The sequence below is a fragment of the Homalodisca vitripennis genome, chromosome 8 (assembly GCF_021130785.1).
Source record: "Homalodisca vitripennis isolate AUS2020 chromosome 8, UT_GWSS_2.1, whole genome shotgun sequence".
Classification (NCBI taxonomy): Eukaryota; Metazoa; Arthropoda; class Insecta; order Hemiptera; family Cicadellidae; genus Homalodisca; species Homalodisca vitripennis.
The window spans coordinates 72,777,675-72,849,763 of NC_060214.1; the positions used below are offsets into that span (position 1 = coordinate 72,777,675).

The window sequence follows — 72,089 nt, forward strand, 5'->3', positions numbered from 1 at the left end:
AATAAATATTAAGCTAATTGTCTGAGCGTCATCAAAGTACACAAGTGACTGGAACAATATCGCTTTTATGTCTGACTACCTTTATGATATCTCAAAAACGAACTGACCTATTTGAAAGTTTGCATAAAGCTTCAATGTTATATCAGCGTTAGACCGTGTACAATGCCACTCCAAGGACTTTTGCTAAACGTAAAAAAATATATTTACATTGGGCTTATGGATAACTATAAAAGGAAACAAGAAAACAGCAGAATAAATAAATATGTAAATAAACTAATTTTTTCATAGAAGTAAAAGAAAACGAAATATATTGGAAAGCTAATGATATAAAATGCTGAAAATATTTTATCTAAACGCACTCTCCATTGTAGTACCACCCCTAGCTCACCGAAACTTTTAATATAAAACCTAATTTAATGAATGAAAATATGAATTAATCATTTGGCAACACACCTAGGAATGATTTTATCGTACAACCTTTATTTCTGCAGACAAGAGTAAGTTCCACTTCAGCGTTTGTCTAAATATGGACTTTGGCTGAGTGTTATTCTCAAGCGAAGCCTCAAGAGGCTGACACAATTTCTTTTTTGTCTATGAAAGAGATGTAAAAATTTCTTTTCTGAATGATTATTTGTACGTATATATATATATTTATATATATATATATATATATATATATATATATATATATATTTATATTGTATATATATAAGTATATATATATATATACAATATATATATATACTGCAGACAATATATATATTTGTCTGCAGTACATCTAAAAAATGAAGTGAGCTACAGATTTGAAATTTTCAGAGCTCTGTTATGTAATTGGTGGTGTGGGGCACTCTTACCTTTTACATCGTATACTCGAAAACATTTGTGGAACACTAGTTCGGAAGAACATTGCAATTACCCTATTAGTGTATTAAACCATTTATTAGATAAAAAGTCATGTGTAAATGTGGGATTCTATAAACAAATTTAGATATTACAATAAAAATTGCAAACTATAAATTATATAGTTATAATATACAGTAAATAGAACCACATGCCTAAATTATCTTATTATGTAGTATAATTTATAAGTATTTTACAATGCAATATTTAAGATTAAGGTTGTACGTTACTGTCATTAAAAATAAGTTATCAACTTTAATTCTCTTGCGTAATAAGGTAGGAGAGGTCACGTTTGTATATTGATACAATAATTTGTATGAGTAAATCGGTATTTGATCTTTGTATCTCATGTCATTTGGAAAGGCTCACATCATCTGCTTAGGGTACAAACCAAATTTTGCTACGTTCTTACGCTAAATAAGACTGTTGGTTGAATGTGTTCATGATGCATTATTTTATCGTACCAAATGTCGTTCTTTCTCATATTTACCCTGTATAAAGTCAACCTCATGTTTTGTTGGGTACTTCAAAAATATAAAGAGCATTTTGAGCAGAAATAACTGGCGCTGGTTTACGTATAAGGAAAGGGTACTTGTATCATTGGGCGATAAAAGTAACAACAAGGCCGGATTTGTTAACGTTACATTTGAAAGGGAAGTGCTCGCTAATGCAGCTAATAGTGATACTTTAGTTACAGTAATAATTGTTCAAAGTTTTAGAACTGAATTTTTCTGGAAATTTAAATGGGAATTTCTCTCGAGAAATAAATTGATTTTCAGCTACCTCAGTTTAGTTGGTGGTCGAATTTCGAGGGTACCATCATGGGTACTTTAAGTATGAAATGTTATATTTTCTCAGATCATATTTTTCTTGGCTTGTCAGACTAAATGAAAAACTATTTTATTAAGTCATGTAATAATACGCGTATATTTGTATTAAATAAAACACCAGATAGCTTTATAGAGACATTTAAAATAGTTAAGTTCACTATCCTTGTATAGCTATCTGACAGTAATATAACTGTTGCTGATGTGTGCTACAATCAGTTTTAAGTGTCTCAAGCTATGAAAGATATCATCAGGGAAACTTATAAAGTATCATATTTCACATATTCTTTTGATATCCTCCTCATGTCAATCCTCCCCTTAAACTAGGGTGCCTTACGAACTATTTTTTGTTAGAAAACATTCGTACACAATTTCAAGAAAACCCAAAATCTGTGCTTATACGAGTAAAGCGGAAATTGGCTCTCGGCCCCTAGATTATAAATAATTCATGTATTTTATATAAAACCTTCAATAACATATGTTTGTAAATATAAATATTCAACAATATTCTGTTTTCAGTAGTATTCACTTTAATATTAAATGAGAATGTATCATGTGAGAGGAAAACAACACACGACGAAGTGAGTGCTGTACAAATGATACAATAATGTACAATAGTGAGCACAGCAATGTCCCTGTTTCAACTACAGCAATACTACCAACACACTTGACGGGAGAAACTAAACTTCCTTAAAGACAGATTATAGCATGTTCATAACATAATGTGTACACAACTTGAAAATTTCTACACCTTGGCAGTAGTTCAGAACGAACTACTAGTCTCAATGCTTTAATTTATCTGCTCCCAACACGTTTTTTGTAACTGTATCTGCAATATTCTTTTGTTAAGTATAATAAAAATAATATTTAAATTTTGATTACTTAAATAGGATGAGATACCGAAATCAAGGAACGAAAACTAGACCTCCAGATAGTACCTTCCACTAAAACCTCCCACATGACCAATAATCCTAATGTCCAATGCTTATTTACATTATAGTGATATATTGAAATAAATAGATATTTTTATTTTATACACTTTTACCGATATGAACTTTAAAGTAGAGATAACACCACATGAAATAAGGTGACGTAATTATATTCACAGTGGTATAACATTTCTCTTATTTCTTAATGTTTACTAAGAGAAATAAGAAATAGCTTAATATTTGTTGTCTCCAAAGTATTTGATCACAAATAATAAAATCATCTACGCATAACGTTTATGCGTTGTGCTTCTAAAAGAAACGATTTAACATTTCTAGAAATTTAAAAAAATTTCTGTACCTTTTTTCGGTAATGTATTATGACAATGGAAGAAAATCTACCACCGTAATTCAAAAATAAAGTCCTTACATCCGCATTTCATAAATTATCCATATAACTGTAGACAATTTTATTCTCTAAGTCATGTCAACTAGCACAATGCACATCCAAAGTAAAAGAAATGGAAAAAGTAAAGGATTTTAAACAAAAGGGGAAATAAACCCTAACAAATAGTCTGGTTACATTTTAGTTTTTATTAAACTGGTTCTGAAAGCTTGTTTTACAACCAATGTTAGTTGTAAAAATATTATAATTCTGAATCGCTATTTTTTCAGATGTTTTAGCAAGTTGGTAATGTATTTTTTTCGTATTACTTATATATCGTGTCAAAATTTTTATATTTTTGTTTCATTAAAATATTAATAAAATGAATAGATTCACCAATTTATAACTTGATATCTGAAAACTATGAAAGTTGTGTTTTTAATCCTCTATCTTTTTATACGGCAGACAGTTGTAATAAATTGGAAACAAATTAATTACTTGCGTAAGTTTAAAGTAAAAAAAAAGTAAAGAATGTCTTATTTTACCAGGCGAAGTTAGGGCTAAGAAGTCCTCTCTAACACTTAAGTTAAGTTGTCCGGAAACTATAGAAGAATTTATACCACATTGAATATAATTACGTCACCTTATTTCATGTGGTGTTATCTCTACTTTAAAGTTCATATCGGTAAAAGGGTATAAAATAAAAATATCTATTTATTTCTATATGTCACTATAATACATGTATGGCAGCCAGTGGGATTATATAAATCCGCCGCATGCAACGTAACAACTTTTCTGGATAATACACTCACATCCCAGACTGTTTTATAACATCACGACCATCCGTGGCGCTGCATTAATTTCATACTGAATAATCTATTTTTTAAATGTGTATATCGAATCCTTCCTATATACGCAATGTCACTTTTTTACAATTTACTAAATCAAAACGGTCACTTTAGTAAAGTATTGTAAATACTTGCGTGAAAAATAGTTCCATGATAAAATGCCATCATAAAATGGAATTAAGTTATAGATGGGTGCATAGTATCTCATTGCAGATAATATACCGTAATATTAAATTTTCTTAAACTGTGCTCTTTCAATTACAATATTCGTGAATTTAAATACAACGATTTAAACATTTTCTTAAATTTTTATTTCCCTTTTGAGTGCACTTTTCGTCATAATCTTGACTTCTAGAACACCTCAACTTCAAATTAGAGAACCGTTTGATTGAAAAATATTTGTTTTGACAAGTACATCTTTTCCGCCTTTGTTAGTTTAAACTCGATTAAAAGACAATATCAGCAACTGCCTTTGTAGTTGATTGGTTTGCTAGACACACTCAACATTACCATACAGACAAACTGTGCTATTGTAGTCAGCTGTGACACAAGACAATTTGCAGCACAATACGACAGCAGACAAGCCTCACATAGTAGCATCACAGGCCGTAACTCAATTGTTGTCTAAACTGCAAGATTTGATAATATAATCTGAATTTCCATAATTACCAGTACAACTGTATAAAGTATAGCCTATAATTGCAATGAAACCCTAGCCAATTCAAGTCAAATTTCTGTGTTAGGATCTACATTTTCTGAAATATTAAATTATTTTGTAGTGATGTACAATTTTATTATGAGATAAATAAATGTAAGCTATATTAAAAAAATGCCTTTATTTTATAAATGCACCACTGCTATTTATTATATTATTAGTGGCTGTTAATAAGATATCCATTTATAAGTATTGCAAAACTATACATAACTGATAATATCAATCCATATATGTGTTAGTATAATTAAATATCAAAAACCTTTAATTTAACAGCCACTACTTTTATGTGCAAAACACACATTAAGATGAAATCCGCACACTTTTTCACATCATCTCAGGATGTGAAAAAGAGTAAAAAAGGTTACTCCCGCCCCCACCCCCAAATAATGGAGATAAAGTTGAACCTACTCTTTTTCAAGAGTTGTCCCCTACCGTCCCCCGATTTCTTTCGGGGCATGTTTTAAAGCCTTTGCTAGATTAGTGCGTTTATAGGGTACCTTTCTGGTTGTTGCATAGTAGCTTTAAAATTATTTGAAGATTTTGTTGGAAACGAATTTCACCGTAGGGATTTCTTAGCATTTTTGTTTTTATTCAACCACCGTAGCATAGTTATTTTATTAATTTAAAATTTATATATTTTTTGCAGCAGTAATATTTCCTTACGATAAAAAAACGTGTAATTTTTGTGAAACTTGACAATTGAATCTCACTTAAATTTGCTCAGAATATTGGTTTATTTTTTATTGTAAAAGATATTTCAATTAATTTTATTGGTAATAATTATCACATAAAGTTATGTGAATTGCTTATTATGGTCTTTTTTTATTTAAATTTTATTAACTTTCAGAGAGCACCAATAAAAAAATTATGGACAAAGTAACAATTGGAGAAAAATTCTGTTTTTTACATAGTTACATAAATTTTCTGAAAAAGGTAAAATAACTACAAACAGGATTTTTTAAATAAAAAATTTTAAATAATAGTTTCTTACTGCCCTAGGTCTATGATATTACCAGATTTATTTTTTCACACCAAGAGCCAGTCACCCTGTAGTTTAGCTTATGGGAATGCTGTTAAGAAATTTTAAAATATTTATCCAATAATATTACCAACAATTTGGCTTTAACACTATTTTACGTTTTAACAGTTAATAAATAATTTAAGTTTAACAATTAGTAAATTCAGTGTTCAATCATAGATTTTTCTTTACATTTGTTTAATGTAAGACCATACTAAATACTTCCAAAAGTCGAAGGACTTCAAGCAAAGAAGAAGAATATTCTAATAGTGACCATGCTTTACTCTTCTGTAGGTAAAACTGAATGTAAGTCCTTAGTATATACTATTAAAAGAATTCTACTGCTAAACATTAACTAATAGTGTGCGGGTCAAAGACGTTTGCAAACTACATGTGATTAGAAAGTTACGTGAACGATAATCAACGATTAAGTTGATATTCAGCGGTGCATTGATTCTAGAAAAACTTTAGGTGGATTTTGGAAAGTCTAGTTGGGCGACTGCTGAGCCTGAAACTGGATCAGTATCACCAGGTAAGTTGTCGCCGCTCCAGCCATCTGTACAGACAAAACACGCTGTCATGGTACAAGCTATTATATATTTGGTATTTTATAACTTTTTGTTCATATAGTTGACTCGACAAATTAAATATATAGAGGTGATTTAATCAGAGTAGACATGTATAGAAAAGTATATAGGCTTGTTAGTTATTATCGTAATTAGAAAACTAAGCAGTATAGTTAGAAGAGCTAAGTATTTACCGCTGTCAGCGTTTCATTATGGACTGGAAAATACCCGAGTGCAGAGAATCTTGCGTTGTGATGAGGCAACTGCAGGAGAAACCTATCCAGCTAGAAAACGATCAAAGGGATTTTAATAGATTGTTAAAATATAAGGTTTAAATATATAAGGGTTACCCTATTGCTCACAGGTTTTGCTTTTTTATACATACAAACAATCAATCAGCTGATGTTAAGTTAGTGGTTTAAGAGTAACGAATTGCTGTTTTTTTAGTAATGAGGTGTTTAAATTAAACAAAAATGTACTTAAAATAATAATATTGTAACTGTGCAAGCCCATGAGGGATTAAATGGAGGGATGAATAGTCGGATGTGTTTCAAACCCATATAAGGCACAGTTTGAGCGTGTGTGCTTTCAATTAATGCCAATTATCTATATAAATTAATATTATTTGATACCATAAATCAACAAAAAATGATAGATTTTTTAGATAATATTAAATGTTCTTTTATTCATATAGTATATTTGTAAATATAACTCTGACGGAACCCTACACTAAATGACGTTAATCTTAATCTAATAAATTTTTCGTGGTGAGAAGTGAATAATCAGTAATTCCACTGTTTTAATACTATTTTTGTCTGTAATTGATTATTAACAGAATTCGTCTTAACTTAAACTGGGATCTTGCTTCTGTAAAGGAGAAAATTTATTCAGAAAGTACTAAAACCAGAACGAGTTACAAATTTTTCGTTTTACAACAACAACTGTTACAAACTCTTTCTAAATCCTAAAAACTAAAGCACAAGTTGTATTAAAAATGCACAACTGTCTTAAGAACGCTGTTAACTTGTATCAATAAATAAAAGAATCAGAATAACTTAATTTCATCCGATTCAGCATTTATGTCAATGAAATTTTCCAACTGGTCACAAATTCTCGTAAAAAAACGAACAAATGGCACACAGAACGCTAAAATTGTGTTTCGAATATAATATTATGTTTTAAAAGGAAAAGGTTAGGGTAAAAATACCACTAATGTGATAATTAGAGAACAAAAGTTAAAATAGAAGACAGGGCTAATATAAAAGTAAAAAAAAGTAAAGATGTCTTATTTTACCAGGAGAAGTTAGGGCTAAGAAGCCTTCTCTAACATTTAACCTGGGGACTTCTGAATGGCCGGGCAGGCGGGCTGCTTGCAAGGACAGGATCGCTCAGCGGTCACCCATCCAAGCAGCAGCCACGCTCGACGTTTGCTTAATCCGGTTATCTTGCGATAACCGTCGTACCCGCTACACAGCCCCATTGGCCTTTTTTTAAGTAGAAAGTTGTTCAATATTGTTGGTCTTACAATTATCACATGAAGTAGGATCAAGTCAACATAATACCCCTCCCCCCCCCAAATGACAATGCCTCTGAACGCAAAACTTATTGAGACTCCGTACATACAATTAGAACACCCACCGTTAACTGAGCTTTTGGTTAAGCTTAGGCCACGTCGTGTGCTAATAATAAAGAATGAACTAGTAAACCTAAACAGGTTTTAATAATCAAACCTCAACCAACAAAATGACGTAAGGTCTAGGAACAAAACAAGGGCTAGAGCTGTCTACCTTTACCCTTCCCCTTCTCGACTACCGCCTTCCTGTCTCATTGTGTCAGATGTCACGCCGTGAGGCCCAAGAATCCCCCACATTGATTTACTAGGTAGTATCATATTCTCGCCTGCGATGGTGTGACGTGTGGTCGTGCTCTTGAATTGCCTGGGTTCATTTTCTTCTCTAGACTCAAAGCAACTTTCGAGCATGTTTCAACCCATGTTATTTTCTTACATTCTTTCTCTTTCAATGCGATAACTGTTTCCCAACCAGATAAAGAGGATATATTCGAATCTTGTTCTACGTTTTGTTACATATAACTATGGCAAATGTTCGCATTGCTATAATTCTTGCAATTCAAATTATTTTCCGTCGGTACTTAACCTGTATATATAATCTTTATTAAATTATTTTCATAAATATTAATATGCCTGATGCTTAAATAAGTAAGTGCAAGCTATTCTATGTACATGTGCGAGAAAGTTCTGTTGTAACTGTGGTTGATGATTTAATAATTATATTTATTTACCTAAAAAAAATAGCAAATCGAGATTTAAAAACGCTGTCATAGGTGAGCATCTCTAAAACATTGGCCGTTTCAGATTCCCTAGTATGCCATACACATGAAAACAATACTTAGCCTTAGCTACTTAAGAAATAATTTTAACAAATCAAGCATCAGTATAGCTTTCAATAATATTATGATAAAATAGGTTAGTTTACTCCAATTTTAGTATATGGTGTAAATAAATTACCGTATATGTATGTTAGTATGGATGATTGTTTAGGACCTGAACTCTTTAAACTTTTACAAATTGAAATACCTTAATTTGATTTTTATGGTATTTTTATAATATTATAAAAAAATATCTAAAATATTTATTACTTTTATTACCTGTTCCTTTATTGTGGGATCCAGATTTGTGTTGATTAACTTGCAGATCATCGTACTTGTTTCGTTGGCCTAAAATAAAATTAGATATTGAGAAATCACATTTTAAAATATAAATTATACAGGTTTTGGTGTCTTGAAAAGTATTGATTTAAACGTTACGTAATTCAATTGTTCCTTTTTAAAAGCAATTTTTATATTTAACAAACAAATAAAAATTAAATTTATAAACACAAAGTATTTACCGAGTTAGTGAGATGTGTGCTTGAGTTTACGAGCACAACCAGGTAGAAAACATGACTCAGGATCCAGATTGATTCACTAGTCACTGAAAACATGTTACCGTTTCTGACGTACAGGAAAAAGTAGTAAGATCGGGTAGTGACGTGAATAAATGAGGAGGAGATAACGGCCATCAGCTGATCACCATAGAAGACATTAGCCTGGTGTACGGCATCACACAGCATCCAGTAGGTGTTCATCAGAGACTTCAGTTCATTGATAGTAAAGAGTACACTGCTTACAAATAGTTATAGCTATTAATCATACATAATAAAAAATATTTCGTATAGTAACTAATTGTCAGTTGTCCTTATAATTCCCTCTTGATATGACAACTACCTAATTAACCGTAAGTGCCAAAAAATTTCTTTTGGAGTTTTTAACCAGAGATGCGTCAAAGGAATATTGTCGAAGGTAATTTATTATTGCTGTCTAATAAAAGTTGTTAAGAAGACATAGAGCAGGATGTATTAAAATTTCTAAAATTTTAAACGCATACATCTATATTTTATACACGTGGAAGCCTAGTCATTTAACAACTATTAAAATTATGCCTTCTATTATTATTGATATCAATAGAAAGTTGACTAAAAGTTAAAAACTTCATTATTTCCTTTTATCCTATTGAGAATTTAATTCTGTACTAGAAATATAATAAAGAAAAATATTTAAACACATTTTAAAAATAAACTGCTTGAATATTTCTTTAATTATCTGAGGTGTAAGACTTGAAGAACTTGATTATGTTAGAAAACTCCTCAACTATTAAATGCTTACGTGTTTTATGAGTGTCGTCAATATTTGGCAGACCTTGCGGTTTTATTTCAATCATATCCGTTATATTACTCTTTATTTCCTTCGTGATCCTGTCATTCACCGTTCTGAAGCAATTTGAGATGCTTGTAGCGACATGTGTGAAGTGGACGAAGAAAGTGGCTTTGGAACAGTACAATACTAACACGGAGAGGAATTGCTTATCTGATAAGAGAGGTCGTCTGACCGTAACCCCGCCGAGAATCATATGAGCCATTCGCCTACAGATGGTGACTGATACTGCTACGACAATGCAGAACCCCCAAAACTTCACTGTAGCCTTCAACTCTGATGTCTTATGCAGGAGATTTCGGTAGACACATTCCAGAGTGTCAAACACGTCGACGAGTCTTGGGTACTTCCGCACGTAGCTAAAGAAAATAACAGCGACCGTCACTTGCAGAGAGACAATATTCAGAAGTAATGTGGCATCAGTGGACTTGGTTAATGGATGCAATGTCTGACCATCCGGTCTGTCCATGAAATACGTAAAGAGAGCGATGCTGGAGAATAACTCTTGCAAGATGAGTAGGATTGAGCCCCACAGGAATCCTGTAAAAGAGAATGTTAGCCCTTTGATTCCTCTAGTCCCGGAAGTACATTCGATTGGGAGACCACCAACTATCCGGCAAAATCGAATCAGCTTATCAGGAAAAACTCTTCATTTCTGTGAAATATTTTCGTTAGAGACTCTCCAAGAATCAGACCAGACTAAAGTATTTTATATTAGTTGATAGAAAGCAATTGTCCTGTGTTGTTTGTCGGCATGTTACTGCTTGTCATTTTTAAATTGCACTTTTTAAAATGTAAATAGACTATTTTATTGAGTAAATACTAATATCAATCATTGAAATTGTTTTTCAGTGGTGTGGGGAAGTGAGACTGAATAACAACAATGTAATCAGACAAAGTGGTCATTATTGACTTTTATTGAATAAAGAAAATTTAAATTATTTAGTAAGAAAGGAAAATATGCAATGTACTTGGTCTGAAAACGGTTTCAAAATCAAAAATCAAAATCAAAATCTTTTTATTGCAGCGACATTGTATATACATTGTATGGCAAACGTCAATACGGGGTTTCTAAAATTCCAAGCATTCATACACACAATACACATTCATACTTACAATTTTACAATCACGCCTCTTTCATTCTTCGCCAATGCAGCCCACTTGGCACATCAGAGTCAGTCTTCTAATTGGGCGGTCTCCCAGTCAAATGCCAAAAACTCACCCGCATTATAGAATGCCTGAAACACCAAGAAGCGTTTGAGGCGAGTCTTTAACGCCTTAGGCGTTGGGGCATGTTTAATTGAATTGGGCAGTCTGTTGAGGAACTGCACACCCGCTTGCGAGGGTAGGCGTTCATAAACTACCGTTCTGTGTCTCCCAGTCCGGTAGTTTGCTCTGCCACGCGTCTCATACATGTGTATGTCTTGGCCTCTGGTTAAGGCACATTTACTCACACAAAAACAAAGTTGTTTCCAAAATGTAGAGGCACGGCAGAGTCAACAGCTGCAATTTCCTGAAAGCTTCCCTTCACGACTCTCTAAATTTGATTTTGGGCGATTACTCTAATTGCTTTTTTTTGGAGTCTGAATGCTCTTTGAAACTGAGTGTTTGCGCAAGCTCCCCAAAGGACAACTCCGTAGGCAAGATGGGGATAAATCAAGCCGTAATACGCCGTAATCAGTACCTGACTCGGACAGTATTTGGCTAAAGATCTCAAAACAAAAATGCCTGAGCAGATTTTTGCGCAAACATGGTCAATGTGCTCATTCCAAGTCAGCCCTCGATCGAGGTGCATTCCTAGGAATTTTGAAGAGCAGACTTCTTCCAGTGTGGAGTCATCTAACAAAATGGCCGGCTCACACTGGTTGCCTGCAGTGCGCAAGGCAAAATTTAAAACGTTGGTTTTTGAAGAGTTTGTTGTTAGATTGAGGCTGTGGAAGTATTGGACACAGTTGTTGATGTCAACAAAAGCCTGTTGTTCCAAAACTTCGCTTGACATTGCATTGAAAAAAAGAGTCGTATCATCGGCAAACTGCACCAATTTTCCATGCAGAAGCGATGATTTTATATCGTTCACGTAAAGCAGGAAAAGCACAGGACTGAGTATAGACCCTTGAGGGACTCCATATCTCAGGTCTATTGGTTTGGATGATTTATTTGATATTTGGACAACTTGGGATCTCTGACTTAGGAACGAGCTAAGCCATTTTAAGAGGCACGCCTCGAATGCGTGGGACTCAAGTTTGTCGAGCAGTGTACCGTGATCTACGCAGTCGAATGCTTTGGACAGGTCTAAAAACACACTCATTGTGTGGTTTCGACATTCAATTCCCTCTACAATCATATCTACAAGACTCACAACTGCGTCTGTTGTCGATTTGCCCTTTCTGAAACCAAATTGTTCACTTGAGAGCTGATTGTATTTGTCCAAAAAATGAAGCATTCTTATAAGAAATAGCTTTTTCAAAAATTTTGCTTATCACTGGCAAAATTGAGACAGGCCGATAGTTAGTAATTGAAGCTGGGTCGTCTTTTCTTAAAAATAGGAATAACTTTAGCAATTTTCAGGAGAGAGGGAAACACTCCTTTTTGGAATGAATAATTTACTAATTGGGTTAAGGGTCTCACTAAATGCTTGCAGCATTTTTTTATGAGCCATGGAGACATTATATTGAGGTCGTTTGATTTTTTGGCTGGGAGCTGCTGAATAATTCGGTGAAGCTCATCCTCAACGACGGGCGCCAACACCATTGACGATGTGGGGCTTTGTCTTTGCAAGGGGCGTACTTGAGGTTCAGATGGCCGGGGACCCCGCCCATCAGCAACGGATGCAAAAAAGTTATTAAACTGATCGGCAATCTCCGTTTCATCGTCCACAAGCCTAGACCCAATTTTAATTTTGACTGATTTATGAGTTTTCGTTTTATTATTAATGATGCCCCAAGTTGTTTTTGAAACATTTTTGGAAGAGAGAATAGATTTTGAGACATCATATGCTTTTGCAGCTTGGATCACTTTCCTGTATGTTTTTTTGTAATTCTTGAAAAAAGTTTTAAATTGTTCGTTTGAAGTGGTTTTGTAAATTTCGGAGAAAAATTTTTAGTTTTTCTCTAGAAACTAAGATACCCGCTGTGATCCAGTTGTTTTTGGAAGTTTTTTCGCAAACATTGATCATTTTTGTAGGGCAGCAAATGTTAATGTGGAAATTTAGAGTGTCGTTAAACAATCTAAACTGCTGCTCTACAGGTTGGAATGAATTTAGAAAATCCCATCTTTCTTTAGAAAGAGAAGTGTTGAGGTGAGCGATGTTTTTCTGGCCTTATGTCTCTTACTGTTTGTTTTAATTTTGGGCTCCCTTTTGAGTTGTACCCCACTAACGACGGCTTCTTGGCCATAGTGGTCTGAGACAGCTGTATTCACTACAGACACCGCGACACTTGAGTGGTTGGTGATGATATTGTCGATAGCAGATTGTGTTGTAGCCGTCACTCTCGTCGGAGTTCTGACTAGTAACTCCAGGTCAAATGACCTAAGTAAATCGACTAATCGAATTGTGGAATGTTGAGTGTTGTCCAACGCGTCAATGTTGAAATCCCCAATCACGACAAATTCCTGACGTTGGTTAGTCAGGCATGTCAATAATTTTTCGAATTTAGAAAAAAAAGTGTCTACATTCCCACTAGGAGACCTATAAATTCCGATCACGACTAATTTTGATTGATGCGTTTGAAGTTTGATCCCGACTGCTTCAAAATCTTTTTCGATTAATTCTTGGATCGGAAAGGGGGTAAACAAGAAATTTTGTTTAAGAAAAATACTAACGCCTCCTCCTTTGGAGTGAGTTCGACAAAACGCGGAAGCCAATTTGTAATTTGGAATTTTGCAGAGTGCGACGTTCTCCATGTTGAAACCACTTTCGGTTAATACAAGGAGATCGGTTTTCAGATCCTCGCACATAAGTTGGATTTGATCCAGTTTGTTGGTTGCAAATTGAGAATTTTGATGAAGCAGTCTTACTTCAGTTCGTTTTTTAGTGTTTGTTAGTATTAATTGGGTTTTGTCTGTCAATTTTGTCCGCTGTTTCCAAGTGGGGTCCCTAAAAAAACAGAGTTTGATTTTTCATCAACAACAACTGTAGAGCGTTCGTATGAGGGTGAAGATCTCACTGCCTCCGCGTAGCTGTTGTGGGGTGATGTCCAGGGTGTAGCCGGGCTGGGCGGCACACAGAGGACCACGGTGTCGGCAGCCGGCGACGGCATCAGCAGACATCGCGGCTCTGCGGTGGTGACGCTCGGAGACTGCGTAGTTGATGACGGCGGCTCACTCGAAGATGGAGGGTGGCACCTTAGGAGAAGGCCTCGAGGTGAGCTTATGCATCTTGGCGAGGCTTCGCTGTATCAAACCAGCTAGTTTTCTCTTGCCTCGCTGGGACAGATGCATGCCGTGCCTCGTGAACATCTTCCGGTCCAACTGGTTAAAATCCAAGAATCGAGCGTCGTGTCTCACGGCCAACTCATGGATGTAAGCGTTCACGAGGCCGATATCTTGATTGGTGCCGTCATCTCCGGGCAGGTCGTGGCGATATGGCAGAGTAGAGATGACCAGGCTAGTGTTGGCGGGTCTGGTAGTCATATAATTCTCCAGGTGACGGTATATATTCTGCTGTTCACCTGAAGCCAGATCGTTGGTACCCGCTATCAGTACCTCGCAGCGGGTACCGGCCACCGGTGGAGTCGGGCTGTGGTCGATGATGTCACAGAGTCTAGCTCCAGGTTTGCAGACGCCCGTCACCTCGGAGTTAACCATCTCCCCCAACAGTCCGGCGATGGTTTAATAATGTTTTAACCTTTTCTAGTAAAGCAATATAATTTTCTATTCAATTACTATTTGTATCTCATTAGGGGGGCGGTTCTCAAGACAAATCTATTCCTTTAAACATAATTTTCCTTTCTAAATCGTCGAATGAGGTTTTTGGATTCATAATCGATTATTGCACTATTCCAGCAGAGTTCATTAAATGAAAAGGCGATATAATTATAATAAAACACTAATTATTGTATTCTAGGATCACTGTTGTTGCGCTGAACTCTTCTGCCCACTGATACAAGTGCCACAGCTTTTCCCGTAAAATTACATTTCTAGAATCATCGGATCCAGAAATGTTTTAGTATTCATCTAACGATTTTATCCTTTTATAACCCTCCGGAAATCATAAACTGCCCTGTCATCTCGGAGTGGTTTATTAGAGGCAATAATCGTCATCAACCTACCGGCTGGCTCATGCATGCCGGAAATTTTAGTCCTAACTACGCCTCTGCAAATACAGACATTTTTCATCTCATTTCATTTTTTATTTAGTTTCATGACCCAGACCCGTTACTATTATAAGTGTATACCATTCTGTAATTATGACTCGTAAATCCTACAAAACAGCATATGGAGTTGTTCAGACTTATCATTGAAAATGGAATTAGGGGTGAAAATTTTCCCATAGATAATGTAAATTCTGTTTTTTTCTGTTATCTTCACTTCATATATGTACTCAGGGTTTGCTAACTGCCCGAATCTATAAGAAATATCGCAACTTTTAAAAAACCAACAAAGTCCCAACATAATTTTTATCAGGACACTAATTGTTCCAATTGAAATAAAAGCGAAAAAACTATCCATAGGGATTTAATTGGGATTAGAACAGTATAAAAAGCAACATTTTCTATGTTTTATTCCCTGATAACTTAGAACGATACTATTTAAAATAATCGTGCCCTATACTAATTTCTTAAACTTGCCATAAAGTATATGAACATATGATTCATTAATTGCAATACACTAAAGAGCTGAAATAGGTTTTTTCCTTAACCTTAAAGATAGTTTTTTTTAACTGCTAATTGTACTAGCAAGGTTAAATATTTGCTCAAGTCTATAACAAACTACCGGCGCTGGAACTTCCTCATACGGAAAGTGGATTATAATGGCCGGAAGTAGTCACTTTCTGACAACTTCTGCATACAAGAGGCCATCATCTACACAACAACTGAGACATATAGGCCATCTATAATATAAGATGAAGTAATATGAGATGTTTTCAAATCAATTCTAAGAATACGATTTATGGTACTGTATCCTCTCTCTCTCAAACTACCCAAACGGAACCTGGCATTGTTCCGATAACCTAAAAGCGAATTAAAACGGAAATTATAAAAAGACAACCTAGAAAGGTAAAATCGATTATAGCACTAATAAAATTAATTATTTAAAAACCCACAATGGATTATTACAAAAGTAGAATAACAATATAAATACACAATGAATTATTATATTTATGAAAATTAGAATAACAATAATCATACACTAAACCCATACTCACAACTTTAGTATCTTAACAGAATGGGGAAGATCCCGAGTCCGGAATGCCAGTACGGGGATTCGGATGCGGACGATAGCCTTGCACACCTTCTTCAAATGTAGAAGGTGGGAAACGGAGAGAAGGGACCTGGAGGTAGCTATCGGGCGTGTTTCACCGGAGATCCTTTATAGAAGAGATGTTGTCCAGTCCCGAATCGTGGAGCGCTGTCGCTACGTTCTGCAAGAGGGTGCTAAGGCAAAAAAGAAGAGAGGCAGCTATAAAGCACCAGAATAGCTCATGCTGGTGTATTTTAGAATGAAGTAATGCCCATTGGGCTAACGATGGCACCCTCTTGAAGTAGTTGCAGAGATGCGTTTCCCGAGAGGGTTTCCAATGCCTGGACCGGTAGGTTTTTAGTGGGTGAGAGTCCCACACACCAGGGCAAAACACCTGTCCCTGACGGTGCAATAATGCATTTTCCTATCGTAAAAAAAATTATCAAATAACAACACAATAATATGTTTAAAATACAGATACGTGTAAATTCATAGTTTCTTTCAACGAATCGACGTTGGCACTGTGGGATGTAAAAATAGAGGCAAAAAACTTTTTTAATGCCGGAATTTTAGGTATTGTATTAAATTCACTGCAAGTGTAAAGATAAAAGTGTATCTTTTTACATTTACATTCACAATTAATTCAAAGCTATATTGTAAAAGCAATAATAATTTCAGCAAAAAGATCTTAATGTCCTCCGAATCCCAATTTATTAATACTAACACTGTTATGCTAACTTAAACACCATTGATAATATTTTGTGTAACTTTGCAAAACCACTTGTTTAATAAGGCGGTTTAGCTCCATTAGTATTCACAATAGAGATAAGCATTTTTCGTTTTAATTTTATCAAGTAATAATAAAATCGTAAAAAAATTTGAAATAATAATCCTAATATTGAAATAAGTTAACTATTTATATATCAACACAAATTCTATTTCAAAACAAATATTCCATTGGTTATTTTCAACTATCAATTATTTTTTCAAGTTAATAATCCATTAATCATTCTCATAACATGAAATTTATCTAATTTTAAAATATTTTTAACTAACGCTTTTCACTAAGTAAAACTGATAAAAAATCTTCTGTTTTCCATAAGTTATTGTTTTACAAGTTAATAAATTTCATCATTTTTAAAAATGTAAATACAATAATATTGTTATTTGTAAGATAATATTCAAACAAATTGTCTCAAAGTTTGTACCAAATTCCAGTGCCATAGCTTAAGATATTTTAAATGTAACATGTTGTTTCTAAAAAAATTACTTACGCCGAGACAAGGTGAAAGCAGATTATTGTTTGTCATATACAGACAGTTACATCGCATATATTTATGTAATTACCTTTAAAAATCTCTCACATGCTGATGGACGGTTGCTGATTTATCCCCTTTGTATCCTTTAGAGATCTATAAAACTGTAAATCTATCAGAAATGTTTTTACAATCAATTGGTTAAAATCATTGGATTTTTTTCCAGCTGGAAGGGTTTCTCCTGCAGTTTCGTCATCACAACACAATATTATCTGGTCTTGGATACTTTCCCATCCACAACCAACCCGTCACAGTGGTAGATATTTACTTTTGTATGAAACCTGCGCAGTCTAATTATATTTTATCTACTATAATAACAATCCTAAATACTATTCTATCTATATCTCATATATGACATAGTATGTTGGCTGACAACGTGTTCTGTCTGTACAGATGGCTGGAGCGGTGACAACGTTACCTCGTATTACTGATCCAATTCCAGGCTCAACCAACATCCCACCTAGAGGAACATGGGTTTTAAAACCAAGTCACTTTACTTCAACTTTGTATTTATTAGGTACTAGTTTCTTTCCCGCGACTTTGCACCCCTTTTGTAAGCTTTGCCGTGTATGAGCACTTCTGGTTGAAGAGAATTATAATTCCAAAAACCGATGTAGAGTTTGCACTTGTTGCCACGTTCAATTAAATGTGTCAAAAGTGTATGTTTATAAGCCATTCTACATGTACATGTACTTTATTATAAACACTCAAGATTTAAGTTCAAACTGATGGATTGTTTTAGAGACAAATCATCATTATTACTACGATGATATCTAAGTTAACATTATAAACTTAGCGCCATCAAGTAATACTTGACTATTGAATATACGTAACTGTCTTGTAATTGCAGTTTATTATTGGCAAGGGCTTTAAATCATCTTTTTGCAGTGCCGCCTGTGTGGTTAGTTACATCAAATGGCATAGCATATGCACCTTCTCCGTGGAACAATACATATACATACACATTTTTATAATAAAACGGTCAAAATAGTTTACGATTATTACAAAGTACATACAGACAAAAAATTAATTTATATATATATATATGTAGGTCGATTTTCGTATCTGGCCGAATGTTACTTACTAATCACTGTGTTGAACAGAAGAAAACAAAATAACCATTTTTCACTTCTAAATTTCGGGGGATTTAATACCCCCGCCTTCAGGAAGTTTTAAATAAAAACTAATACAAAAATGTAACAACAAGAATTAAGAAAACATAAATGTAAACATAGTGCATAATATTTGATAAAGTCCAGCTGACGTGAAATTTTTCTAATTTAATCTTGTTGGAAACAGTTGATTTTTACAAAGGATGGAATACAAATACCAATATATTGATTGTTCATGCAGTAATGTAAGCACAAGCGGTTTTTTTTTAACACGTCTGATGTTTACTTTTTATTTTTAAGGTTAAAAACGCTTGGTGAATTCTTGCTCAGAGTAAGAAAACTCTAAGTATAGCAGTTAGTATGAAACGTTTATTTATGTCATAACTGTAATAAAGTGCACTAATGTATCTTAATGTTTATAGTATATTACATTTATTTCTCCAGTAAAACTGTTTGATAAAGTGTTTTATATTCATTCCATGTTGCCATTCATTAAGAAGCATTTACTTTACATAAATTCGATTTGTTACATAAGTTACAAATTACACGCACAAAAATATATTGTGGTTTTTTTCACTCACCTATCTACAAACCACTTGGTTTTCTCATAAATACAATTACACATTGTGGTTTATTTTATTTCGGGGTCTTAAAACAAGAAAGTTTTGATCAAGAGCTCGGTTTTAACACGTAAACCTTTTATTTTTCTAATTGCCAATTACGTTCTGTTAAAGCTTGATGTTACACTTATCAAATACCAGTTTGTACCGTAGAAGATGATAGAATGTTTGCTGCAAATAACAATGAAATAAAATTGTTTTGGTTTACTGTTATGTTATGTTCGGTGTTTGAAATGATATGAAATAAAGAAAACGAATTTGTAAATAGACTTTGTATAAAGAAATGAGGACAGAGTTAATCCTGCCTGTTTGTAATAAAGGAAAGAAACATGAAAAATTTGTCTGTCTTTTGTTTGTATTGTCGAAATACTGAAGTTTTGAATTTTGTATATATTTGAAGTGTTATAAATTCATGTAGTTGTAAGATGTATATGATATTGTATGTAAATTATATTAAGAGTAATGTAATATTAATAAGAAATGTGAGACTTAGCTTCTCGTGAGGGGACGTTTCATTCCATCCATGTTCGATCAATATTGATAACTTGTCCGCAAGTCCTCAGGGTATTTAACGACAAAACACTTATACACAAAAACACTGGTATGAATGCAAAAAAAGAATGAATGCGGCGCCTATCAAAACACTAAACTACACTTATTCACTATTTAATCACCTTAAATGCCCTTATTCTCGCAACGACCCGCAAATTTCTAAAACGCTGCAACGTGTACGGCAGGGAAATAGTTTGCCTATAACAACTATCTATTTTTGGTTCCCCAAGCGAGCAAATACAAAAATCAGATGCTGGGAGAACTGCATTGGTATGCGATCTAGCGGATTTCATAGGAAACTCTTGAAACCCCGCGCTATCGTATTGTTATGGTAGAAAAATTTGGATTTGTGTAATAATAATAAAAGGTTGAGTTAAGTTTTTTATTTAGAATAGAATTAAAATAGAGTAACTTGGTTGTGAAATCAAAGCAGGAGGGATATCTGTACCGTTAGTTAGTTTAGATTTTATATAATGTAACATTTCACAACCTAGTCAGCCAGTACAATTTAAGATTATTTTTTTATCTAATGTTTCGGAACTAAATTATCGGCGGAGTAAGTGACTACCTAATTGGCACGCGTTATGAATTATTTTATTCTAACCCTTTGTAGCAGCCCAACTAAGTGACCGTTTTGGACCTCGCGCGCCTTGTCCCGTAAGTAAAATTTATCTTTCCGTATTATTAAATTAGCCCTTTGATGCCAAAACATATAAAAATGAATGTAACGTAAAAGTAAAAGTTGTAAATAGTAAAGTTAATTTACCCTTAAAGATCTTTTATTTGCTTGACTGAAATAGATACAAGTTGTGGCGTCATCCTTCTGACGAGCACATGGTCGTCATAAGTTTTTGTTTCATTAAATTGGTAATACAGTCGTGGAATTTGTTGTAGGCGAGCTCACGTATTATTTGAGTAGATGGTTACCACTTTCATAACATCTACTCCTCTTCTAGTAATTACCGACTAGAAATAACCCTTCTTAGACTTACAGCTTCAATGTCTCGTGCCAAGACGCCGACGCCCGGGTTGTGGAGTCTACATATTGCGAAGGGAAGTAAAATCTTGAAGTTTTGTAAAGTGAAATATCGTAGGCATAATTCCATAGAACATTGGATATTTTAGGCCCACCTATCAGATATACATTTTTAGTTCTGTGTACTCTAATTGGCAGCAACGTGGTAAGGCATACATTTAATTTACCAACTAAAATTGGTGTTTGTAAGTTTCATTAATTAAATAGAACTTATAAGTAAACTTTGCAATTCGAGCATTTATTACTACGACCTCAGAAGTCACCACCCTCATGTGTTATCGTCATTCGGTACAAGTTAAAAAATTAAAAGATTATTAAACTATAGATATATGTGTAAAATAAGTCCTGTGATAAGTTATATTATTCTGTTTAAATATTTCACTAAGAAACGTAGTCTTATTTTAATAGAACAAACAGATTTAATAATTAATTGCATAATTCATAAATAACCTCTGAGATATTAAATAACATGTACTGTCGTTGTGGGTTGGATCTGCACGCCGATCATCATTGAGTAGCAAGTATTTCTATTGCAGTGGATTAGGATTGGGAAAGCTTGTCGTACACTACAAACACATCCACAAATCCCGTTACAGCAGAGTCACCGCTTGTCAAAGTGCGGTCTAGAAATTGAAGATCCTCAGGCTAAGCTAAATAACATTAGCATCGTAGTTTTCTGAGAGTTACCTCACTTGGCTCCCAAGCATTTAGACATAAGTTTCAATGTGATAATATTTTTGTCAAATAATAAACAAAAAGCATTGGTGATACAGTGTTTTTGTTTACAATTGTATCAATTCGACGGTTTATTTGAAAAACAGTAAAATACTGATGTTCTTCAATTCTACTTTACAAGCGTTGCTCAGCCAGTATTTAGAAAAACTGAGCTCATCGACTTACCGATCTCTTCACCTTCAAAGATTCATTTTCACTTAGTAATTTAATCTATTTGCAAGAAAGTGCAGATGATCTAATAGTTTTGTTAATTTACTGTAATAGCTTAGAACTGACTTTCACTGTTAAAGCACAGAATTTGCTTAGTCATGATATTAATAAAGAATCTCTTCCTAAGAAATTTAAAACAAGTTTAAGCAGTAATAACTAGTTATGTTAGGAATAATATAAATGGAGTAAATTGGATAATTACTAAGAATTCTGTTGGTTTTGTATTCTTATTGCTTGGAGAAAACTTCTTTAATGCAATTGCTATTATAAAGCTGTATTTTAGATGTTCCTCTAAATGGCTGCCGTTTCTGAAAAAATTAGTTAGCTGATTAGATATCGTGGTGGACTGACCAGGCGTGTTACTAGAGTATTGAAATTTAATTTTTCCCATGCCATCCCAAAAATATGTCAGAGAATTATACTGATGTTAGCAAAGCTATCAGTTTAACACAATTAATTTTTGTTAATTTTAGCAATCAATTGTATATTACTCATTTCCATTAAAGGAGGTATTGTCTTTTTTTTTCGGCTTTTATACATATTATATTACTTGAACTAATATTGAATATACAAATAGATTAAACGATAAACAATCAATATACTGCGGACGGAAATTTATTCTACTCGGAATTGACAAACGAAGTAGTATTCTAGTCAGGCTTTTCCAAGTTCAAGTTCAAGTTCAAGTTCAAAAATCGTTTATTTTCTTGTAATATAGAAAGACCATACATATTCCATGAGTTCTGTTGAACTCGCGCGGAATAATTTTCATACTAAAACATACTTAAGAAACAATCAGTTGGCATGTGATTTATGCTATGGAGCTATTCTTCTATACAACTAACATTATTCACAAAATATTCTTACTTTTATATTTTTAAAAATTGTAAATGAGGCAATTACAAAACTAGCATAGTGTAACATATGAACCAGCTAATATTACCAATGTTATTCAATATTTAAAATTTAAATGTAATAGAGAAAAGAAAATAACAATGACCAACTAATAAGAAATTTAAATATACGAATTATTAAATAAATAAATAAGGTATAAATATATAAATTATATATATATGTATATAAATAACAATTAAAAATAGATAAATAGAAATAATAAGAAACCAAATTACTTAAAAATTCAGAAAAATTCCAGCAGACAATTAGGGCTGGATACGGTCTGGGCACACAAACCCGAACACACGTTACCCAAATCCCAATTACTCGGTTACAAATAAACAGCGGAACATAATGAAAGCAAACAACAATAAAAAAATACCTAAATAAACGACAACAAAACAGCTGAATGAAACAACAAGTAATAGAACAATTAAATTTGAACATAAAAAATAAACTCAACATTTTACCAACGTTATAGTGTTGTTACCGCAACAGTTACAAAATGTACTGTATCAAGCAATACTAGAACGGAACAACAAGAAATACAATATACATACAATACAATAAACTAAAATAGAATATACAAACAATAACTAAAATAATTTATATAAACAATAACAACCAAATATAAAATAAATATAAACAATAACAAAACATATGAAGCAAAAGGTACTATTAAAAAACAGGGACAATAAGAGCGTATAACAATAACTTATACATATAAAATTAAATTCCTACTTAATGTCTATACATTAATGCCGATCATTTACTAAATTGCTTTGCTTTCATTTTTAAATTTCGGTTACTGTCATAGGGTGACACTATTCCCAAACTTCCTTATCATTCCATTGTAACAATTCTCCTTCCCCTTATAACAGAACTGTTCTACGGCTTATATCTTTAAAAAAATTATCAAGTTTTAAAGTGAACGTGGGAGTGGAACCTGTGAACAGCTTTTGTGGAGTGTCCATCAGGAAATCCAGTGGTACTCAGATATTGTATTTCACAAAGACAATAAGCAGTTTAATCGTTATGCTTCTTTGTTGCCAATCCCAAACATATGTCTTAAGGTTAATACTCAACAGCTAATTGCTTAGCAATAACCAAGTGGTTAAAAATCGGCACGAGTTTATAAGCTGTCGAGATAAAAATATAATGACACAACCTACGACAAAGGCATAATTTTATAAGTAAAATATATATATTTCAAATATAAATAAAACTTGGATGGTATTTCACGGAAAAAATTTAAGAACTTTTTCTGGATAAGGATACTTAGCTCTTGCAGAGTTAGTCGGAGGGTCTGCTATGGAAATATACTTCAGAGACAACTCACAGGAACAAAGCACTCACATTTTTCTTATGCAATCATTCGTGTGGAGAGCTCAGCGTTTGTCGTGTTGCAAGAGTTACTCACCAGAATCGTCCTAGTGCAATGTATTTCTAGGGAAACTCAATTCCCCCCCCCCCCCCCACCCCCCCCCCCCCCCACCCCCCCCCCCCCCCACCCCCCCCCCCCCCCACCCCCCCCCCCCCCCACCCCCCCCCCCCCCCACCCATCTGTTACAATGAGTCCAATACATTGTGAATGAAATAAAATATAGCTGGTAAGTACTGATAACATACACGATTAATACAAGGTTAATCTCATGAGAACATCCTGTCAACTTTTAGACAGGAGGACATTTGTAGTTGACATCCTGTCAAACACAACAACTGAGGACATTTTCTTTTTTGAAGGGACTTCTTTCAATGCTGATGGCATTTTAATTGAGAATACTACTAAATGTTTTTTAAGGGAAAGGAAAACAGCTCCAAACCCACTTACAAATATTTATTGATCTCTCCGGAAATCAAACTCATGACTTTTCGATTAGAGAGCCGCAGCCTTCTTCCTATGCCATCAACATAACTGTTATTAAACAACGCCTCAACTCTTGATAAAAACCAGATGTTACTTTTCTTTATCAACTAAATACAACTAACTGTGTCATGGACTGGTTTTAAAAATACTTACTCTCCAAGATATTTTTTACTTTTTTTATCAAATTCTCTCATTTTGTTCTTCTTATAATCAAATTCAATTTTATAAGTTCAACACACGTTTTATAGACATATCATAAGAGTAGTTTTTTGCACATTTTATGCAGCTACCACTAATACAGTTTTAATGATATAATTTAAATTTGCTGACTAGCTCAGAAATTTATGCTTAGTTGATGTATTATTAGTATACGAGGGCTCGTTTTTTTTTCAACTTCCGATGTGATATAAAAATAAAACTAGGGAGAGTAATTAAATAAATTTATTATCAAAAGTTAGGTACATTATTAGTTACTTTTTCAACATAATCGCCATTTAAATCGAGGCATTTTTCATACCTGGGTAACAAGCTTCTTAATACCTTCTTCATAGAAGTTTGCCGCCAGTGATTTGAGATGGGTCTTCACGGCGTCTCGCATGCGCGTCGCGTCGTTCTGTTCGGAAGCTCTGCCCTCCTGCATCTTCTTCAGTTCCGGGGAAATGGTGAATAGTCACTCGGCGCTAAGTCATTGGACTATACGCCCGGATGGTCAAAAAACATCCCATTTAAAAACCGTCAAGAAGACGCTTTGTCAAAGCAGCACTGTGAGGAACGGGCGTTGTCATGAATGAGCACTACTCCCGATGTGAGCATTCCTCTCCTTTTGTTCTGGATAGCTCTCCGCAAACGTGTTGTAACGTACCGCAGTATCCTTCCGCATTGTATTGTGGTACCTGGCTCTAAAAAACTCAACAAAGCAATACACCTTTTTGATCCCAAATAACACTGTGGCCATAATCTTTTTGTTGTTGAAAGTTTTTTTTGAATTTTTTGGGTTTGTTTTGGAGAAGTTTGAATGCATCCATTGTTGGGACTGCTGTGTTTCGTTTCTGGGGTGTCGTACAGAACCCATGTCTCATCTCCTGTCACGATTTTGATCAAAAAATCTTCGCCATCAGCTTCATTAGCGGTTCAGAAAAGACGTTGCTGACCGCCATTCGCCGAGCTTTGTGGTCATCAGACAACATCTTCGGCACCCATCGCGCACAAAGTTTTTTGTAGCCTAACTTTTCAGTTACGATAGAGTATAGGGCTGACCTTGAAATCTCAGGAAACTGATTGGATAGCTCCGTAATCGTAAACCTTCGATTGCTTTCTTACACTTTGGTCAACTCGATCAACGAGGGTCTTCGTTTGCGACCCGACTTTCGTCCTTGGGCCCCCTTCATCATGAATGTCAACTCGTCCATCTTTAAATTTTCCTACACCAATTCACGCACTGCACTGTCACTCATAAAGCTTTCACCGTATACTCGTTCCATTCTACGGTGAATTTCTGCTGCAGATAAACCCTTCAGCTTGCAAGAAACGAATGACACTTCTCAACTCACACTTGGCGGGAGATTCTATTCATGGTAGCCATGTTTATGTGTCGCTAGATAAATTGGAAATGGCGTCGGCCGTCTGAAATTGAGTGAGGTTGTAGTGGGAGAGGTGCGCAGTCGACTGCCGCGCATTGCTGGCCTGATACCGCTCGCCCAGCCATCTAGCGGCACGATCGGAAGTTGAAAAAAAAACAGCCCTCGTATTATGTTATCATCAATTTTACATACAGGATTTTACATTAAAAGTTTTGTCACATTTAAATGAATTTTAAATCTTATTTGAGAATATATTGTGTCATTTAATTTAATATACTCATAAAAATGGAAAGCAACACGAACTTGTAAGAAGAATAGAAATTATATAACGTAAATTATGGATTCAATGACATACCTTGGCAAAGAACAAGTATTTAGATGTGTGAACAACTCTGAATGGTATGTTTTGTTTAGACAATAAATCTTACTCTGACGAGTTTTTAATATTAAGTCGGAAAACTGATTTTTGACGTTACTAAATTTTAAATATACCTCTCAATTTTGCTTCCTTTTGTAACGACTTCCTGAAAAAATAGATAAAAAAGTGGAAAAACTACTTGTTTACATTCAAAATGTACAAAAATTCTAAAACCTTTAAAAATACTTAAAATCTATTACAATCATATCAAGAAGATTTTGTTGGACATTTTCCAAAGTATAGTGCTAAAAAACACAATTTTGCTTATTTTCCAATTTTTAATTTTGCTTATTTTCCAATTTTTAAGTCAACGATTCTACTTTGTCAAAAAAACAACTTGAAAGAAACATATCAACTTGGTTGTTATTTAAGTCAAGTTATTATTGTTTTTTGTGTTATGTTGTTATTTTTTCTGTTTTCATAGTTTTCATTACATAAATTAACTAAAGTATTTTCTCATACAAGGTACTACAGTTTGTATCTTGACAGTACCCTACAAAATATTCTTTTTTATAAACTTGGTTTTGGGCATTAAAATTTTCAATATAAAAACTTGGTCAGGAACTAAAAAAATCAAACACTGGAATACAAAAGTTACATGTATTAATTTATCTGTGTTTTAAAACCATAGACAAACTGCAGGTTTTTTTTACAGAATGTGAAAAGACTATTCATTTCGGATTATTAAAAACATCTTCCCTGACCACTGTACCTATCTCGTCGATAAACAATATGGCAGGAGCGGCGGTGCGAGCTCGGTGGAACAGTTCCGCTACAGTGCGCTCAGCATCTCCTACATAGGGCGAGTATATCTGCGCCGCACTCACCGCCAGGAACGTGGTATGTGTTGCGCCAGCCACAGCACGTGCCAAACTGGTTTTTGCACAACCTGGTGGCCCATACAGCAGGACCCCTGCACAGAACAATGGACATCTCAACATTCTTAGAAGTTTGTTTCAATAATCCACCATACATTCCATTATTTATTTCATACACACACACACACATATATATATATATATATATATATGACTTGACCAGAGGCATTGATTTACATTCTTACAACACTCATCGAGCAGCAGATTTTACACTACCAGAACACCATTCAGCATTATTTGAAGAGAAGCCTTCATATACGGGTGCAAAGCTGTTCAACTCCCTACCTACCGACATTAAGACAGAACAAAACCCCAAGAAAATGTTGAAAAGATGGCTCCTCCAACATCCTTTCTACTCAATTGACGAGTTTTTAAACTGGAGAGCTTTGAACATCAACCAGTGACTGGACTATCATTTACAAAGCTTTGATTTGTATAATTGTTTTATAAAATTTTGATTTGTATAATTACCTTTTTTATGACTCTCTTACTGTTCTCAAAGAATATGTACAATAAAGTATATTGTCTATTGTCTATATATATAATTTTTCAATTAACATTGAATCACAAAAAGTACTTGCTTCCCCCAGGACTCGAACCCGGATCTTTCACTTGCCGGGGTTTTATATATATATATATATATAGTCTCCCACCCGGATTCGAGTTCCGACGGAGCAAGTACTTTTTGTGATTCAATTTTTATTGAAATTAAATTAGGCTATTGCCACTTATATATATACTAGCTGTTACCCACGGCTTCGCACGCAATTTTTAGAACCGAAGTCCTTATAAAGAGCAATTATGATGTAATATGATAGGAGTCCTACAAACATTTTAAAACGTAAGTAGCCATACATCAGGTAGATATTATTAAGTTCATGGTAAATAGTATCAGAGTTTAACTTAATTATTATATCATGTTTGGCATGTGTAGGAGCATTTCTGGTTCTAATTAATTATATATATATATAACGTCACAGCTGAATCTGCCTTGTAATCCCGATCAAGAAAACACAAATCTCGGATCACACAGGTCTCGGAAACTTACTTTGGTCAAAAAGCGTATATTTCCAGTCCTTGTCATATATTTCAGGTCTAAGATATTTCCAGTACCATAGTAGAGTTTGCCTTGTTGTTCTGACAAAGAAAAAATATATATACTTACATAGGACCGAGATGCCTACTTCGGTTTAAAAAGTGCCTACTTAAGACCGTTTAAATTCACTTACCTACTATGTCACAGGTTAGCTTGCCATATTGCCTCGATTAAAATACTATATACGTTCGATTATATAGTTCTCGGAAATCTATTTTGGTCAAAATCGTGTTGGCATAGTTGAGTTTGCTATGACTGAAAAGCCTATTACGACCTAGGGGAAAGTCCTACCTACTTCTTATGTACTTCCGGTACAAGGGGGAAATCCTTATTAAGGTTATGCATTAGATGATTTTAATTCGTCACTGGCGCAATATGGAATAAAATTTATATTATTAATGTTTTATTTACTATCTGTATTACACTACCGATCAAGCACTGTTTACTTATTATTGATAAAATTTAAATGTAAACAGATGTTTCAGAAAGTTTGTCGAAGTATAGCTGTCAACAGCAGTTTTTTTTTTTTTTTTTTTGTTTTTTGTTTTTTTTTTGCTTTGGGATATTGGGGTGGATTCATAGATCCTCACACGTCAACCTGAGCTTATTTGTGTGCCCCTTTGATGTTAGAGGGGTAAGCCTATCTTTGTGCCCTTAATTAGGCTAAGAAGCTTTTCCCCGATACTAGCATCTGGTTCGTCGCCTGGTTGTTTATCACCGAAAAAGAGCCCTTCTCCTTGCTCCCAGTCTCTCACAGTCCAGTATTATGTGTTTTGCAGTCTCTTCAGACTTATTGCAGAGTCTACACTCCGAGTCCTCATTTCGTAAACCTAGAGTGTTTAGGTGTTTCCTGAAGTGGCCGTGTCCAGTGATCAAGGCAATCACTTGCTTAACCCGATCCCTGCCCAGCCCCATCAGCCATCTGGTGAAGCCGGAGCTAGAATCGGCAAGCAGTCTTTTGCCGAGTGCTTGTCCTTGATGACTCTGCCAGTTTAGTGCCAGTTTAATTTGAATTATGAAACGTTATTACGTTTCGTTCTTATCATAACATTCTAATGTAAACAAACTAAGTTTTCAATTTGAATTCGACTTTATTTGGTTAAATGAATGTATTATGGGTGGTAAAAAGCACTCTAAATGATAATTCTGACCAAAAGCTATACCTGTTCCAAATTTCAGCACAATCCGTATAGCAGTTTCAACGTGATTCGAGGACAAACCTCCAAACATTCAAACTTTCGCATTTATAATATTAGTGGGATATCCATAGAGAACAGGATATTCTCTTCAACAAATCAAAAACAAGCCATTGTGGTTCAAAACATTTATGAATTTTGTGTATCTAAGTACACTTCTTCAGATACATATAAACTGTATAAATACAGTACTTACAAACAATATTAAAGAAAAAGAAATTAAGAAATCAAACATCATAAATAATCATAAGAAAAAACACATCATAAATAAATACAATAGATCAGCAGCTGATGGTCCATGACATTGACATTTGTGAATAACTAGAAAACATTACATTTATCTTAAATTAAGACCCCTTGGATGTCTTGTTTGATGCACCAGTTGATGTTCAATTTCGCTTTTTTAAATTTCAATCTATTAAGGTTTTCATTTCAATTTTCAGGGATCTTACATGAACTTTTGATGGTGTAACAATTTTCTAAATTATTTTGTTTGTGTACATTGATAGCGTGACTACCTAAAGGTTTGTCTACGTTGCTATGGACAATGTCCAATCGATGGCCAGTTGCTCGTAATACATAAAGGATTCAATGTTTGGCCAACATACTGTTTTTCATAGAAGTTACAATTAAATTGATAAATAATGTTTTAGCCAAAATCATTTAGAAAATTATTACGCTATCAAAGCCCAACATATATACAGCGAGCAAGTGGTTACATGTAAACAAGGGTAGTTAAACTGAAGCACAAACATGATAAGGAAGGAAATTCATGTTACTCTGATGCTAATTACATCAACAGATTTTACATCATGTTTGTATTTCCTCAAGAGAGTCATGTATGTAAACCCTACCAATCCTGATAACTCACTATGTGTCTCATAAGAGACTTAACTGAGGTTCCATGCCACATTTCAAGTGTTGTAGTTCATTAGGCTACATTTGTTACTATGTCAAAACTTATATGATTGTACTCAGTTAGTTCACAAATTTATTTATCCTGCGATTTTCATAGTAAACCATATCATTCATAAAACAAATGTTTGCTAATACTCAATCAAATCCCATGGAATGGAATGCGCCATCATCAAACTTGATGTTGTCTATATAGAAATTGAGCATGCAAAATTTCAAGTCCATAAGTCAGTTTATTTTCGAGATAATGTGCGGACAGACAGACAGAAATAAAACATTTTTCCAGTCCCTCAAGTAATAGACTTTGCTAACGCTCAGCTGATTACACGACAAGTCACCATTTAATTCTATTATCATCTACAACACCGCAATCACATTATAATTAAGGCCAAAACAAAAAATGGAACCTAACAAGTAAGGAAATGTGAGACAGAGTACTTTTTCCCACCTTTTTCACGAAATGGTCAAGAAAGGAAGCTAAATTTAGAGATATATTTTAAAATTAGTAACTTAAAAACCAGTTTTTCCCACTTAATATTTAAAATGAATCGTACGATGTGGTAAGTCTTCATTTTCTACATGGCCACAAACATATGAATTTCATGTGTCTGTTGTTCTTCTGTCCATCCATGAAAGTAAACAGTAGCCTTTACAGAATGGTCTGGAATTTCGAGGAAGATAAAGTAGATCCAAACTGTTAAAACTGCTGTCTTCCTAATTTGAGTTTCATCGTCATCTTCATTAAAATTGTTTTCCCACTTTCGTTCACATCTTTTCCTAATAAAACTCAGATGATATCTTTCAATGCCTTTCGGCTCGGCATCATATTTATTTCTACACCCTAATAGTATGACATATTTTCTATGCTGATTTAGAACCCATCTTTTTACATAACACTCAGCATTTCTAGGTCGGTTCTCACCTTTAGGCTGCGGTAGGCCCAGTCGCCGGAAGGCTTCAGGGTGTGAGAGCGGCCACTGTACAGCCTGCAGCAGCTTGAGCCTTACACCGCTCACACCCCCCAGCTGGGAGAAGTCACCTCTCTCTCCCTGCACCACTCCTAGCTGTCCTCTAAGTGCTGTCGGCTGCTGCAAACACACACGACTCCGCCAAAACTGCAGTAGGCTTTCTTCATCAGCACTAAGCAAGCATCGAAATCAAAGCTTTTCATCAAACTCCTGTATAATTTCTAATTATAGACTTTATATACATAAAAACTTCATATACACCACGTTAAAAGCCAAGCCAGAAAGATTGCTCCACTTCTCTCTGTGGATACTACTGGAAGGGAAGTATCGAAAGTGTGCATGTATAACTCACTAGTTGGCTGGAAGACCCAATCTCTCCAAGTGTCTTGCTACGTTAGAAGCCAGCAGAGCCAGGTCTGCTCCCACAAACCCCGGAGTCCACCGAGCCACTTGGGCACACGGTGAGTCACACAGGCCGTGGTGACGAGTCACCGCTAGCAGAATGCTGACTCGCTCACTCTCAGTGCTCACCCCAATGTGTATCTGCACCCAAAATCAAAAAACTTATGAAAACAACTATTAGTGGTACGTAGTTATTTTCAGTGGTAGTTACTTACATACAATAAATTATCCAAACTCATCTGTAAAACATTTTTCTATTTGGCAAAACAGTGTGGTTATTGAATTCCTTTTGTTGAGCTTTACCCTTTAAACATTACTTAAAGATGGAAAAAACACAAATACACCAAATATTTAATCTGTTAATAAAGTTACCAATTTTTTGACATTTGCTGTACATTAATTTTTCAGACAACAGGTTTTACGTACCCTGTATACTCCTCCTTTAACATAATAGACTATTATATACAATATCCATAGCCTTCCCCAACATAATATTTTAATTAATGCAGATAAAAACTGTTATTTAAGTAAATGTTAATATGGTCTAACACTACCTCCTTTCCAAGATGCAAAGGGACGATGGAATTCAAAATGGTTTTTGTGTAAACCTGCTGCTGCCTTGCAGTACCTCATTTTTAAGGTCTTTGTAAAAGAGAAGTATTGGTAGAAGTCTCTATCTAGATCCTCTACAAAAAAAAAAAAAAAAAAAAAAAAACCAAAGATTTTTTTTTTTTAAAGTAAATTTCAATTAGATTGTAAAGTACATTACACACAAGTTTTACAAAAATACCTCTTCAGGGTTTCTTTTTACTTCAACTATCTAAAATTTAAACTAGTAGAAAAGCTTAGTCTACATTTCTTTCAATGTTATATCCAAAATGATCTTCATTTCCTCCTCAGTTCTTCATTCAAAACACTGAGATCTATTCTCAAACCGTGTTCAAGGTACCAATATTCAATGTCCTATAAACATCCTTTGAAATAAAGTTTATATATGCGCTCTCAAGAAAATAAGAGATCTGTCGATTAGTAAAAGATAATTATCTTTTAAAATATTTTTGGTTTTTTTTTTAAATTATTGATTTATACCAGTGTTTCCCAAACTTGTTGGACTCAAGGCTCCCTTAAGGTTTGTACTACTTTCCGCGGCACCCCACCCCCTCAGCTAATCTCAATAGAGTCGAAGAATAACAATAAAGTATTGTGACTTTATAATTCACATAACAATTAATTCAATCTATGCCTATTGTGTTAGAAGGAAGAAAAATCATGTCTCATTTTGGAAGATTAGAAAAATCTATATTTGTGAACAATTAAATACTGACTGACCCCGTGAGGTATTATGTTTTTTTTTTATTATTTTACTCAGCAATAAACGTATTCTGTATATTTCCAAAGATAAGGCCGTTACTTGGATTATATTATTAAAATGTTGTATTGTTATTATCTATTTAATCTCTAAAACTTGTATTGAATGTGGAAATGCAGTGCTGTAAAGGACACACACCTCATGGTCGAAATGGCCTGGCCGGCGTGCTGCCGGGTGCAAGGCCTGAGGCCGGCTGGTGGTGCCGACTACGACAAGACCCGGCGTGTTGTGTGCAGATTCCAGCAAGGACAGCAGATGACTGGCCAGCCTCACCACATGACTCTCCGTTGAGTCCCCTGGTCGCCCACACAGACTCTCCACTTGGTCCAGTAGCAACAAACAGCCTCCTGTATCATATCTTAAGTTGAGATTGAGATAAGTTAAGTATTTTGAGATTTTACCATTTACGTATGTATTGTGATATTTTTAATGGAACAATAAAAACCATTCCTATGAGCCGAATGGTGTATGACTGTAATTTTACTTATCTGTATCAAAACAACTGATTCAGAGGTTATTTATAACCTGGAATACAGGTAACGGCTGCTGAATCATGTAGCTCTTAATCTGAATATTGATTAAATAATACATACTTAAAATATCATATGACTCCATTACGCAACATAATATGTAGTTTCACTCAGAAAGCCAAGGACTTCGACTTTATGATTACTCCACACTGGTTTCAAATGGTAGAGTATTACTGAAATCTTTGTGGCTGTTTAATTAAATACACGGAATGCAAAGAAATTTCACTTAGTATTTCGTTGGTGGGCAATTTATAAAATTTGTTTCACTCTCTCAATTGATCTCCAAACTTAAAAGTTCAACCATTTCGTAAAAGTTTAAAATTATATGCCAATGACGTTCCTATTATTCAGCAGGAAATTGTGGACAAGGTCATAGGTAAGTGCTAAACCAGTGTATACACATATTTAAATACAGGTTAATAGTGTATAGGTTATATTGTATTTAAATTATTTTTATTGCAAATTTATTGAGATGAAAAATATATTAATATTTAAATTCTGTTACAATGAATCAATACAGAGACTGCAACATAAGAATTTAAATATTTTTTGTGTTTGATGTTCTTCAAATGAATTTTAAACATTCTAAAACATGGAATGTTATGTAAAAAACCAAAAGTATACAATGTCAGTCATTTGGCTACTGGGTACTAACAAGATTGAGCTTTTCAGCTGTCAGCAACATTTAAGAGCTGTCTCTTGTACAAACTTTACTTTTTAAACAGTTTTACGGACTGAATCATTATTAATCAGTTTGAATATATTAAAAATCTAGAAAAAGATTTCGGATTAAAATTCAAAATTTATTACAACCCTAAACACAAATTTTACTGATATATCATTAATTGGTCTTTTTTCTTTTTAATTAATGACAAACTAACGATATGTAGTTATTCAGCCCAACATTAAGTAAAGTAAGAGGCTGGGCATATTTGGTTAACATCCACTAACCTGTACACTCCTGGGCTAGAAGTCTACATTCGTCAAATACGGCGGTGAGTGCTCTCTCTGCCTCTCCTGGCAGTGGAGAACACAGCTCTGGCCCCACGATAGTTCGTAGCACCAGCCCACAATCCTTTGCAACTCTCTGTACAAGAGCTGTCTTGCCACATCCTGTCGGTCCCAGTATAAGCACCTGGTGGTTATAATTTAGTGAAAACGAATGTACCATATGACTGAAAAAAAATTTTAATTTGGCGTAATGTTAGAGTCCAGTATATTATGCGTTTAAAATGAGTTTTTCTTACACATTTGACCAACAGTTTAGTTATTCTAATACCTTAATAAAGTCAACGTTACTCAGTGAAAGACTGTTAACATAATTTTTTTGATACTGTGTACAGTATCAGAGTACAGTCATGTTTCATTAGGAATTGGACTTGCACTTATATATAAAATACAGACTCCACCTTAGCCACAGTACGACCTCGTTTATTTAAGCCATATTTATGCGGATCTCCAAGGTTGTCCAGATCGATTTTATAGCATGAAGAGATTAATTTTTTTGTTCGGTTTCTAGAATATTTTTTGTCCCTTAAACACGTTTAGTGATCATAATAATGTGTGTACAATATAATACCAAGTTAACAATGTTGTAGTAGGCCTATGAGAAGTTGATAATAGTAAATTTAAAATTTGCAACTGATTGGCATCAGCCAACAATAGGATTGGTGTGATTGCCGACATGAAAAATGTACCTGCAACTGGTTGTTCAATGATAACAGAAGACACAAAAAACGTTTCTGATGATAAAGAATCGATAGATTTCATGACTCACTCTGTTGCCCCATGCAGCTAGACCGTCTGATGGTTTATTTTGAAGAACAATTCAATACTTGGTCAATGGAAATTATGGGCTTGAAACATGTGTGATCATATTTTCCGGAAGCAGTATACCAAAATTAAACATTTAAATAATTAAAAATTTTTACAACACGGTAAACATTTTCTTTTTTTCTCTATAATTATTCTGTAAGTTACCTGTAATCTACTGTGTCTTTACTGTATTCCCAGATAATCCAGGTTTCTGTGAATTCACATCACTTCCTTTTCAATCAATATGGATCAACAAGGTTATACTATACTTTCTTTTAAACAAATAAGGATTCATGCATGCAACAGAGAAAATAATTTGTTTCCTTTCATTAGGCTAGCTTCTCTTTAATTGTAATGGCTGGTGGTATGGGGTCAAACAGTTTACCACAGAAAACTAAAAATGCATGGGTTAAATATCCCATTTTTAGCTATATTTAAATTTATTTGGTTTAGGACGAAATATATCAATCTTAAGGTATTTTTTAAGCATAGTAGTAATATTACAACTACCGCATGAGGGTGCAGTAAAGACAACACAAATAGTTCCTACGGCCTGCCACTTAGCCTCATCGAACCACAGTTATGCGGCCTTACCAAACTATCCTTTCTCCAGACAGATACACAGCTGGACTAAGTGACATTTTCAATCTTTAACCTCGGCTTTTTAAAAAACGATGAGTTGTTTGTTCTTAATAAAATGCTATATAATTAAGATGCCTAAAAAGGCCTATGTTTTGGTAAAATATTATTTCGCTAGGTCTAAAATTGAGGTAATTATATTAATATTTTTATATTAACTCTATAACACTACTGTTGTTAAGGATTTGTGAAAGAAGCTACAAGTGGATTTTTCAATCCAAAACTATAAACCAAGAATAATATGAGATATATTTGCCAGGAGTGAGCTAATATGTCAACAGTAACAATGCACCGCACCTCTTTCGACGGACTTCATATGTCTTCATTGCTGCTCAAAATTATGTTATGACACGATGCTAATTTCTCGGCACACATAAAAAAGTGTGTTTTATTGTGCTTATCTATTTTGGAAGTATCTCTTAGGTTTTCTTGTAAAATAGTTTAGATGTTTTTCTTTCGTTGGCATCAGCACTCGTCTCAACTCGATAACCGGAAAGTTAATGTAAATGAAAAATAATACTGAAATGAGCAGAATTTTGATCCAAATGAACAATGTTTTTCTTAAATTTCGACCACAAATTAATTAGTTGTTATCGAGTTGAGACGAGTGCCTCCGGTCATCAGCGCGGGCTTCGGCAGCACTGCCCCGCGCTGATGTCAACGAAAGAAAAACATCCCTCGAGATAGTACCTATCAGTAAAATATCAAATTCTAGAGGGCAAACTTTGGTGCGTTGCAATACGCTGTGTTCGTACTAAAAACGTTTTAACTTTTCCTGATCTTAACTTGAAACCGTGAAACTAAGTGATGTGTTATCACACCCGTCACATAAAAAAGGATTATCGGAGGAACCACTAGTACCATAACGGTACTGTCACAACGGGACTTCCGCGCGTCTCCCGCAAGCCACTGTTATCGCGTGGACTTTGAACCTTCTTATCGCTCGGCAACCTGTAGGATGGCCTTGCGGGGCTTGAATTAAATGTTTTTTGCTTTCTGAGAACATTCTTATGAATGCAGTAAAAAATGAAAAAGTTTGGGGTTGACCAAGTAATTGCTCAGAATTACCATACATAAATATATGTATATGTATATATATATATATATATATACCGCTAATTAAATTTACGGTATGGGTTTTATATTTCAGTGTTCATTAGCAACATTATTAACAAAAGATATTTAAAATAAAGGGAATAAAAGAGCTTTTAAACTAGACAAAAATTTTAAATTCATTGATTTCAACATACTTCAATGTATTCAACATAACTTGCATTTTAACTTAATTAAGGATTTTTTGAAATATTAGCAGGTATAAACCATTAACATAATTCCCAATTATTTTAGTTTTCCTCTTTAGGGTAAATTTAAATACAATTGTTTTGGTTACTGCTATGCCTTTGGCCAATGATCGTTTTTAAGTAATTTTGTTTGACAATTAAAAAATGTCTCAACATTTAAGTTTACAAAAGCTTTAGGTAGAGAGATATAGAGTGATAATTAACCAAATATATTTTTCCTATAATCTCCTGACTTCACAGAACATTTTGATGATAAATTATTGCTTTATGTTAAATATTATAGAAGTTTTATTTTTGTAATATAATAATACTGTATCACCAACAGTAACAGCTTTGGAAAAACACCATTTTAACCCTATTTGCTAAATTAAAAAATTCTACAACTTAAAAACTACTAAAGATATTTTTTTAAAACTTGGTATAGGTTAATAGTATGGTAGAAAATATTTTCAGGCAAATCTGAGGTCATGGGTGGCATGCTCTGTATGAAGTGGCATGGAAAGACCCCAACTTTAATATGGTTTAAGGTTAATAATAAACAAACCTTTTTGTGTGCTGGAAGGCTGGGATTGATACTACTACCGCCTTCAACCGCTTTGACAATTTCTGTTAGAGTGTGTTTAGGCTGTTCAAGTCCTCCTAATAAAGGTAAATAATCTCTAGATGTGTAAATTTGTTCAAATGTTATAGTACTAAATAATTTACTTATTCTAACTTTTGTGGAATTGCAAACTCGGCCAACACTGACACTACCGATATTTTCTATTAAAAGGCAATGTATTTTGACATCAAACAATGTTTTCAGGCTATTCAAATATACAACTGATCTCCCTTTAACAACAAACAGATTCAAAATATTTTTTGATAATTCACCTAATTTTAATGTTTGATTTTTCCATTTCTTTACATCTACAGGATGATTGAATACAATTGAAAGTGATACAGATTTAATATTTTCAATTGAAGACAAAATACAAATATCTGGTAAGTTCATACAGGTTATATTGCTTTGTAATGGATATAAGTTATCATTTGTTTCTGTAAGGCCACACACACTTGTATCAATATTACAAAAGGATTGATGAAGTAGTTTGCATAAGAAAATTTTGCAAATACAGTAAATCTTGTTCGGAAAAGTAATGAGAGCAAACTTTCCGTGTGATGTAGGTGGTAACAGTTGATCACTAACACGAAGTTTTTGTAGACTAAATAAAGAATCCGTACCAGGTACAACTGTTAAGATTGTCATATTTTTAAGTATTATAATGTTTCAATATGAATTTAAAAAAGTGTACTACAAGTGTTCAAGGGTTAGGTACTCTAACCTTAATTCACAACTGGTCATGATATAAAAAGAATTTGCCAACAGTTCGTGATATGCATAGGGGTTAGAGAATTGAAATTAGCTTTTAACATAAACATTAACATATCACTTGATCCCCAATAAAAATTATTTTACTGTTAAATGCACAACACCTAAACGGTCGACAACCACAATACCATCCTAAAATAAACAATATTATTTACACAACACATGGTCTGCTGTCAGTGGGCCAGTTCTATGCGACCACCGTGAAGTTAGCGTCACTTTGTCGTCCAGACCGTGAAGTTATCGTCCGTCTGTACTCTGTGCGTCAATGTTTCAGTTCTCAATTTGAAGGCGCACCAAAAAATTCAAAAACTGAGATTAAACGTATAAAACTAATTATTAAAAAGTGATCTTTCACAAAATCTTCACAGTTTTTCGTATTTAATATTTTCCACAATGTATAATAAATAAAATCCCAAATATAAAAACTGGACCGTAGAAAATGTATCGTTAAACGAGTATTCTCGACTAAAAGTCACTCCTGAGACTAAACCAAACAAGTGCCCGCAATGGAAATTTGTACACAGATGCTCTATCAGCTGTTTTTTAATAATATACAAACGCCAAAAAGGTAGTGTCGACCGTCAGAGGTCCTATCGTCTAAATTAAATGCACCATAGACGTGCGTTCCCGACTGAAAATCGCTCCTGAAACTAAACCAAACAAGTGCCCGCAATAGAAAATTTGTACACATGTGCTCTGTAAGCTGTATTTTAATATACAAACGCCAAACAGGTGGTGTCGGCTGTCATAAAACCATTTGTGTAATCAGAATTTGTATTTTTTTATTTTTATTTTATTTTATTTCCAACGGATCAACCATTACAAAAGCGAGCATAATAATTTATAATTATAGTAATAAGTTAGTAACAATGACTAACACAAAACTAAAAAACTAAATCCAGGCAATAAGGCACTTATGGGTATGGCCCCCTAAAGGCACAATCAAAAACCAAACACGAGCACGTGTGCGCGTCCGCGTTTGTGCGCGTGTGTGGTTTTAAATTCATAGTTGAGTGGTCAAGCACTGAGAATCACATAGAGCTCTCTTGAAGGAAGCCAAGGAAGCGCAGAAAAAGTCCATGCGCTCGTAGCAAGCATCCAAGTCTCTGCATCATCACAGGACTGTTGGCTGCATAGGAAGTTGTCACCGAAGTTCTTGCAAAAAGGACTCTAAATCTTGTGCCAGTGGGAATTTGGAAATTTATTTTCTGTAGCAGGTCTGGGCAATCGATGATTCCGTTAACCAGCTTGTACAAGAAGACAACGTCATGGATGGAGCGTCTTGTTTCAAGTGAAGGTAAGTTCAGATAAGACGAAATCTCTTGTACTGGGACATCCAGATACCTAAATCCAAGGCGCACTCCAGCAAGTCTCAGGAACCTCCTCTGTACCCTCTCAATGCTATCCCTCAAGTACAACTGGTGAGGGGACCACACCACGCAACAATATTCAAGGTGTGGTCTTATCAAGCAGCAATACAGCGTCCTCAAGACGCGCAGGTCGGAGAAAGGCTTAGAAACTCTGAAGAGAAGACCAAGAATTTTGAGGGCTCTGCTGCATGTGGTCATAACGTGTTGCTCCCAACTTAGATTGGTGGTAAATATAACACCAAGATCCTTGGTTGCACTAACCCTGACCAATGGTGTATCCATGATTGAATAATCAAATATGATTGGGTTCATGGTGCGATGAAAAGTAATAGAGGTGCATTTGCTGATATTGAAAGACATTTTGTTCGTACTACACCAACGGACAACCAAGTTGATGTCCTCCTGCAGCAGAGCCGCATCATGGTCGGTAGAAATCTTCATGAATAATTTTATATCGTCGGCAAAGAGCAGGTGGTTGCATTTGAGGGCATTAACGACATCATTAATGTATAGGTTGAACATGATGGGGCCTAGGTGAGAACCCTGTGGGACGCAAGATGAAGCTGGAGAGCTGTGGGACAAGGTATTCTTGTATCTAACCTGAAGCATGCGCCCACGCAGGTAACTGTCAAACCAGTTGGTCCTGTGAAGCCATAAGCCTCAAGTTTGCGGATCAAGATGGAGTGGCATACCCTTTCGAAAGCCTTTGAGAAGTCCAGCTCTATTGAGTCCACCTGCTGTCTTTGTGCAAAAGCCTCTATGATGTAGGTTTGAAACTGTACGAGGTTAGTGGTTGTTGATTTGTTAGACAGGAACCCGTGCTGACTTGGATGTAGCATATTTCTGACTTGGAAAATAATCTTATTCAGGACAGGTCTCTCAAATACCTTTGCCAAGATTGGTAATATTGTTATGGGTCTATAATTTCTTGTGTTACTCAAAGAGCCATTTTTGTGAATGGGCACTATATGACCTATTTTGAAGATCTCAGGGAAAACTCCGCCGGATAGAGATTTATTGTATAAATTGGTGAGAGGTTGAGCAAGCAGTTCTGCGCAGTGTTTAATTACGGATGGAGGAATTGAGTCTGAACCTGGGCCCTTGGTGACGTCGAGACTGTTGAGCACCTTCAATACATCCTCGGTATTAAAGTGGCAGGAGGATATCACGTCTTGGGAAAGTGAATTTGAGCATTCCATTTGTGATGTGTTATCATCAGGAGAATACACTGACGCAAAAAAGTCAGCAAACATATTTGCTATGATGTTATTGGATTGAGACGAGTTGCCATCAATATAATTACAAAATAATATAATTACTTAGTAGTTTTTTAAGTAATACATTACCTTTTGAACATACAATGTTCTTACTGGTTTTACTTGTAGTCAGGAAATTCTAACAAAAATTGAGAGCTTCAACAAAAAGTAAGGTTTAATACGACAGAGCACTTATGTACTCTATCTCTTTGAGAGGGCCTTCTGCAGCCTTGATGAAGCGCTGTGATTTCAAGTTTTCTTTCCACTAATCAACAAAAAATATTAAATTAGTCTCTTGAATTATAATATTATTTTTAGTATTTAATTTACTATATTATTTTAGTTATACGACTTGCATCCAAAACATGAAAATTTTCAACGGTGTCAATAAATCTGATTTGATTTGAAGATGCGCCGGATGAAGCCGAGAAACCCGGCAAACCGGATGCCTTGCTCTCCGGCGCCTACAGAAGACCAACCGTTAAATTTATTTGGTTGATGGTATATTTATGATGAAATCAAAACAACAATTTATTTCTATATTTACAAGTAGACCATTATTTACAGTTATAGCTCATCGCGTTTATAAGGATAAACAATAAAAAAATATTTATAAATATGTCTATTGCAAAAAATAAGAATTTTTGACATGCGTAACCTTTGCTGTGCGTGAGAAAGTATCGGCTTTTTATAAGCAGATGCTCTTCAACCTAAGCCAATGAACTATTTGTTAATCCGATAATATTGAATAAAAATAGAATTGTGAAGTAAGTTGCATAATACTGTTACAATTTATTTATAATAATATATGGGAAAATACGTACATTAATATTCTTATATCTTGTACGTGCTGGTGTACTGTTTATTGAACTAAATGAGCCTAATATTATGAATGTTCAATTATTGTTCTCCGGAAATTCCAGATCAATAGAGATTTTGCTTAGCTTAATACCCGAATTAGGGCGTGAACGCCTGCAATTTGCCCAAAGCAATGTGTGCAAGACACATCTACAGTTTAATTGCGGCATAATCTCGAAGGCTTTTTACCTGTTAGTATTTTATAACTAATAATTAATTTTTACAGCTTTCTCAATCAATATGTACCATAGAGGTAGGTAAAAAGTGTTACGAGAACGGTAACCCCATCGTGTGAAATCTCAATTTAAAAGCCTTGATAAAATAAGAAGGGTTAAATTTTGCTTAAGTCGGCATATCGTTTAATTGTAGATAGTATTTTACCTTTATCCTAGATTATTCCATTTGTATATTGTCCATAAATAGAGTTTCTTAGTGTAGTTGATTTTATTTCATTAAAACTTTAATTCGAGGCATTATTCGATGGTTGTACCATTTAAATTTTTTTGAGCTGCTATCTAAAAATGAGATTAGACTGCCGATCTCATATTCATCAGACGTTTTGGTTCAGATCAACCAAACAACCTTTAGTACAATACCCTAACACCCCTCTAAGAGACGCATCCTGAATGTTGTAATGACAGATTCATGATATTTTTCCCTCCCCACACATTGACTATTTTAAATGACAGTCACAGACTATGATGGCAAACGGGCGGCGATAAATCGACACCGCGTAATTGGCCGACCGCCAACGCGCATGCGCAGTGCGATACATGAGTTACAAACAGCTGAACAAGACCAAAAAGGAAATCAGCTGCTGGGAACGGAAGTGATGACTTATTAGCAATCTGGACAGTGCTGCCAATATAACAACGCGAGATCCGGTGCGGAAACAGTAGTGATGTAGACGTGATGTATCAAGCAATCGTACGACAGCGGCGGTTCTTCTAAGATCGTTAACTAATAAACATTGCCAGTTTTTTTTTTTCTTAGCCAATTATATTCTTATTATTGATAAAATGAAAACATTCTTAGATGCGCTAAAACTTGGTACGTATGTACATGGACGAAGCAGAGTAAATCATCACGGCTGAGCACAAAATGGACCTGACTTTCGAACTATGTCCCTCACTCTTAATAACACCCCCTTTATCACTAACAATGGTTCCCGGTAGATTCTTTTATTTTTTTATATTTATTTTCATTTAATAACATGCAATGGCGTAGCTACTTTGGGTGGCACCCGGTGCGGAAGTTGGTGGTGTCACCCTATCGAAAGTAAAAAGCAATACATTTTATATGATAAAGGTCATTCATATAATATATTTATTTCTTTTAATTATCTATCACAATAGAATAATACACGTTTAACAATTCACGCCAAGCAAACACAACACACTTCACGAAACAAATGAGAAATGTTGCAACTGAAACGTCAAAGATCGCGAGTATGGGACGGGGAATCCTCCACAATAGCGTCAGGCTCTTTTGCAGAAATCCCCAAATTATACATAGTGCTAGTGGAGGAATCCCCGAAAAAGAAATTTTTGTGCTAGCGATTTATTTTTTTGTTTGTTTGTACATTGTTCTTAAAGTTGAGAGACCGGGTGGATGTCACCCCAAAGGGGTGCCTCCCCCTTTGCTACGCCACTGATAACATGTCGTCATGATTGCTAGTAATATGTTAGGTTTCTCCATGTTTAACTTATTGATTCTTACTTTTTGAAATTATTTACGCTAGATGAATATCAATACCGCATTATGCGTAAACGGCATTTTCGGCGCGAGTGTGTATGTGTGCATGCATGCACATGCTCGTGCTGAAGCTTGAATGATCGTTATATAATAATCACCTAATAAAATCCGTCGAAAATTTCCAGAAAAGCAACTCGAGCCTAGGCAAAGGCATAACTTATTACTGCCTATGTAGGTTCATTTCATAGACAACTTTAATTTTATGACTGCGTTTACTTTGTTTTTTATGTAAATAAACTAAACTAGTAATAGTACAATGGAAAACCGATTATAAATTCAGATTATAAATTAATGTCCAATTAGTTCAAAAATTTAATTCCATTAATTATACAGTAACTAATATTCTTAGTAATTTTTGATTTGTTGATAGGCTACTTTTTATTTTTTCGAAGAAGATGTATTTTATTTAAAATACTGCACGCAGGCATGTATTTGAAAATAAATTATGATTCAATTCAATCAGAATCAACGGTGTATTCAACCTAAGGGGTAGGATGATTGAGGTCACGGACATAGTAAAACACATCCTTGACAACTTAGAATCTGGAGCCACTATCAAGCGCGGCCTTCCTGGATCTCAGCAAGGCGTTTGACTGCCTCGACAATCTTAGCTCATCTTAGAAAAACTTTGAACTTTCGGTGTGGAGCTGACTTACCTGGTTTAGGTCCTATCTCTCTGACAGGCGACAGCTAGTTGAGATCAAGCATACTCTCAAAGGAATAACTAGCGTAGTCAGATCTGAATTGTAGGTGTATCTAGAGGAGTTCCCCAGGGTTCTGTGCTGGGCCCTGTCCTGTACGCACTATTTTCAGCAGACCTTCCTACATACATGGACACCTACAGCCAAACCGTCATGTTTGAAGATGATTCGGTACTCTTAACCAGCAACAAATAATTGGAACCTCTAGAAATCAACAACTTTATTTCTATTAGCAAAGGCATGGAATACTGCGCCAACAAAGACCTGGTTTTCAACGAGAGCAAAACTCAGCAGGTATTCTTTGGAAAATTCAAAAATGACATCACCTGTCTTCCAAGCATTGAAGCTGCTGAATCAACCAAACACCTTGGAATAATCTTGGATTAAGAGCTTCGTTGAGATGCCCACATCGACTACCTCTGTCAAAGACTCTTCCATCTTCGCCTTAAGAAGAATCAACAGTGTTGCAACAGCCGATGCGACACGGGTAGCATACCATGCATTCGTTGAATCCCACTTCAGGCACGGGATAATCTTATGGGGAAACTGTTCAAGGGAAAACACTCAGCGAGGTTTTGTTCTTCAGCAACGTGCTGTAAGAATTGTTGGGGGCCTTTAACAGCGAGATAGTTGCAGGGATGTCTTAAACACTCTCCAAATCCTTCCACTGGTTGCAATTTACATCTGTGAGGTCGTTGTCTCTTTAACTGGCCTAAAACTGCCTATACATTCAAATATACATGAACACAACACCAGAAACCATGCTAATTACAATCTCCCCGAACACAGAACCTCCAGGTTTTGTAAGAAACCATCATATGCTGGAGCTAGACTTTTGAACCTTTTTCCAGTGGACATCAAATGCGGCAACCCGAGGACACTCAAGAGAAGGTTTCAGAGTGGCTGCTGGAAGACCCCGTTTACAGTATCGAGGAGTTCGAAGCCCTCTGTGAAAGAAGGTCAACGCTCAGAAGACATCGAAATTATAAAACTAGATTTAAAAATGGTCAAATCCTCTATCCCTCTCTCGATAGTAAAAGACAAAAGGGTTATGGCGGTAGAGGTTTGAATGAATAATTACAAAATGGTGGTACTACTAAGGTGGGGGTGAAATTCAAACAGACCTCCCGCTCTGCTGCATAGTTACACGCCGCTGGATAAAGGGCATAGAGAATTAACAGCAGCAAATAATGGCTTTGCCTTTTTAACGTCCCTGCTGCCTTCCATCTGCCGACGTTAAGTGTTCCATTGTTCCTAGGCCGGAAGTGGTCACCTCCACCTGGACTCGAGGAATGCCGGCACCTGGAACGGATATCCTCTGTACACCTGCCCCCGCGTCACACACATACGCGCCACTAATTACCGCATTCCGCCACCTTGTAGTCGAGAGCCAGAGGCCGTGTGAAGGTTGGCAGGAAGTACAACCCTGGTGTGGAATGCGATAAATGCTGGACACTGACAGGTCATGCGTGGTGTGGGTGTCACAATAAAACTCTTCTTGTCCTGAGAGGTTTCTGTTTGTGGTTTCTTCGCGTTGTTTGCTTCCCAACCTAACCTAACTGAAAAGGAATAACATGCTAAACCGGAGGAATGTTACTCAAAGACAGGCAAGTCAAGGGAAAGCTAGATTAGAGGGTCGATGCCAAATCATTCATGTACCGAAGACTTCAGCTTGTGAATATCAAAGTCACAAGCACGTGTGAAGACGTGCAGTGACATGGCTTTCGGTGGCTCAAGAGAGGAGTCTTTTATTACTGATGATCCGAAGAACGCTGTGAATCAGATACCGCCTCCAGAAAGGCCTCCACGAAGACGACATAACACGTAGAAGAACAATAATTGAGCAGCGGCTTCTAGTCTGTACAAGTATGCTTACGATTTACCAGTAGCAATAAGATATCTTCGCGAGGACAAAAGGATTGTTGACTTGTACAATCATCGTCCTATGATCGTGCATGGCCAGTTAGTGGACAATCTGGAACATGATCTTGGCCAGAACTACGGGGACTGTACAGCTTATGATAATCCGTCCACCATTTCCACCAGTTTGGTAGAGTTCTATCCCCTCTCTTAATTCTCCCATACCGTATTACAATTGTTTTCACCCTTCATTTCATTTAAGTGACAATAAACTTTAGTTGACAATGTAAACAAGTGCGAAAAGAGCTTGATATGATTTGACAAGAACACATGCTTACCAAGGAGTAAGATGTCAATTGGTGGGAGCTAAACGCGACTGTCTGGGCGATAAGGAATACCATACGAGTAGTAAGGCCTAACTCCCATAATTATTAAAAATGCACAGCTTGAGACTACACAACGTTTGGTAATTTTTCAACTAATTTGGTTTGGGAAAAATACGATTGAGATCATATAAGATTTTAACAAGTGAGATGTTAACACATGAACTATTAACACAACTTGAAGATATGATACTTGAACAAGTGGAACACACTAAATGTCTTGGATTACATACCAACAGCAAACTGTCCAGGGATTTCCATATTAATTCTGTTGATAAAAGAATTTCATCTCGATTGTATGCCCTTTATAGATTACCAAACTCCTTAGCCGTGGCACTCTAAAATTTGTCTATTTTGCCATGTTCTCTCTCACATGTCTTTTGGTATCTGTATCTATGGTGGATAATTAAAAAAGGATGTAGACAGATTATTAATTTTACAAAAACGAGCCATAAGAATTATGTTGAACTTACGTTGGCAAGAATCCTTGAAAGACAAATTTAAGGATTTATAATGTTTTACTATTTACAGCAATTATATCTATGAATGCATATTGTACAGTGTACACTTTCAAAAACTCTAATTCTATTTCGCGGAGAGGAAATTATCATACAGTACAAGGAAAAGAAATGACTTGTCCATATCTATCCATAGATTGACCTTTGAAAAAAGCTATGTATGTGGGAACAAAACCTTTTAATAAACTTCTAAACATATAAAAAAATCATTACTAATATTGATAAATGAAAGAAAATCCTAAAAGAATATGCAATATCAAAACCTCTTTATTCAACAGATGATCAAAAAAACTTTCAATCTCTACCTTGTTTGAAGTTTATTTTTGACAATGGAAAGATTGTGAAGGAAACAGGATTTTTGAGGACATTTGCCATCGTTCAGTGATTTTTGGTTTCAATGAACGATGGTAAATGTCAGGAAAAATCGGTGTTTCCTCTATCTCTAACTATCTGTTTTACAAAATATTGAATATAGAGTAAGTTTATTTGTATTCATAAGAACGTATAGTATATATATATATATATATGTATATATATATATATATATATATATATATATATATATATATATATATATATATATATACTATAGTATAGTATATATAGTTCTTTTACGTTAGTCTTTTACATATGACGCCTTTTTTTATTGATGTACAATCTAATGAATAAGGATTGTTTTGAATTTGAAATTGAAGATTATTCATTTAATAAAGAGAAAAATAGAGTGAAAGCCAATGTTAAAAGTTGGTGAAAACATTGGATGTCAGGATACTCTTGCATTGTAGTATTCTCCTCCGTACTTTACTTTACTTATGGTAAATGTCAGGAAAAATCGGTGTTTCCTCTATCTCTAACTATCTGTTTTACAAAATATTGAATATAGAGTAAGTTTATTTGTATTTATAAGAACGTATAGTATATATATATATATATATATATATATATATATATATAATATATATATATATACTATAGTATAGTATATATAGTTCTTTTACGTTAGTCTTTTACATATGACGCCTTTTTTTATTGATGTACAATCTAATGAATAAGGATTGTTTTGAATTTGAAATTGAACACGAAGATTATTCATTTAATAAAGAGAAAAATAGAGTGAAAGCCAATGTTAAAAGTTGGTGAAAACATTGGATTTCAGGATACTCTTGCATTGTAGTATTCTCCTCCGTACTTTACCGGAACTTCATTATTTAAACACTGCTATGAAACCTACCACAATGAAACAATATGGATGCACCACGTAACAAGATATCTCGATACAAATAATTTGCAGGCTTTAAATTTTACACGAAACTTTATTTGTACACAGCAAGAATGGTTTTATGATGATGCGTGTTCAGCCATAGATTTTGGCTGAGCGCCGTTAAAACACTTAGTAGGCTGACATAATTTCTTTTTTTGTCTACGGAGAGGATGTCTGAGTGATGGTTAAGATTTTACATTCCGATTGTCAATGCAGACGTAAGTATTACAATATAATTTTAATATTATAATTACTATTATAATATTAACTTGCACTTAACATGCATAATAAGTATGGACTTCAAGATGCTATATTTACACATATAACTTCAATTTCATTAAGAATAAATTCAATTATATAATCTGTTAACATGAAACAGATAGTTATATATACATTTTTATTATTTATTTATATATAAACACATAGACTTTTGCTATTAATGATCAATTTGTTCTGAGCCAACCAACGAGATATAGTTGCCAGGTCCTGACATACCATGCCTCTCAAATATCTCTACTATATGCTGAGCAAACTATGGCTGTATCATCAGCATAAGCAAATATTGAGGAGTTCAACGGAGTTTTAAGTAGTTCATTCATGTATATTATAAACATAAGAGGACCCAAAACACCCCCTTGAGCAATTCCATGTTTTAGTTGTAGTTTATCACTAAGTATATTATTAATTTTGACAAATGGAGACAAGCCACTTTATAACAATTCCCCAATACCATAATTCCGAATTTTATATTACAAAATATCAACATCTACCATGCGAAATGCTTTTTAATAGTCAAACTCTACCTATGTGAATATTTCTTTTCTGTATGATGTATGTCTTGCATGTATGACAGGGTGTTCATAAAGTCCCACACGGGCTTGATACTTCCTGAACGATTACAGGTAAAGAAATAAAACTTGGTACCTACATCACTACTGCACCTATAAATCTACTGTTTGGAGTAACAACCATTTTTTGCCATGCTCCGCAAGGAGTCAACAAGAAATCTTAAATGGGAGCATAGGTCGAGTAGTGCATTAAATTAAAGTTCTTTATTAGTACAGTAAGATGCCGCAATTCTGACCTCAAAAAGTTCACTTTTTCAAACATTACGCTGGTTTAAAGTTTGAAACACTTACAATGTAGGTCCTGTTCTGGATGGTTTAATATTCTTGTCATGGCTCTAGAGTCGTTGTTATTGGTCCAACTTAGCATTATTATATTCCATAGTGTAATCAGCATTCGTTCTCACCCCTATACAGTATAACTGTTCAGTCCTTTAGCAGGCTCCTACTCTATTATCAAAACGTAATTCTCAGACGGCTAACGTGTTTTGTAGCGATCCCAGTCTGGAACGCTGCGAAATGACTCGAGTCCATGTTTCGTCATTTCGACCAGTGTGCTGCAAGTCGAATGTCTTCATTGTTCACAGGGCTGCGAGACAAAATATATCTTTGACTCCAGTAACGACTAGTACCTTCCACTAACCCCAGAATATGAAGGTAATTAACGATGTAATCAATTAATGCCTACTTAATGTTAAATTTTATATTTGTCTTCAGATTATATCCTACACAAGAAAGGAGTAACAACAGACCTAGACGTTTATTTCGATAAATAACAAAACATTACTTGATTTAACACGGGCGTAGATCTAACCAAAATAAACTGATCTACAATAGTGGAGGCAACCATGGATAACGGCCTCAGGTGGGACTCACATTGGCCAACACACTGGCACCACACCACATACTGTAGCAACCATGCGCTGTTGGCACATACTGTAAACAATTCGGCGATCAAAAGGCATAAAATATAACGCGCGGGGTTAATTAACTCCGAATTCAAAATCTGTTCAGATTATTTTTGGATTTCATGAACTCATATTTTTCCAGCTCTACTACTCCCAAGATTCCCGGCTAATTAAAATTTCCCTAGGTTTGTTAAATTGCTGGTCGGGAGGCCACCCTGACGGGGATTAACGGGATTATGGGGGGGACGGTTGCCCCCTCCGCCCCATCTTAATCCACCACTGGTGGCAGTAAATTGGATCAGGTAATCCGCACCGGAACTTTGGTGCTAAAATATCAAACATGTCACTGACTCCGGAGTGATTTTACTTCCGTCAAATATCTATTTTTTTCTTGTTTTTGGTTACGAAATCCTTCTAAACAAAATAACTCTTATGATCCTCTACAGCTGATTCGAATTTTATAAAAAATAACAACACAAATATGTAATAAACATCTGGTCAGTCGGACGACGTTGGGTTTTCTCGGTTGAAGTGCCACCTTTTCAGTTATACCGGGTTAGGTCTATTATTCTGCTCCACGGTCTGCAGCCTCATCAGCTGCTAGGAGATAAACATAGTAGCCGTTGTGGGCGGTGGTGGGGGTGCGCAGGTGGGGGAACAGCTGTCGCGTGGCGCACATCTGCTAAGCTCCCAGCTGCCACTGCCTCTTGTATCTAGCCATCGCCTACAAAAAGATTTGTATTTCGTTGAGGAACGTGCCTCAGTTGCCAATGACATTGGGGGACTCCCCTTGCGTGCGCCTTTAGTTAGAGAATAGCGTCTAGTTGTAGTTTGAGGTTAGGGCGTTCCAAGTGATTTCCTGAAGTTTCGTGTGTTTTTTAGTTATATCTGTGGACAATTTAAGAGAGGATTTCCTTTCAACAACACTTTGCACGTCTCCCTGGGTCAAGAACTACTACTTCTATGGAGATCAACATTGTTCCCTTATGACAAACAACGATGTTCCAAACTCTTTGCCCCACCATATTATTCGTTATTTGTTTATTATGTATTTATACCAACGGCATACACAATTTTTTTATAAACAAAACAAAATATTCAAGAAAGCAATTGCTTACAAGCAAAAATAATTACAACATTGTAAATAGTGGAGTCAAAAAGTGCAAAAATACAATAAATAGCAGAAAAAATAAATAAGACAAAAATTATAATCAAAGGTATACATCACAACAATAACAATGGGGTTAATATACAAGATAATAATAATGTCAAAAACAAATATGGTTGAAAGACAATAGAGCAAATAATAACACAATGGAATTATCTTCGTTATGTGTTTATTTATTCCCACGGCCAACGACCACTTTTTCAAGACAATTACAATGCACATATAACATCAAGACGACTTCAGACCATCATTAGGCTAAACAGTAATCGTCAGCATAACAGCAAATAAAAAGTTAATTTGCAAAGTATAACTAGGCAGATATAATACTAATTATAGACTTACTTATGACCAGCTAAACCATGAAATTTAACAAACTAAAATCTAAATAACAAAACTATTCTTCTTTCGCCTAGTAGGTACTTAATAACAGTACAAATGCATAAAAAAACAGAAATAGCTTTACTTAATAAACAGATAGATAATATAGACTACAAATATACACGGCAAGCAAAACGATAACTAGTACAGCAATAACTCTAAACATTTATAAAGTGAAGCAGATGGATAAATAGTGATATATAATAATAATAAATAAATACTAAAGATTGAGCATAACAAAATGTCTGTACAATTATTACAAGGTAAGAAACAATATTGTGTAACAAAAGTGAAGAAATGATTACTGGACTAAATTTAGTTCTACGAAACTACACATTTTGGATGTTTTCTTTGGATTTAGATTTCGTGAAGTACTTTAATTGACCTCGTTTATTTCGAAAACTGCCCACGTAGATGGTTAAATGATCACAAAATATTTAAATTTTTCGTAATCTTAAACAAACGCTATGTCCCCAGAGAACCATCTGTATGAGTCTCTTATTTTGGATTACAAAACACTCCACATCATGGTCTCATTCATACTCGTATCTTTGTAGATAGTGGATTCTTTCAAGTAAACCAAACGATCTGGAATATGTTTTGTAATATACCCAATTATTTCGGATGAATTTTTGACATTTTTATTTTGGTAGAATTCTAAAATTGTACAACCGTTTTTCGAGACAATGAATGTTAGCAAATTATTGATACTGCAAAGTTAAAAACTCTTATCACTTACTTAAATGGCAACGGTATTCTACGGCTTCCAACCTGTGCAAGAACACACAGTACATCAATCGTAGGCGAGTTTGAGACGAATGTACAGAATGAGTGAGGCTGTCCTGTGTAGTCATGTGCTATATACAAGGTCGATTACTACTTAAAAAAGATTATTACTTCTGCTGTCTAGGGAATTGAGCAAGTAAAGGGATCCACAGTATAATATGGGTTCCGAAACACTCGATCACAGAATCGTAAATATTTTAATTTTTCGTAATCTTGAACAAATACTATGTCCGTAGAGAACCATGTGTATGAGTCTTATTTTGGATTGAAAACACTCCACATCAGCGGTCTGATTCAAACTCGTATCTCTTTAGATAGTGGATTCTTTAAAATAGTCCAAACAATCTAAAATTTATTTTTTCATTGAACAAATTACTTTTTTGTAAAGTTTTTACTTTTTTATTTTGGAAATATTCTAAAATTTTACAATAGTTTTTCGAGACAATGAATTTAAGTAAGTTATTGATACTGCAATGTTAAAAACTCTAATCACTTTCTTAACTGGTAACGACTTTGAGCTTGTGCAAGACACCGTACATCAAGTCGTAGGCGAATTTGAGTTTGAGATGAATATACAGAATGCGTGAGGCTGCACTGTGTAGTCATGTGCTATATAAGGTCGATTGATCTGTAGAAAAGATTATTACTTTTGTGGTCTAGGGACGAGCAAGTAAGGGGTCCGTAGTTTAATACGGGTTCCGAACCACTCGATCATAGCATTGTAAATATTTAAATTTTTCGTAATCTTGTCCGTACAACTGATCTATGTCCGTAGAGAACCATGTGTCTGAGTCTTATTTTGGATTGCAAAACACTCCACATCACGGTCTGATTCATACTCTTAACTCTTTAGATAGTGGATTCTTTAAAACAGTCCAAACAATCTAAAATTTATTTTTTCATTGAACAAATTACTTTTTTGTAAAGTTTTTGACGTTTCAATTTTGGAAATATTCTGAAATTTTACAACCGTTTTTCGAGACAATGAATTTAAGTAAGTTATCGATACTGCAATGTTAAAAACTCTAATAACTTACTTAACTGGTAACGACATTGAGCTTGTGCAAGACACCGTACATCAAGTCGTAGGAGAATTTGAGTGTGAGAAGAATGGACAGAATGAGTGAAGCTGCCCTGTGTAGTCATGACTATTAATTTTGTGGTCTAGTAACTTGAGCAAGACGTAAGAGATCTACAGTTCAATATGGATTTTAAGTAGGCTCAGACAGGCCCTACGTGACGCTGCACGTTCTTTTGTGTAAACTACGATAAACGCGGACACCACCGGGGCACGGGCTAGTGTTTGACGAGTGATAACATTACAGCCTGGAGCCACGGCACTCTCCTCAGTTTGTTTGACAGTCCAGTCCCAGTGTACTGTATAGAGACTGGTGACGCAAAGCACGCCCCCTGTCTGACGTCAAACTTCCACGATTGCTTACACTGAGCACTTTCTGAGAAAGTAAAGTATCCACTGTCAAACTCTTCGTGAGCAATATATCGTACAGCCTTATTGAGTCACACAATGGGCCGTAATACAATGGACATGTTCAATCGCCGGATATCTAGTGCAGTCATTGAAGCGAAAAATACGGTCTTACCTCCGAATTTTTTTACTGTGAACCGATTTGCATGAAATTTTGGAATTAGGCTCATCTTACCCTTAACTTCAAAAGTGAAAATGATCTGAACTCCGCCTATTAATTTTAAGGGGTGTAAACAACCCCTTAATGGAAAAATCGACATTGAGCCATTTTATCGCTAGTAAACATGTTTAATAGTAATTGGTGAAATTTTAAAGTGTTTTCTAACACAATTACCTCATATTAAAATCATTTTCAACCCCTTGAACATCTTACAACCCTTGCAAACAACCCCTAAATTGAAAAATTACAAAAAAAATACTTTGGTATGATATAAAAAGATGTAAGTATAGAGTTAGTAATATTTTATATTTTCTATAATAATTATGAAATTTTTAACCCCCTTTCAACCCTTGAAAACTACTTCTCAAACGGTGAAGGGTTAAAGGGCTTGAGAGAGGCTGTGATTGCGCTGCCACGCGCTCTCTTTAAACAATCATATTTCCGTAAATTTTTGTTTTACAGAAAAATCAAAAAATCCAAATTGTTTGTCAGAAATATACTTACATTTTTCATACCTACACTTTTATTCGTATATGTCGTCATTTTTTGAGATATTATGAAAAAAGTTGGTTTTTTAAAAATTTGAAATTTTTTTTAATTGTGTCTTTTTTGAAAAATATGTGTCCTGAAGCAGCCAAACTGATACAATCTATTAAACTCTTCATAATAAAGTTGATTCTAGGCGGAATACGATTAATTGTAATTTTGGTGGAAATGGCACTTATGAAACCCATTGATTTAAAAGAAAAAAACATTAGATGCTCCTCTTATTTGCAATACAGCTCACTCATTTTACGTGCAAAAGACTTTTAATAGTGCTAATTTTAAAGCTTATTTCAAGCACTATAAAACTCTTTTTAATTAGAATGCCTAAAATGCATCTGCTCGCCGCTAGATGGCATTGACCACATCGATTAAATTTCAGACAAAATAAAAAACGGCTTTGATTTTTAATATCTAGCTTAATATTTGACTTAGAATACTTTATAAAAAAACAAAATTGTTCATTGTTTTACCTGCTACAATTTTTGTTCTTTATAAAATTTTCGATAAAACGTATATTTTTGGAGATATTTGCAAAAAACCGATGATAAACGTGAAAAAATTGCGAATTTTCAATTGCCAATAACTTGAAAAGTATTGGATTTTTCGAAAAAAAACGTTATAGATGATGTTTTGCTTAAAATGAGGCCTTCTATCGATATCCGAGGTTATTTTGAAAAAAATAAATTCACTCCCGAGAAGGGGTGGCAACCACCCCCAGGGTGGTTGCGGAGTTCAAATCATTTTCACTTTTGAAGTTAAGGGTAAGATGAACCTAATTCCAAAATTTTATGCAATTCGGTTCACAGTAAAAAAATTCGGACCAACAATGCTTCAATGACTGCACTAATCAGGCTTATGCCACTTGAAAGATCATTATGGTAATCAGAGAGAATGTCTTATTTATTTTTTCAGAATAATTATCTTACAATTGATTAGTTGTAGTTGCTGACTGGTTTGTTGCATACATGTAACGTTTTTTTGGCAGATATAGCTTGAAACAGTTTAATGCTCCTACGCGAACTTCGCAATTCATTACTATTTCAATGCCTAATTTCAGAAAAGATTTTTGTAGAAGACAGTTTTGTTTTGTTGGAAAAGAATGTTTCCAAAAGATTATTGTACACTTTGGTAACGACATTTCCAATGAGGGGAAACCTCGTTTTAAAATGAAAGTTAAGAGCGCAATTCTCAAAAAACGAAATTAATAATAATATGGTATTAGTCTCTCTGAAGCATAGTTTATATATTTTGTGAATCGACAAATTTCATAATTAGTAAATAGTCTTTTAAATTTTGTTCAGCATTAGAAATCTATTTATTTAATGTTAAATTATGTGTGGTTATTGTTGGTATTTCTATTAGAATTTACTGTATATTGTTGTTGATCTGTAGTTGTTTACTGATTATTATTGTTCATTTGTATTTGTTTAATTATTGCAGATTGTTTGGTTAGGTGTAATGTAAAAAAAGTATTGTTGATTTTTAATAGTAGTTTATTTATTGTTGATATTTCTGTTAAAATTGACAGTTAAATATTTGTCACGAAATATACTGTTCAGATACTTGCTTTGTTAAACATAGAAAATGCATGTTATTACTTTGTGGAATATTGAAAGTGATGATATAGTAAGGAAGTAATAATTGTAAAAAGACTGGCTGACAACTAATAATATATGGTGTAATTTGTTTTGTGTTAATAGTATTTCCGCGCGAGCTCCGTGAGCTCTTGGAATGTTTTAAAGCATTGTAAACCTTTATGAAATAAGGTATTTGTCTACTGTCTATTGCCAAAGGTTGTTCCTTTATAGTCGAACCTGACTTTCGTCTCTACCTAGGCACTTCGATTACTCTGAAACTAGACTTAAGAATTTAATTGCAGACAAGAATCGTTAATCAGGGCAACGATCTCCGCCATCTGATTACGGATTATAACAGGGCTAGCGACCGAACGGATGTGTGGGGTATTGCTACAAAAACCGCGACCGGACGGATAACAGCAGCTGGCCAGCTGCCTCGAACTTCCGCCTCCGCTTTGCTCACTTGATTTCCTCGATCAAGAGCCTTTGTTATTTATTTATTGATCAGTCCACGGTTTTATATATGTATATATATATATATATATATATATATATATATATATATATATGATCCTAAATTTATAACAACATTTTATCCCCTGGTTTGCACAAATTCAATAGAGTTATGAAAATTGGCTATGAAATTAAAAAAAAACGCCCTTAACTGAGAAATTATTGTCCAGGCCACCTAGAATAGTATTTAAGAGACCTAAAAATTTGAAGAATATGCTTGTAAGGCCCAAAATTCATGTTGGAAAAAATTATGAAAATTTATCTTTTGGCTGTGAACCATGTAATAAACCACTTTGTGGTATTTGCAAAATTATCGATAAGACCGATCAATTCCAAAGTAGCGTCACTAAAAAGACTTATCCAATAGCTGGTAAATTGGACTGTACCTCCAACAATTCAATTTACCAGCAAGCCTGTAGGTTTTGTCCCAAGGACTACATTGGGCAAACCACAAATTCTTTGCGGGTAAGAATGACCGGTCACCGTTTTTCTATCAATCACAAAGACGACAAAAAACCAGTAGCCTTACACGCTATTCACCATAACAAAAGCTTTGAGGATTGTTATAAACTCAAAGCTATAAGCAAAATTACTCCTTGTGAAAACAAGCTCTCGAAATGATTTAAATTTAAGGAATAATGAATTGGCACACCAACTTATATTAAAATCTAAACAACCATATGGACTTAACATTCGCTAAATTATTGTTTTCCACTTGAATAATTAGATTGTGATATACAAATTTACCTAAATTCAAAATTATATTATGTTATTATTGTTAAATTAACAACTAATCAAAACTTGTTTACATGTCAAAATTGTATTTACATTTAGAATGTTTATTATCAGGTGTTTCTTCTTTTGTTTGTTTATTTTATTCTGTGTATGTTTTAAAAGTGTACTTGAAAAAGTTGTTAATTACAACGAAATAGTGTACGAAAAAATTGTAGTTTTCTTTTGAAACTGCTCTAAGAGACTATATATATATATATATATATATATATATTATAAATATGACTAACGCAATATTTAAAATATTTTTTGATTGAAATGTGAACAATAACTAAATAGTTTTAGAATACCAATAACTATTATGTAGTGCAAGTTTTCGTATAATCAAACCACGTCATGACCATTTTCGAAGCAATAAGCCAGGATAGGATCTCTTACTATCTCTTAGCAATCAATACTAACTATGACGCTTTAGATATAACTACGATAACTATATAGTTCAGAGAGTTATAATAATTTGCGATAATTATGTGTAAGTAAACCAGTCTAATTGTGCCTAGTAGGCGTAAATCGCAGGGAAAATATACTAAATATAAGCCTACGTATTGATTGTGACAAAAATATATAAGATTTCACAATAATTATCTGGATATTTAAACAAACTCTTGAAAATAAAGAGAATACAAAGAGTATAAAGCAGTCTAATCTTCAGTTGATTAGACATGGCAGTTCAAATTAACTTCAGCTTTACATAATATGTTTACTCCGACCTCGGGCGGTTACAAAAATAGTTGACTCGTCGGATGAGTAATTTCGAAGTTGAATGAAATGGCGTCAAGTCAGCCGTTGTGCAATGCACCCTACAGTTGAATATGTTTAGTCTTATTGCTACTTATTCTTTATTTAAGTTCTTTCGAAACATAGGACTGTGATCATGATAAACAGGAGACTACTAGGGTTGTTCAATAAAGACTGAGACTGGGCCCGGGATTTCCCCATACTGCTCTGATAAGACATGATGCCAGGTTTTTCCAATACCTTTGGAGTTGGACCCTATTGTTTACCAACAGACATTGAATTGCTTTATCTCTATCACAAAGCCATCAGTGCTCATTTGAACATCAGCTTGTTAAGTGCCGCCTCCAACGTTTTATCATGTCCAGTTTGCGTGAACAACGATATGCGATTAAGTTTTGTGTTAGACTCAACAAAACTGCGACTAACACTTATGAAGACATAAAGCAAGCTTTTGGGGATGACGCAATGTCTCGTGCTTCCTGTTTTCGCTGGTTCAAAGATTTTAAGGAGGGAAGAGAGGACCCAGAGTTGCAGGGAGGAGATGGTGCCCCAGTTACTGCTCTCACTGAGGAAATCATCAATACAGCAGCGGCAATGATCAAAACCGACCGACGTAGACAGATTGCTCAACTCCTTGACATATCGGTAGGTAGTGCTCACACAATTTTAAAAGACAATCTTAACATGTCTAGAGTATGTGCTCGTTGGATTCCTCGTTTACTCACACCTGAACAAAAACAAAACCGTGTCGATGTTTGCCTTGAGTGGAAGCGGTTCGTTGAAGAAGATAGGGATTGGTGGAAGAGTGTAATCACTGCTGATGAGTCCTGGGTTTATCAGTATGACCCTGCAATGAAAATCCAAAGCACTGAGTGGGTAGAAAAAAATGAAGGTCGCCCGAAGAAAGCTAGGGCAACCAAATCTGCAAACAAAGCAATGGTCATTACTTATTTTGACTATAAAGGAATGGTGTACACTCATTCAGTTCCACGTGGACAGACAATCAATGGAGACTATTACAAACAAGTTTTTGGCTACATTAATGAATGATCACATTTCTCGAAAGCGTCCAGAACTTCGAGGAAACTGGAAACTTCATCACGACAATGCGCGGCCTCACATTGCACACGTTGTGACAGAATATTTTGCCAAACGAAACATTAAGGTCGTGCCCCACCCACCTTATAGTCCTGACCTTTCGCCCTGTGACTTTTTTTGTTTCCTACTGCAAAAAAAGGAATTAAAGGGACGTTGTTTTGATTCGGAACAGGATGCAGTAAAGGCTTTGGAGGTGATCATGAAGAACATGTCAAAGGATGGCTTCTCTAACGTTTTCCAGGCATGGCAAAGGCGCTGGGACAAGTGCAATTCACTTGGGATGTGGTCGAGATAAATATGGGACTGTCATTATGATAAAAATGAGTGTTATCATGATAAACGTGGGATTCATCATCATTATAATCATGATACTATCATCGTGATAAATAGAGGAGTTTTATCGTGATAACCATGGGACTGTCATCGTGATAAACAGAGACTTGTGAACGTGATAAACATGAGACCGTCATCGAGATAATTGGAGAGATTTGATTGTGAAACATGTGATTTGTTATCGTTATAATCATGGTACTATCATCGTGATAAACATAGGAGTTTGATTATGATAAACATGGGATTTGTCATCGTTATAACCATGGGACTGTCATCTTGATAATTGGAGAGATTCGATTGTGAAACATGTGATTTGTTATCGTTATAATCATGGTACTATCATCGTGATAAACATAGGAGTTTCATTATGATAAACATGGGATTTGTCATCGTTATAACCATGGGACTGTCATCGTGATAAACAGAGACATGTGAACGTGATAAACATGAGACTGTCATCGTGATAATTGGGGAGATGTGATTGTAATAAACATGTGATTTGTCTTCGTTATAAACATGGGACTGTCATCGTGATAAAGGAGTGATGTGATTGTTATAAACATGGAATTTATCATCGTGATAAACATGGGATTTGGGATCATTTGTCATCGTGATAAACAGAGGAGTGTGACTGTGATGAATAAAAAACCGACATTGTTAATCGCCGTTTAATTCAAAAGTTGATTTGAATAGTGTTGTAGAGATACAATTTATAGACAGGGTCAGTTTTTTCAATGCCATCTACATGGTACTTTGATTGTGTTGTAACATTAAATAATATTTATTTATATTAATGTTAAAATTCAAAACTCTCTTTTTTATATTCCTTCAGCTGTGAAATAATTAACGACGAACTTAATCAATTGTTATACATGTATGACGTGTTGCTTATAAAATAAAACATTATATGTTTCACTTACACGTATGCTAGAATATTAAACAATACAGTTAAAGTATAAGTTCCTACTCATTTTATAATAAAGGACTTCAATATTTTAATGTCCGAAACATCATATTCAACTTCTATATGTTACGTAGGTTGAGTATTTCTCCCAAATGAGTTAATAGATGGCGAAACGGTCTTTAGAAGTACTAAAGATTTTAAATTGTTGGCTAAGAAACACTTTTTTGCACTAACTAATTTGTGAAAATAATCCGAGTAATAGTTAACATAATTTGTGTTGTTGCTAACCAAATTAGATTAATAGTAGCTGTAAATAGATTTTTGTAGATAAGACTCGCACAGCCTAGTAGTCAATGAGGACGGGCAGAATAAGGCTTAAAAGGGTATTGGTTTTTCTTATATATAGTATATAAAACTAATATATAAATAAAATTAGGTTAGAAGTTCCTAAAACAGCGTTTGGAAGGCTTGCAATTTCAAAACTTTTACGAGAGGGCTCAAAAATTGATTTTCTTCTAAAAACTGCCTCTCACCTGGACATGAGGAAGTGGAAGTGGTTACGCGGTAAAACCGAACTAACAGCATATCCGCGCCAGCCTTTCCTATAAAGCCTTATTTTATAGAGTGAGTAATATCATTTTCATGGCAATTCCCCCTGAAAATGCTGAATGTCAATCCTGGTTTTTGGTAGTTAATATTCAAAATAAGCAACTCATTGTCCCTGATATCGAGGGGTAGAAACTTGACCTCTCAATTCGATTCCAGCACTCGGGAGAGTGGCGGATATGGAAATTCGTAACTATATTGTTGCTGAAATACTCTTCACAGAACGCTAAGGTCGTTTCCACCTCATTCTGCGCTCGCCTTTCACCTCTCTCTAATCCCGACATCTGGGTCGAGACGATCATACATTAACATTTACCTCCCTGGTAGGCGGACCATGGATGACCAGGTGTTTGGTAACAACCCCACCTCTATTCGCGGTTCCACAGAGCACAGAAAAATGAAGAGAAGAGAATTTTCCGGACATTTGTCATTCAGTGATGAAAATTTATGAATATTTACTACGTTTCGAAACTTGCAATCCGATCTCTTCCTCAGGTGGATAACTAACCTAGAAAATAAACAAATCAATCCAGAGCATTGTGATATGCATAAGTCAGGGACCATAATGACCATACCAATACATATGGAGAAAACGTTACTGGACCTTTTTTGTAGATCACGTTATTTAGGCTGCCTAATTTCATCGGGAAATTAGATATGAGCTACGACCCACCGTTTGGCCACTATCGAGCCCGGAAATAATTTTTGAACGTTAAAATTTCAAACTTTTTGCATTTAAACGCGTTTTACGGCCAAACCGATTGAGATGGTTCATTTCACTTCCCACTAGCAAATTTTTCGTCAGATTCGAGTTAGCTCTAGCAATTCTCCTGCTATTGACATTTAAAGAAAGGACTGCAAGAGTGAAAAAGTGCGAAATTGCGTGAATTTCTTTTAGGGGTTTAAAAGTAAAAATGTCATGTTTTCAGACTGTTCCTGTTGGTTTTACGGGTAAAGCGACATGCTTGCCGAATTCCGTGTTTCTAGAACTTGTATAACCACAAAGATCCAAAGCATGTTCAAGGGCTCATCTCTTTATTGCAGTGTCCTTTATTGAATAGCGAGATTGAATACGCGTGGTTTGAAATGATATATTGTTCAGACTATTATCTTGGAAGTCTCCATATAACGCAAGTATTGTGGGAAAGGTTGATTCCACGTGAATGTTGAGTTCAGCTTTATTTCGCCTTCCGTTTAATTCAGCGTTTCAGATTTCAGACGCTGAACTAAGCGGAAGTGACATGGGACTGAACTCAACTTTCACGTGGAATCAACTATTCCCTCCGTTCCTGCTTAAATAGTAGAATTCTGTAAAATATCAGTACAATTTGGAGGGAATTTTAAAGAAAAACAAAAAAACCTAGTCTAGTAAGTGATCGATCAACATTAGCATTGGATATACAGTACTACGAGGCTGGAACTTTCCTTGTCGTTTAAACTGTTTTTAGTAATTGTTATTAATCCTCTACAGATTCATAAAAGGCATTACTGAAAAAATTTTTAAATCAACAAAGTCTACCATTAGTTTGCAGAAGCTCACCGCCGGGGGGGACGAATGAGACCTGCCCCCCTCCCAAGAGCATTTCATTTCTAAATAATCACATAATCTATTTTTGAATAAAAGTAATATTTATGTTGGAACTTGAAACCAGTCATAATAAAATATATAAATTTAAACTCTATAGCTATTTTAATTTACAAAATACAAACACTGAACATCAAATAATTAAAATTTTCTCTAAACGCTAATATTTAAATTTCCTCGTCACGCACCAACCAAGGTTAGCTGTCTCGGAAGTGAGGTTAGTTCTTAATATTTCTTGTGCCTTCTACCTGTACCCGGCGCTTTCAGGAACCGTTGTACAGGTTGTACTGATTTAGAATCATACGTAATCATCTATTAATATTTTGTAAATGTTTTTATTACGTTTTATTTTGGTTTAACTTTATTTGTTGCAGAAGATTTTATTATTCTCCTTGTAATATAAGCTTCCTGGTGATTGGTGATAGAGTGGTTTGCCCTCCTTACATTAGTTCAAAAGTACTATGAAATAACGATTTTAGGACTTAGTATTTGAAAATTTCCGGGGGGAGAGCTCCTGGACTTCCTACTGGTCTGGAGGGTTTACCATACTCCCGATTTCCCGGTGTTTCGGACGCTCCCAGAAACGTTTTCTGGGTACGCTACTGTTATTTCATACACCCGTTCTACGATTGCATAAATTCTCAAGAGTTACATTGTAACCAAATGACATAACCCGATCGATCCCAAGGCTAGCGACCATCGGGTGACGGGTAGGGAAGAGGCTCTGCGCCGTACAAGGACAGTGGTATGGACAGGATTGCGGAATTTTAAAAGCGAAAGTTGGCGTAGAGTTGGGAAGTGGTTATCAACTAGGCAGAGAAGAAACGCCCACACAATACTACACGTCAGTGCGCATGCGTGGATCGCCCACGTACGCAGGGTTTGCTTTAATACTATGTAACAATTATTAACATTCTCTGTGGGTTGAGTTCCAAGGTTTAGATGCAAATTATGTTGGATGATAAGAGTCAGCAAAGCTGACGAAGTCTACTAAAGAACTGTGAATAGTCACCGGATACAAAAATGGCCCTCAGCCAGTCACAGGTTAGGACATTGCTGTCTTCTGGTACTTTTACAGTAGGAAAGATGGGCGTGAAAATCATAGTAGACAACAATAGTCGTTTTCCTTGGATAACATTAAGAAAGGATATTATAATCAACAACCAGCACTTTCTGAACACCTCATTGCCATGAACACCTAGTCATCTAACAACACAGTAACCATAAAGATGTGCACATTAAACCAATCAACATTAAACAAGTTTAAAAAAATGCTTTTCTTCTAGACGGAAGTAACGCAGGTAGTAACTAACAAGTTATACCCTCAAATGTAATATTCTGTTTGGCCAGAACGCGTTATAGGTATTTTCATTATACGCCACAGCCGAAATAAATATACTAATAAATAATCGAGTATTCGGCTATTAAACAACATTAGACATTAGGCCAGCATGTACGCTTCGTGCACGCCTGGAAGATACGCTATCGACCTGGTCTCTGGTAGTGTGGAGGCCCTACTTCGTGGACGCTTGTAGTTACGCTATCAGCATGGTTACTGGCAGTGTGGACGCCATACTTCGTGCTCGCTTACAGATACGTTAACAGCATGGTCACTGGCAGTGTGGACACTATAACTCATGCATGATTGCAAGATACGCTATCAACCTGGTCACTGGCAGTGTGGACGCTATAATTCGTGCATGATTGCAAGATACGCTATCAACCTGGTCACTGGCAGTATGGACGCTACACTTCGTGCGCGCTTGCAGATACGCTGTCAGCATGGTCACTGGCAGTGTGGACGCTATAATTCGTGCATGATTGCAAGATACGCCATCAACCTGGTCACTGGCAGTATGGAGACCACACTTCGTGCGCGCTTGCTGTTACGCTGTCAGCCTGGTCACTGGTAGCGTGGGCGCCATACTTCGTGCACGCTTGCAGATACGATGTCAGCCTGGTCACTGGTAGTGTGGATGCCGTACTTCGTCCTTATTACCTAGTCAGAACATTAGAGAGTGTGTACATGCTGAAAAGATTGGTAATTCCTTTAGTAGCCCATACGTATACTGAACTTTTTGCATGTAAATTAGCATATGCTGGGATGATAGGTGATTGTATACAAGCCTCATGAAACTTCGTTTCCTTGGAATATAAATATAGTAATATTTTGGGGACGGACCTCTTGTATCCCAATTCTCCTGTTGGTTATTACAGATTCTCCGGGATTCCGGAAATATTTATACTACACAGTAATCTCTCCCTCTCCCCAAGATTACTATATGTCTGTTGCGTGTTTAAATCTCTTTCGCACCACGTGATCAAGCTCAACGGTATTATTTGAATACGAGCCTTTTTGTTCTGTCTCAGCTGTGTCATAGTGGCAGGACCTCTTCGATTCCCTCAGCATAATTACAGGTGATTCTATTTCACATATTGTGAAGGCATATCCGGTATAGGTATAGAGCTACCCTCTATAACATCTGCCAGGATGTCTCACATACCTGCAACCTCCCCCCTTCCGACAACAGATACCGGGGGTGATGAATGTAGTAGGGTGGAGCCGGTGAATATTCTTTTGTAAGCCCATTCCGTCGCTTTAGAGATCTTCGGGTCGGAACACCTGATTGGCATTAATTGAGGAGGAATGTTGTCTCCAAATATCACTGAACCGCCTCAGGTGCTCGGTCTCTCTTACCCTTCTGTCATTTAAAAGAATATGGGGTCTAGTCTTTATAGTGAATTTCTCAACAAAAGCGATTTAGGAATGTTGTAGGGATTATTATAACAAATCTGATACACCATGTAAATTGTCTAAGTAATGAATTACTGTAGAGAGGTAGTGTAATAATAGTATCCATGTAAGTACTATGTATTTTCGACCAATTTCATTATTTACAAAAGTCTTAATTTTTTATACAAATTGTCATTTTTTATTTTGTTTTCTTGAAGCAATTACATTAGTTTGGTACTTTACCAATAAAATAGTTTGTAAATCAAGTCTTGTTTGTTTGAATTTGTCTCATTTTACTTTCTATCTATTCACAGATTTTCATTTTTCTGTTTTACATAATTTCTATAATAATAATATTGTTAGATTAAAACATCGTAATATCTTTAAACAAAGAAGTAAACGTTTAATGTTTTGTCTGTTTCCCTTTATGTTATATGTTGGGAAAATATATTTATCCTGATTCGGAAATTGGCGACAGACTTTTCAGGTGCTATTGTTTATTCTTTCTCATCACAGGAACAGTATCCCACTTTCGCCTGATCTGGTGTGACGTGTGGTTGTGCTCTTTAATTCCCGTACTGATGACATATGCTCGGAACTTGCATTATGTGCGGTTACTACACATGAACTGAACTTCAAGCAACTTTCGGGTATGTTGAATCCATTTATTTCTCTTCTTTTTTCCTTCCTGTTCTGTATTTTTGTATGAATTAATAACCTTCCTCCCCCACCTGACGAAGAGGATAGATCTTAATCCTCGAAACGTTGTGTTTTGTAACATATAACTAAATCCGAAATCCCGTTAACATTTAAACTCTACTCTATGGATATTTCTCATATTACTCAGTATTATAAAAGAAACCAACATATTTATTCCGAACTGGGCTTTCTTTGTTCATCCCATTCATATATTTTTCAAAATCAAAGTAGCGCATTTGTTTGGAGTAAAATCCAGTTTTGCTTCGACTGAGTCAACCTATTAGCAGATCCTTATGGTGCCCTACTTTACTCATCACCGACTAAGCAACCCTAAGGTAAGAACATTTAGGAAGGCAACAATTGCATTGTATTTTACATTAGACTTATGTGTAATATTTGTTTGTATTTTATTTTAATTTCTCTGTGTATTGTTTGTATGCTTGTAGGCTTGTGTTCGTTTATGAGAGTATTTGTTAAGAACTCTATTAATTTCTTAAGTTGGAATTATACTGTATATTCTATTTATTTAACTTTCTTTTATTAAATAAATCTTCATGATAAAATCATTCAATTATTGAAACCTTGCCTGTATAGGCCTACAATACCGTGCTCGAAAATTTTAATTTTTTTATTTTTAAATGCTATTTTTAAATTGTTTAAAAGCAAACTACTGTACTCTGCTATCCTCTACGAAGCCGCTGGAAATAGATAGTAGCATGCTTTCAAAACAAATTATAAGCATGTAATTATATGCTACCGGTACGTATATTTACCAAACCGTCTGCACCATTAAAGTTGGCAAAAAATCCCAGATGCGCACCCGAAGATGTTGGAATGCAGAAGGGTTGTAGAGCGACAGAGCCAGATGTTCCACATCTGCTGTCTGTGACCTTTGTGTTTATATCTCAAGGTCAGTGTGGGAACAGCTGCTTTTGATAACGGGATCCCATTGTTTGCTTGGGAAAACTATCCAGAAACGGATGTAGGAACGCTCGTTTAATACAAATTCAGTAAAAAATGCGTTATGGTTTTTTACATTATAGTCCTCGCTAAGAATAAAACCTTTACATTTGAGGTTCCAAGATCAAATCTCTTGGAAACTTATCAGAATACTTATTATAAGAAGTAAGTAGATCCTATACTTCTTTGTTAAAAGTTTTTTGTGATGAAAGGGTTGTGATTGAAACATGATTTCTGTGGACATTTGCTTTCGTTCAGTAATACAATAAATCAGTGACAGAACGATTCCACATTTTGTGTTTGTATTTATTTAATCGGTTTTACTATTTTACAGAAGATTATAATAACAAAGAAATTAATTAAATAATTAATTAAACAAAAAAGAAGGATTATAACAATGAGCGTGGGTGTACCTCCGTTTTTATGTTTACACTAATGTGAAAAGAAAAACTCAGTTATAACTTCCTTGAAAGCAGAGATCTTTATGTTGAAAAAGTCGACTTCTATTGAGATTACGTAGCCGACCCTCAACACCCAGAACAGGATGCGATGCCCAGAATACAGAGTGGAGTTTTGCACTAAACATAAATTTCACTCCATTCCAAGGCATGTTTCCAAAATACTAATAATAATAAGGTTTCAACCTTTGAGGGATTTCTTATTTCTAGTGTTATCTAGAGCACATGCAGAGCAAACACAAGTATATCATAAACAAATCAGTAAGTAGCCTGAGAAAGAAGTTCAGTATATTACTGCAGTAATAATATGGAACCCACTGTCCACTTAAATAAATCTGAAATATTCAGCTACAATTGGACAATTAATAACTTTACTTTAAAATTATTTTTAGGAACATTTCACTTATGTGCTAAAACTTATTTTGACACACACACACACGCACACACACACACACACACACACACACACACACACACACACACACACACACACACACACACACACACACGCACGCACGCACGCACACACACACACACACACACACGCACACGCACACACACACACACACACACACACACACATATATATATATATATATAATAATAATATTTTACATGACATGTAGTAAAATAACATTTAAAGAATATAATACTTAACTTTAATGGTTTCAACTGAAGACTCAAACATAATTGTACTAATTTCAATCATTACTTTTTACTCAATATTTTAATAAAAATTCTTTAAACATTTCATAAAATAAAACTGATTTCTTCTGTAGTACAGTAATGCTGATCCCGTTACTTTCAGTAAGGCTGAGCAAAAATGCCACAATTGGCTACTTAAAATTTTCAAAAGCCCTACCTAATCCAACAGGAGTAAATCTAGCTTTGTCTACAGCTTTACCTCAGCCTAGATGGAAAGGACAGAACTGGTCAGAAAGACATATATTTTATCTGAACTGATAAAGATAGTTGAACAAAGTTAAACTGAACCGTGCACTTGCTGTCTAAAATAATTCATTGTTTGCTTACTGTCTACCCAGGTATGTTACAACATCTAGTTGTAGAAGTGCAGCTGTTTTAATTGTGGGAACAGTCATCTCATCTAACTAATACTCTGTACTGTTACTGTCAGTACGTAGTAAGAAATTGGGTTTATAAATAAGTACGTATGTATTTTACTCAATTCTGGATTCCCTATAGAAACAAGATCGAATAAGTCCCTAGGTATTAAATTTAAGTATTGAAACCTAGTTTTTCAAATTAGTGGTAAATTAGTTCACAAATACTTTACGTTTCAAGAAACTAATATACTAAAATATAAGAAGGATAATGAATCTTGGATTTTATTTTCATACCAATTGAAACGATGAAGGTAGCCTAAACTTTGCCATTATTTGAACTTTTAAAGGAAAAAGCAAAGAACATTTTTTTTACTTGTGTTTAAGGTATCTTTTTTACTAACTTACCAGTTTTTATACTAAAATAATCAACTTTCAAAATGTATTTCTCGACCCTGAATAGACAGATGTTTTCCGTGTATGGTTTACGTGCTAACCCCACAGTCTAGGATATAATCAGGGCTACCCGAAGGGGTGAATCAGCGAGGCTGAAAATTCTTTAATACAAAATGTTTTAAAATAATTTTAGTTCTGTTGTATGTGCAATTCTAAGGATACCAATAGAGGATTTTTGAATGTTGAATTTAGCTCCAGTTAACCTTCCTTTCATCGCAGCGTCTGGTATCAGACGCTGTCTCAGACTTGACTCCTGGAATCTGGAGCCATGTTCGTCTGTAGAGATCCAAAGAAAGTCGGCGACGAAGAAGCTAAAAACGAACCTTTATATCGCTTAGATATCAGAGACACTTATAAATAGGTGAAGTCGTGTCTCACTGTCTCATCAGGTACACAATTAAGTGTACTATGATGTGATAGACACGATCTCTAATCACGGTGGAGCAACCGAGTTTTTTAAACATAACGGTAGCTATGGTAGGAAGGGCTGATTCAGTTTGAATGTTGAATTTAGCTCCAGTTCGCCTCCTTTTATTGTAGCGTCTGTTATCTGACGCAGTCTCAGACTTGACTCCTGGAATCTGGAGCCATGTTCGTCTGAAGAGATCCAAAGAAAGTCGGCGACGAAGATGCTCAAACCGAGCATTTACCAGATGCTGCAATAAAAGGAAGAGAGGATATTTAAAAGTATTTTTGCCTAACTTTGTCTTTAATGTATGATATATATGTGGTGGTGTGGGTGGGATGACAGCCATATCCAACCGTCGTCCATGCATCTCAGAGCATCCACCGACAATAATAGGTTGGAGTGCTTACCAAAAACCGATTCGGCACGCACAGATGGGGTGAGGAACCCGAGCCGAGCTATACCTATAGTATTTGGAAATTGAAGCATAGAGTAATAAATGACAGGGGAGCCGCAATGATAGACCGGGCGGTTGTTTAGTGTTTGTACAAGCCGGGACGTGCGGCTAGAACAGGCGTGGAGCGTGGGGCCGAACAATAGCCGGGTATCTGCGGTCATCACGGGCATCTGTTCCTCACAGTCGGTGGATCTGGCTCAGAGAACAACGATAATAATGATCCAACAGGAGTAAACTAGGTAGAAATATGAAATCCAAGAGCTCCCATTGTTGGCTGAGCGTTAGCGAAGCCTATCACTGTTGGGGATGGAAAAATGTTTATTTCTATCCGTCACTTCATAGGATTTGGCTGAGCGTTAGCGAATACATTTACATTGGGTGACCATTATAGCAACGAGTTGAATAAATAAATCTGTAAACAGACTCTGTACACACATAAAAGATTTTTATACGTGACATTAACATATGCAGCCTAATTATCCTAACTCATCCAACATCATTTTATGGTGACTTGGTGTGTAGACATTTATTATTTAAACACTGATAAAAAAGTAAATGCATCATGTAGCAAGATATCTCGAGAAATATTTCATCTGTAGACTTGAAATTTGCATAAAGCTTGATGTCTACGTGGGTCTGGTTCGATTACTCCACCATACACAAAATGTGTTGTCGAACTATGGAATTTGGCTGAGCGTCGTCGAAGCCTATCACCTAGTAGGCTGACACAATGTCTTTTGATTGGGATCTGGAAATTTCTTTGTCACATGATTGTCTATCGTTCTGTGTGTCAATAAAGAAATGAGCTATACATTTATACATTTGAGATTTTGCAATGAACCTCAGTAAAGCATGTTATGCGACACGTGGTGTGGTGTACTCATAACTTGCCTATAAAATATGCATCTTTAGTGTAAGGAGCTTGTATTTTATCTCATATTTACGCCTTATTTTTTATAATGGCTGTATGGGAGATTTTGTAGATCGTATGCAAGTGCTTTTGAGTTTTTAAGTGAATCATGTTTGAATATTTAAACGATGAAGATCAAAAAAGTTTGAGATTTGATTTCTACCAGTCCAAATATTATACATAAAAAAATCAAAATGCATTTGTTTGCGTATTAGTTATATCTTTAAATACTACATATCCCATAGTCCTACGACTAAACATACTGCCTTAAACATGCAAATTGTTTAACGTTGTCCTTAAGGGGTAAACTCTAGATGGCTGCCACTATAGCCGGCTTTTAACCCTTTGGATGCCAAGCAAATTTCAAGATTTGTTTTGAGTAAT

General features: G+C 35.1%; 1 protein-coding gene across 1 annotated transcript; it reads right to left on the bottom strand.

Annotated features, from left to right (window-relative positions):
• Positions 1-26,016: 26,016 nt before the first annotated feature.
• LOC124368230 (spermatogenesis-associated protein 5-like protein 1) lies at positions 26,017-35,223 on the bottom strand. The gene is made up of 6 exons (XM_046825505.1): positions 35,004-35,223; positions 33,661-33,869; positions 32,104-32,294; positions 31,706-31,923; positions 27,403-27,611; positions 26,017-26,121 (listed from the first exon to the last, which is right to left on the bottom strand). Exons 1-6 carry the CDS (start codon positions 35,221-35,223, stop codon positions 26,017-26,019), a joined length of 1,152 nt encoding a protein of 383 aa, XP_046681461.1.
• Between the last annotated feature and the right edge of the window lie 36,866 nt (positions 35,224-72,089).

Excerpts from the sequence above, each read along its gene's own strand:
- LOC124368230 (XM_046825505.1), bottom strand. The coding sequence starts at position 35,223 with ATGGTACATTCGTTTTCACTAAATTATAACCACCAGGTGCTTATACTG. Across the intron at positions 31,924-32,103 it reads TTGGGTCTTCCAGCCAACTA|TGCTGATGAAGAAAGCCTAC; the intron begins GTGAGTTATACA and ends ATGCTTGCTTAG. Across the intron at positions 27,612-31,705 it reads GGGCCTACCGCAGCCTAAAG|GGGTCCTGCTGTATGGGCCA; the intron begins GTGAGAACCGAC and ends TGTTCTGTGCAG.